Below are 72,089 nucleotides of genomic sequence, written 5' to 3' on the forward strand. Positions count from 1 at the left end.
ATGTTGTTTTGTGGTTGATTTAGTTCCATGTCTTCATTTTTTGAGCACAATGAAAGTGTATTCTTGCTTGAATAATCAAAATCTTCATTTACCAATGACTCCAATGCTTTCAGGTGTCCTTGTCTCATCGGGTTTATCATTTCAATAAACTCATAAGAGTCATCTAGATAATTGTAATCTTGGCTACATAACTCGCAATATTCTTTTTCATTGAGGATGACATTTTTATTACTACACTTCTCTCTCGTGACCAGTGTAGGAGTAGAAGTGAGCCTATGACCATTCATAAACTGGTCAAATTTCCTTTTATTCTAGTAAAAAATAATCTCAAAATTATTAGAACAAAGAATTCATGGCTCTCAAAAATTTTAGAAGGTTGTTCCTTCATATAGTATTAGAGTTTCTATTGCTATGAAATTAGAAGTGTGATCACTATCACTACTAGAAAAGTATCATTTTCTTGCGAATTTTCCTACAAAAAAATTTGTAGAAATGTTTTGAGAATTTTCTTGCAATAATAATTTCACAAATTTTTTTTACGAATTTATTTGTGAAAAATAATTTACAGATATTTCTTACAAACTTTTTTATGAAAAATAATTTACAAGAAATTTTTACAAATTTTGCTACAATTTTAATGATCATAAAAAATATTTTTCATGGTAAAAATTTGCAGAAAATATTGTAAGACTTTTATTTTGTTTCTTGCAAAAATAAATTCGCAAGTATGTTTACTAAATAGTAGAAAAATTTTCAGATAACTTTTTCAGCAGATTTTCTTGCCAATTTTAATCCGCAAGAAAAAAAAATTATATGTTTAATATTTTAAAAAACTTCAAATTTCACATCGGTTGAAAATAAAACAATTAAATAGTATATAAGTTAGGGTAACATTTACCTTATAAGTTGATTTGTAAGGTTAAGTGTTAGGCTTATAATATACAATCTTAGAGTTTAAAAGATTATGTATCACATGTTAAAGGTGTGAAAATAAATGCTTCAGATAAATTCACTGTGAGAATTTGAAAGTTGAAGAATTATTGATAGAATTTGTAGAATTTGTAGTAATTTCTTTAATTTTTTTCGTAAAAATATTCCTACAAAATTTCTTGCAAAAAAATTCGCAGGAAACTTTTCTGCGATTTTTTTTTGCAGGAAACTTTCCTGAGAATTTTAAAATTCACAAAAAAATTATCCACGAAAGTATTACTTACAGATAAAATTTTGCAGAAAAATTTGTAGGAACAACATTTCCCTGCAAATTTTTTATAAAAATTTGGAAGAAAAGTCACATGTAATAAAAAAAATTCTAGTAGTGTATTTCTCTATTAATCTAAATTAGTTAGACATAAGAAAATTAATATTAATTACTCAATTTTAGGAGGTTGTATCATTTTGTTTTTCAAAACAAATTTCAACTTTATTGTTTTAATTACTTTTGTAGGTTGCGTGTTTTTTATTTTCAAATGTCATTCTCCAAACAAAACATGTTTGGCAAAAAAATGGGGTTAAAATGGTTTTGAACTCAATTCCAAAACACTACATCTATTTTTGGAAGAAAGAACACAAACTTTCACTCAATTTGGGGACTATTTTATCTCATTATCATCTCTATTTTAACCTCTATCTCTCTTTCTCTCTCCCTCTATATATATATTAGATAATTATATTGAAATAAGAATATTTTGAATGAATAATAGTATTAAAAATATTTTACCTCATTGATTAGTTCATTGAAGTAAATGTAATCAAATATTAGTTCATAAATTAGTGTTCTAAATAGAATAAATTATCAAAAATTAAAGTGATAGTTTAAAAATATTTGAGATAAATAAGAGCATTGTTTAAATGGGTTTAGATTTTTTTTTTCTCCAATACATGTGTATCCTAATACTCAACATTGAAGAAGAAAATTAGTATATCTACTATAATCATATTTATTATTATTATATAAAATTTTAAGTATTTTTTAATGAAGAGAAATTAAAACTTGACATACAAAATTTATATACATATACCTATATAAACGGGCACATATATAAGAAAAATTAGATTTAAGATTTAAAACTACATGCACCTTTTGCATTTGATTCTGAAATGTTTGATAGGATAACTTCTTATGGCAACATTCCAAGACAAAGTCTTTTGACCCAAAATCTTGATTTGCATGAGTTGATCCTTCCGAGAATAAAGTATTTAGGGTGTAACTAAAAAGAAATATTTGTATAAGTTATTTAATGTGAGATAGAAATAATGCATAAATATAAAATTGAGATAAAGTGGAACATAAATAAGGAGATATAAAGAAACTTAAAACATGTCATGAAGATACAAAAGATTGTCCCAAATTGAATGCTTTCTGTGAATGATATAAATTTGATTGAGCAATCAAAGAAATCAATTAACTTTTAATTTAAACTTTGAAAATAGAGTTTAGAATCAATGAGTTAATTTAGGGGGGTGTATTGGATTAGGATTTTAAATGACTTTTTTAGTTAAAAAAAATCTTGCGGATTTTAAAAGACTTTGCAGGATTTTCATGACTTTTAAGATTTTGCAGGATTCCATAAGACTTAAAATCAGGATTTTAATGGATTCTGCAAGACTTTTAAACCAGGATTTTAATGGATTCTGTGGGATTTTGTGGAGTTTTGACATTTAATAAGATTTAAAAAAAATGCATACATTCAAAATTAAAAAGAGTCAAAGACAAAAATAATAAAAAAATATAATAATGTCTAGATAAATAATAATGATAATTCTCCATAATATTCTATCCTCTTTTTATAGCATCCACTATCAATTGTAACAATTCATCGGAATCCTCCTTAGTCCAAGCTTTATAGTTTTCTTTCTCTTTTCCTTTTTCTTTATTATTTCCTCGTGAATCTCCCATTTGAATTACTAAAACAATATATGTTGAAAACTAGTTATATAAATAATTATGGATAAGAGACAAAATTAATAAAATTATATTATTATTTTTAGAAGCACACCAATCATACAAGATCGAATATATCTTGACTATCCAAATGGATCAAATACCTCAGTCATTATAAAAAAAATATGTAAAAACAAAAATATAGAAACATAAGATAATTTTTTATATAAAAAAGAAATTAGTATATTCGATACTGAGAAAATATTTAAATATATAATTTTTTTATATAAACGAAAGTATTTAGATATAGAGAATATATATATATATTATTTTAGTTATATATTATATAATAATTTTTAACGATATTTATAAATGTAAATTATTCTAACAAATATTTTAACAATATTTTCTTTTTTAAAAAATAAGCTAATGAAGGCATAAATCTTAAACCTTAAAAAATTAGATACTGCAATGTCTTATGTTAATTTTCTTTTTTTTAAATATAAAAAAATCTTAATTTCACAATATAAAAATAAAAAATAAAAATTCATAGTAAAAAAAATAAAATAATTGTTGAGTCATAAAAGGAAGAGGATAAGAGTAACAAATTCAAGGGAATGAGAGAGTTCGCAGTTTTTATGTTGAGAGGGTTCTTCTCCCAACTAAGATCCATTTTCATCTCATTCTACTCACAGAAACCCTAACAAATTCATCTTATATATATATATATATATATATATATATATATATATATATATATATATATATATATATATTATAGAGATTATGATATCAATTTCATCTTTCACCTTTTTCTTTTCTTGATGTGTGTTATAAAAAAAATTACCACTTAAAATTTGAAATTTCAAGCATTTTTTGTGTTATATAAAGGAACATATTCAACTACATAGAATAAATAAAGCAAGTCAATTAAAGAGAACAAACTGAAAAATAGAGCAAGTCAATGACACTATCACTTACATATCAGAGTTTCACAAAATAAGGGAATGAGATGAGAACAGTACTACAATATTATATATGAGCAATGAACATTAATGTAGTATTATTAGTAGAGAAAAAATGGAGAAGACAGGAGCATAAAAAAAAATGAAAAACTCACTTGAAAATTCTTGAAACACTTGAAAAATAACTTCAAACAATCCTTCAAAATCCGATGGCTTTGGATGGGATTGTTTTATGAATCTGGTATTTATAGATAACACTAGAAAGTCCTTCAAAATCCCTCTCACACAACAATCCTTTAAAATCCTTATATTTTTGAATACCAATGGATTGTTTTTAAGTTGTAAAAAATCTCAAATGAATACCAGTGGATTTTAATGGACTCTTTAAAAAATCTTGAAAATCCAGATTGAATATCTCTGGATTGTTTTTAAGTGACATAAAATCCTGATTGAATACCAAGGGACTTTTTTACTCAAAAAAAGTCTTTTAAAATCCTACGAAATCCTAAACCAATACACCCCCCTTAGTTAAACTTAAAGTCAAATACAATACATGCATTGCAATTTTAATTAGCGAAAAAAAAGAGAGAAAAAATACGTCTTTGAAGTAAAAAAAATGCCATACCACATATTTCTAAACTTAAATATACAAGAATAATAATAAAAAATAATAAATAAATTAATAAGAATGTCTAGTACAATATACAAATAGGGATGGCAAATATACCTGTATCCGCGGGTAATACCCGAACCCGTCCCGACTTTGACGGGGAATACCCGGTTTGACCGGGTACGGGTACGGGTACGGGTAAAACCTGATATATTAAATCGGGTACGGGTACGGGTATGTACTTACCCGCCCCGTACCCGTACCCGTTCTCATTTTTAATTTAATATTCACTTTCAATTTAATTATATTAAAAAATTTAATATTTTTTATGTGTGATTATATATTATAATATGAGATAAAGAAATAACTTAATTATAATTATAATATAATAAAAATAATAATTTAAAAATATCATTTTTTTACAAAAAATAAAAAATAAAAAATTGACAGGTACGGGTACAGGTACGGGTACTGATATACCCGATACCCGACGGGAACGAAGATGGAGATAAAAATCTATACCCGACGGGTATGGGGACGGGGATGGGGATGAGTTTAACTTGCGGGAACGGGGACAGGTATCATGAAACCCGTACCCGCTCCGCCCCGTTGTCATCCCTATATACAAACCGAATGACTAAAGAAAAATATTACTAGTTATTTGTAATCACATAACACTTATCAAACTCAAAAGTAAGTCACTAAGTTTAATATGTGATAATGTAAGAGAAAGCTTAGAGTGGTAGAAATAAAAATGTTATGTGTAGTTACTTTTTCCAATTTTTTTTATTTGACGTTTAAGGTTTATGCACAGGAGTTAAAAAAAATTGATATTTTAGTTTTTTAAAATATTTATTACTTATTTTCATGTTATAGTCTTTAAGTTAGAGAAAAAATAGGTACATTAAAAATGAATAAACACATTGTTTAATAAACACACATTAACCTTTTTAAAAGTCTAGTTTGCACCATTAGTCTATTTAAAAGATTATTTTACATTAATAATATTAAATAAGTTAATATATTTAACTTTAAATAAATCAATAAATCTTTATTAAATAGATGTACAAGTCTTTTTTTTTTAAATTATGATAAAAGATAATTTACTCTATTATTATAAAAATTTAAAGTGTAAAATAAAAAATTAATATCATAGAAACAATCCTTACACATCCATATACAATGATATACACTTACATGCATAGGTGAATAGGGATGTAAACAGCTTAGGTTGGACCGGATTTGGATAAATCTTATCCGACCCAATCAAAATTAATGCATTGGGTTGGATTTGTGCAATTTTTTTTAAAAATTCAATCCAACTTAACCTAATCACAAACGAATTGGCTTGTATTGGGTTAATCGGGTCGATATAATTTTATTTATTTGTTATAAAAATTTAAATATTTCAAAATAGATATAAATCATTTGATACATTGTTGCAAATTTAATGTTATCAACCTATAAAGCAAACAATAATACAAATTAAATTCTAAAATATTTATTAATTTATTAGATTATTATCAACTCAAAAAATAAACTTAAAATACAAAATTTGTTATTAAGTAAGAGTAATAGTGAGTATTATTTTGAGCAAATAATTATTTAAACATTATTATTATTATTATTATTATTATTATTATTATTATTATTATTATTATTATTATTATTATTATTATTATTATTATTATTATTATTATTATTATTATTATTATTATTATTATTATTATTATTATTATTATTATTATTATTATTATTATTATTATTATTATTATTATTATTATTATTATTATTATTATTATTATTATTATTATTATTATTATTATTATTATTATTATTATTATCGAGTTGAATCAGGTTGCTAACGGATTAAAAATAAAAGGTCTAATCTAATTACTGAAAAAATCTGATTCAAACTCATTAAACTAGTTTGAGTCAATTTAAGTTAGCAAGTTACCTGTACCTACTTATACCTTACAAGTGAATGCATATACAACATTGAAACACTCTTACTTACAAAGATGGAATATTTATCGACCTATCATAAAGTTTAAATTTTTATCAGAATTTTAATTGTTGATTCAATATTATAATATTTTATGTTTTATCTCATACATCAAATATCAAAATTAAACAAACTAAATAAAAGAGTAAAGTGACCTACTTGTTTGCGGCCACGTTAAACGGCAAAATCAACCTCAAATTTGTCTTCATCTTCGAGAATAGTGTTGGTCAAAATAACACAAATTATGAGAAAGACGATCAAATAATAAAGCTTAATATTAGGGTATATGAAGAGAATTGAAGAGTTTGAGGAAGGTGAAGAATGATAAAATTAGCTAAGAAGAGTCGCTCAACTAATGAATACAGAATGGTCACTCTAAACAAGAGTCACTGAGCTATTTATAAAGCCCTTGCAGGAGTATTGATTATTGAAAAAACAATATTCAAAATTTGATGAAACTGATTAGATTACAATCTTAGCAAAATAATATTTTATTAAAGATAAAATCTCTCTAAATTAGCAAGAAAATCTCTTAAATAGAAAAAAAATCTTATCTTTTATAACAAATTAAAATACAAAATTATATATATATATATATATATATATATATATATAATGTAAAAAAATGTACTTCATACCTTAGTGTTCTATAAAATAAAATAAAATAAAAAATAATTAAAGTCAAATATGCGTGAGTGAGTGATTAAAAGATTAGAGGTGTGGACAATTTTAAAAAATTAATTAAAAAATGTGAGAAATTTGAAAAATAAATTTATAAAAAGAAAAACTAAATAAAAAAGTATGGGAGATAAAGAGTATTTTGAAAGTTAAAGAACAAATTAGGCAACAAAATGTATACAACAAAAAGGCATATCATCTTTATGACTAGTATAATTATAATAATTTTCATAATTGATAATATTTTCAAGAATCATTATTTAATGGGAAAAAATAACTATTTTTAAAAGAAAACATTTCTAGAAATTTATTTAACTTCTCATCTCTTTTAACCTATTACTTTTATTTATAAATTAAATCTCAATAATCTTTTAAAAAATAGTTAAAAATACACTAACATTTTGAGCCATATAATACATAGAAAAAACATTATATGACTACAATTTATAATAAATAAACCTTTAAATATATAAATTATAGCATAGTTAAAATTTTATAATAATAAATATTTTTCATGTAAATCAATATATATATATATAGAGATATATATATATATTAGAATAGTTCTTTTGCTTAGTAAATGTTTCACACTTCTCACTCTTTTTCATTTTCATTTGAATATCTCTCTCATTAAAGAGTAAATTTCATTGTCCTAACATGCAAGTGTATAATTTTATATTACATTTTTTTTATTTGATTCTTCAAAAGTGAGGGATGTATTTTATCTTTAGATATATTTTTTTTAAAATTATATATATATATATATATATATATATATATATATTAAATAAGTTGGTAGTTATTATTTTAAAAGTAGCCATTATTTTGTATATGCATTCTTTTCATATTTTATCCTTACACATATTGATTAAAAAAATTAGAATACAAATACAGGAATATAATTATCTCTTAAAAAAATAAACACCAAAAGAAAATATTCATTTTATATATTGTTATATAATGTACTCATAATTATTAATTTAAAAATCAATAATTGATAATTATGATAAAATAAAATTCTTATAAAATAAAATTTAAAATTAATTATATTATTAACTGTTAATTTTTTTATTTAAATTATTATTATTGTACATTATTATCTAAAGAATAATTGTCTCACATTAAAAAGAGTCAAATCCTATAATTTTCGTAACAAACGATATATTATCTAACAAATAACAACTGAATATCTAAATAAAATATATACCTATGAAATTCAAATATTATCTCTCTGTATATTTTTATATTTACTTCAATGCATTTTAATGTTTTATCTCTTTATGATTTTTATATATACTTCAATATATTTTAATATTTTCTCTCTTTGAATATACTTATTTCAATATCTTAAAAAAGTTATCAATAATAAAAAATAATTTTATATTAAAACATAAATTAGTTATCATAAATCCAAAATATAATTTATATGTTGAAAACTATTTATTTATTATGATTTTAATTATAATACAATATTTAATAAAAAAAATTATTTATTATAATTTAATCATCTAAAATAAATAATTATATTGTACATTACACAAATTAAAATGCTAGTTATATTTTAGATTTATAATAAATAATTTATAGGCTTAATTGTATTTTTGATCCCTTAAGTATTGCAATTGTGCAATTTTGATCTTCAAGGTTTTAATTGGGTAACTTTAGTCCCTAAAGAATTACAATTATGCAATTTTGGTCCATTAATTTTTAATTAAACAATTTTAGTTCCTCAAATATCATAATTGTGCAATTTTAGTCCCTCAAATATCATAATTGTACAATTTTAGTCTCTCCTATTACAAATTTAATAATTTTAATATATATATATATATATGTACAATATTTTAAAACAAATACAATTATTTATCTATTCAAGTTAACATATATTATAATTTTCGTTAATGTATTAAATGATATATATTTATTATTATTATTAAATAAATAAAATTTTCATATTATTATTTTTATAATATTACTGATAAATTAATATTAATAATATTATTAGTATATTTATATATAAATTAATAATTTGATAAATATAACTTATTATATATTAATATACATTTACAAAAATATAAGTATATTACTTAGAAATATACATATCTTATCTAAGTTATATTTAGTAATAATAATAAATATATATCATTTGATACATTAATGAAAATTATAATATACGTTAACTTGAATAGATAAATAATTGTATTTTTTTAAAAATATTGTGTATATATATATATATTAAAATTATTAAATTTGTAACGAGAGAGACTAAAATTTCACAATTATGATATTTGAGGGACTAAAATTGCACAATTATGATATTTGAGGGACTAAAATTGTTCAATTAAAAATTAAAGAACCAAAATTGCACAATTACAATTCTTTAAGGACTAAAATTACCCAATTAAAACCTTAAGGATCAAAATTGTACAATTACAATACTTGAGAGATCAAAAATGCAATTAAACCTATTTATATAATGACAAAGTTATTTTTACCTAATTATAAAGTTATATTGAAATTTAATTTATCTTGGGTGAAAATGTTTTTTTTAACCACATTGATTTTAAGCATTTTTCTTCTATGACATAATTTTTTAGGATTTTTTTAAAAAAATTTATCTGTTTCAGTTTTATTTATAATTTAAATTTTAAAATGTATTGTTGTGGTCTTCCAGGCCTCAGTCGTAAGACGACCATGCCCTTTCCCATAAATTGTTAGGAGCTGAACACCCAAATCGGTGGAGAAACATATGAGGGTACTCAAATTTTGGTTGATTAACTACTTCCCTAATCGGACAACAAATGATGAAATCCCGCGATTTTTAGAATAGGTAAGATAATGACCATAAATGTCAAGATCATGGACTTGTTATTAATAACAGTAATGACCCAATGCAATTCCTTAAATTTGTTAAGAGTTAGTTATCAGGACTAATATCCTATATAAAATATTCTCTTATTATTATTATGTAATTTCCTATTTTACATTATAATCTCTTTCCCTTAAATCATATTGATTACCTCACACAAATTGTAGTGAGAATTATCGCATCTTACATGGTATCAAAGCATTCCAAACATCCCGAGCAGTGTCAGCACTGAGTGTCTTAGAGAGGGCCTCCTTGGTCAAGGAGGAAAGGAGGAGACTGGTGACGTTCGATCTTGAGCCTGCCATTGAGCGAACCAAGGATTCAGAATAGAAACACCGGTGTGTAAACCTGGAGAGGTGGCAATAGCAAAGGTTTTTGCTGCACAAATTGTGATGGTGGTTCAACAAAACCATCAACAATGTGAAACAGATTCTGATTTTGAAGAAGAGAAGTAACCTGTTTACGCTAGAGAAGAAAATTCTCAAAGTTAAGCCGAATGGTGATCATGTTAACCAAGATAGCAAACGGTAGAGATGGAGGAGTGGTATAGTCTGCATACTGCCTATGCTTCACGCAGCAAGGCTCGTGAACTGTGCCTCTGTGACGAGCTTCAACTCATGCGTCATGGTTCCATCTCTCTTACAGAATATGGAAAGAAATTCCGCACTATTTGTGATTAGTTGGTTACTATTGGTGCTCTTTTGTGAACTTCGTGTTGGGTTGTCCGCGACTCCTCTCCTTCTTAGTGATAATCAAAGTGCATTGTTTATGGCTAAGAATCATGTCACTCATAAGCATGCTAAACGTATTGATTTCGAATGTCACTTCATTTGTGAGTTGGTTGCCTCGGGTCGCTTGGTTGTTCGATGTGTTCCTACTTCTCTACAAATTGCTGATATTTTTACAAAGGCATTACCTCGTCCTTTGTTTAAATTGTTTTGATCCAATCTTTGTGTTGGTCTCAATTCAACACTTAGCTTGACGGGGAGTGTTAAGAGCTAGTTTTAGGACTAATATCCTACCAAATATTCTTTTATTATTATTATTATTATTATTATTATTATTATTATTATTATTATTATGTAATTTCCTATTTTACATTGTAATCTCTTTCCCTTAAATCATATTGATTACCTCACACAAATTATGGTGAGAATTATCACATCTTACAAAATCATAGTTAAAAAAAAGTACGCGATTCCATGTTTGTAATGCCGGACCAATATATAGGGGATGACCAAGTCTAGAGGAGGTAGATTACCAAATATTCTATATTAGGATAGCTGTCAGGTTCACTTAGCATTGGTATTGCTAAGGGTTTTTTGATGGTAATCCCTCGTTAGTAAAACATAATATTTTTAAAATATTATCAATAATAGTAAAAATATCACAATATAAGCTAGTATTTTAGTCTGTTCAAGACTAGGAATAACTAGTATACCTATGCTCGTGAGTAATACTCAAACTCGTCCCAACTTTGATGAGAAATATCCAATTTGACTAAGTATACCTACAAGATGAGTATATGCTTACCTGTCATGTACCTGTACCCGTACCTATTTTAAATTTCTAAAAACTTTATTTTCTTAAAAAAATTTACTTGAAATTTATGTAATTTTTAATCTATTTTAAATTTATGTCAAATGAAACTTAACGAATGTAATTTTATAATTGTTACCCATTGTTGAAATTTTTTTATTTTCTTTTCAAAAAAAAATATTTAATTATTTTTTAAGCAGTATGAGTATACCAAATACTCAATAGGGAAAAAGATGAAGATACAAATTTTATACCCATCGAGTATGGGGACAAGGACGAGTATAAGGTATGAAAATGGGAACGATGATAGTGAAACACGTATGTACCCACCCCACCCTATTATCATCCCTATTTAATGCCCATGATATATGCTTATCTATACTATTAATAATAAGGGATTATCCGTTTTAGTGTACACTTTTTTTTTTCTCTACTTTATTCCCATAATCCCTTCTCAATAACATGGTTACCCATATTTACAAATTCACCCTTATAACTAAACTAGTTAAAAAAAATTATTATTAACTGCTTACTTTTATGTGGAAGAACATATGCATAAAGTTTTAATGATGCCAAAGCGTTGAAGAAAATAAAAGGTCAAGTTAAAGCAAGTTGATCAAGAAGCAAGATCTCAAGAAATAACTAGATAAGTCTTGACTACTTAGCTTGATATGTAAAATGAACTTTTAGAAATTGCAAATTTCACTTGGCCATTAAAATAAGGATTTCAAGAAAATCTAAATTTAGTCATTTTGAATATAAGAATAAGTTTTTGAAAAAGAAGGTAAAAAAAGTGTTCAAAAAGATTTTACAAAAAGATTTTGGACTGAAAATTAGAAGTTACCTATAATCAAAAGTTTGTGTAACAAATATAAAAATATTTTTTTGGTAACCAATTACCAGCTTATGTAATCGATTTCCAGAGCAAGGAAACTTTAAAGTTCAAATTTTGAATACAAAATGTATTCCGGTAGTCGATTACCAGACTTTATAATCGATTACCAGAAGAGAGAACTTCAAAAATTTGAATTTAAAAGATACAGCGTTTCAAATTTTTTGAACTTAAAATCGTTGTAATCGATTACCAAGTCTTATAATCGATTACCAGAGTATCTTTTCTGAAAAATTATAAAGAGTTACAACTCTTCATGAAAAAACACAACCTAAGAAACAATTGTCTATAAATACCTATAATTTTTCAGAGATAGGATACGAACTCTATTGTGAAAATCAATTTACAAAAACTACTTGGCCAAAGTCATTTGCAAAAATCTCTAAAGAGTTCGTTAAGATCTTAAAAGTGTAATATCTATTCTTAAAAAGAGAGTTATTTTGTAATTCCAAATTGATCATTGGATCTGTGAAGGAGAAAGGTTAGTTCTCCTTATTATTTTTGAATCTCAACACAAGGAAAGGGAGTTACAAGGTGTTTAAGGATTCAAGTCTTGTAAGGTTTACAAGAATAGTAGAAATCTCAAGTTAGAAACTTGAGGACTGGACATAGGCAAGATTGGCCAAACCAGTATAAAATTGAGTTTGCAATTCTTCTTTCCTTACACTTTAAATTACTTGATATTTAATTGTGTTTGAGTAGTTTTGCATCATTCATTCTTTATATAAGAGGAAAATTTGGAAAACTTAATTCACCCCCCTCTTAATTCATTCTTTGTAAGAAAGTAATTCGGAAAAGTTTTATAAGAGAAAAATTTGGAAAACTTAATTCACCCCCCTCCCTCCCCCCTCTTATGTTATATGAGACTACTTGACTAACATCTTATTTTTTTAGTTTTTTAAAATACATGAAAGGACAAACTGTCTTTTACACTAGTCTATACTATATATAAAGGGAGTACCTCTATTTGGTTTCTGCATTTTTTTTAGACATTTAGACCCTTTATTATATATTTCTTTTTTTTTTCCACCATCATATCTCTTAAGACTAAAATAGAAGAAAAAATATTTATATAAAAAATAGTTATCCATTTTATCAATAATAACTGGCTCTTATTTTGTAATCGCCTTTTGTCTCTAATTTTGTTCAAAATTATTTCACTCTTTTTTAATTATATACTAGTATTTTAGCATGTGCAATACACATACATGCTTATTATATAATTAAATTTTATAATAAATTATATATAAATAAATATTAATATTTAAAATTAGTATACATAAATATTTTTAAACAAATAAATTATATTTTATATTTATGATAAATAATTTGTATTTTAACAAAAAAGTTGTTTTTATTTATTGATAATTAATTTTAATATATTAAGATTTGATTTATAAATAATTATGATAAATAAAAATTAAATTAAGAAATTTAAAAAATTCATACAAACTATCTCGTTGAAGAAAAATCCCTAAAATCACTTTTATACGAGATAGAGATTCATGTTTCAAATATTGAGATTGATAATTTGTATTGTAACAAAAATGTTATTTTTATTTATTAAAAATTTATTTTAAAATATTAATATTTAATTCATAAATAATTATGATAAATAAAAATTAAATTAAAGAAGAAGTTAAAAAAATCCTACAAACCTTCATGTTGAAGAAAAATCCCTAAAAACACTATCAAACGAGATAGATGTTCGTATTTAATATATAGGGATCGATTATATCACTTGATTCCTAGTGTGTAACCTCTATTAATTTTATTTTTTTATTATATATTCGTTTTCAAACAAAATATATAAAGGTAGGAAGTGCCTTAACCCTACTAGTTACAATGAATGTGATATGACTTTTTGGTGTACGTATTATGTTGATTGTTAAAACACATTTTCTCTTTCATATATTTTTTTTATTCAACTAGTATTTTAGTCTATGTAAATATTTATTTTATATAACTTAAATTTATTAAAAAAGAATTATATATACAAATAAATATTATGGTTGAATGTATAAATTTTATTTAAAATTTGTATAAATAAAATATTTTTAAACATATAAATTAAATTTTAGAGTTATGATAAATAATTTATATTGAAACCATATTATTTTTATTTATTTATAATTTATTTTTAAAATATTAAATTTAATTTATAAATAATTATAGTAAATAATAACTGTATTTAATTAGAAGTTAAAAAAAATCCAAAATACTCTCATTAAAGAAAAGTCCCTAAAATGTTCTTGTGAGTGATAGAAGTTCGTATTTTATATATAGAAGTTGATTTTTATTCTCTTTTTCTCTAATTCTTCCTAAATTCATTTTTCAAACATTTACGTCCTCTAAATAAAAACTCAAAACTATGCACACTCTCTAATACTAGTAATGTTGAGGCACTTCGTGTCTCTATATATGTTTAAAGGTGTTTAAAAATTGGCAATATTTATTAAATCAACTAGTATTATATGTAGTCCTCAAACCTCAAGATTTTTTGTTTGAGTCTCAAGTTTAGTTAATTTTTATTATTATTTTTATTATTTAAAAGTTTAAGGGTAAAATAGTCCAAAAATTGTGTACATGAAAGACATGTCTCATCAACAACAACTTTTCTCTCACCAGTCTTGTCGTACCAAACCCATTATTCAGACTCTATCCCACCTATAGTTTTATCATCATACCAAACCTATGATTCAGATTATTCTCTTTTCCGTTTAAACCCTAAAACATTTCACCTTCTCCGTCACACTATGCATCCTCAACCTCTCCCTAAAACCCAAACACAAGCTTATCTTTCACCACCAAAATCGAAAATAAAAGGTCTTGTACCCAAACTACATCAAACCCATGTTCACGAGTCTTCATCTAACTCAGATGATAAGCCCTTCTTCTTCCACTTGTCTTGACTTACTTCTTGGTCCAAATATTCATCACCAACATTTCTTCCCCCTAAGTCCAAGAAGAGATAGTTGGTTAGAGGTCTCGTTGAACCTCAAGTCACAAAGAAGAAGCAAGAATGTTTGAGGAAACATTTCATTTGTCTATTGAAGAATTGACCATCTCAACAATTTCATTTAATTGTGTTGGTCGAAAACTCTGGTCTTCATGTGCATAATCATTGTTTGATGGATACACAAGTATATGGCCAATGTAGACTAATGATCCCATTGTCCAGATAAAGACTATATCGTTATTATTTCCCATATGACATCATTTTCATATATTTTTTCATGGGAATATAATCTTTGTGAATAGGAGAATGTTCTGGTTGACAGACCAATCGGGGCCCTCTACTTCACCTACTTCTTCATCACCAACAACCCCGCCTCTCCCTCAAATCACTACTAAAAAGGACCACAATAAGGTGATCATTAGCCTTTAACGAGCCTTACACTTCACTCTAAGGAGGCAAACATGCACTAAAAGGCAATTCAACAAGCTATTATCTCACATCAAAGTTCTAACAAGGAGGATGCCTTGGACTAGCTCTTACTAGTGTCAAAAGGGGGAGAGTGATTAAAGTTTTTTCCTATTTTACTCTGATTTTTTTTCCTAAATGCTCTAATTAAATTCATCAACATTTTGAATAATTTTATAGTTTTAGTTTTGGTTTATAGTTATTCACTTTGAACAAATTTTTATATTGAATATGTTATGCATGTTTGCATTGATGTCATGATTCATGCAAGCTATTTTGGTTAGATCATGTATGTGTTTTAGGGGGAGTTGCCTATGCATTACGTATAAAACCTACGGTAGAAATATATGCTTTGATTATACATGTTTTCATTTCTAAGGAAGAAAAATATGCTATGGTATGTTGTGATATGCTTGATAATCAAGGGATAAAACAAGCATGCCATGCCATATATAAAATTCTTTTGTATGCTCTAATTTAGATTTGAAATGTCAAGACTAGAACTCATAAGATTTGTATGCACACTTCGTCTAACATGCTCTAAGAATTAAAATTGATCATAATTAAAGTTGTCCTATTATGATGGAACTAAGTGTATGCCAAAAATAACATGTCTTTAAAATAGTATACTCGTAAAAATTAATTCACCTAAATGATCTTACAATATCTTAGATGTGTGTCTTACATCATTATGATAAAAACGTTTCCAAATCGCTTCTGTGCTTTTAAGAAAAATGTCTTAAGAAAAATTGAAAAAGCTTTTCAAGATTAAAAGGTCAAAACATTTTCAAGAAAAATACATTTTGAAAGATGAAAGCATTTCAAAAAGACAAAAATCTTTTTGTCTTACCAAAACAAAAATATTTTATAAGACAGAAAAATGTACATTTTAAAAGTATAAAAACATGTTTGCCATTATCAAAAAATGAGAGATTGTTAAGTAAAAAAAAGATCTTGGATTCCTCAAGCTTTATAGTTTTAATGCTAACAAATGAAATATTTTTATAAGAGAAAATGTTTTTAAAAATTTCTTCAAAAATATCTTTGAAAATGCTGATCAAACAAAGTGTAAGACGCAGATCGTCTATAAGATAATGTAAATCAGATAAAGCATACAATCTATCTCATGTTCATTATTTATTGAGACTAACAAAAAAAATTGTTTGGAATGCTTCATTCCTTTATAGATCAAACTAGAAGATCATATTGGAACTCATAAATTTGTTAAAGAGAATAAGGTCATGTTTTTCGTCAAGACCAAGGATGAAGATCCTTGAAATCATGGAGAAAAGCAGATAAAGTCATTATTGTTGTTGCACTACACTAACATTGCTTCTACAAGCTCCATTTGGTATGGAAAGTTGATAAGTAACCTCCTTGATCATATAAGAGGCACCATTTGGTGAAATGCATTTCATGCTTGCATTAAATGAGTCAAACGGTTTCTTGCCATCAGAAAGAAAGACAATGAAGATAGACAAAGTGAACTTGATGGAAAACCTTAGGAGCTAACCAAATGGCTTTGGCTTCTCCTTCAAGTTTCACCCTAGATCTTTGGCTTCTTGACACTCCTCAAACTTTTCCAAGGTCTCTAATAGAGGTAGAGACATTTGGTTTCACCTTAGAAGGTGAAGAACTCTCTTCAAGTGATGCCACTTCAAGGAAGGAGATGAACCACTTTAACTCTCACCACACTCTTAGGAAGAGGATAAAAGAATTAGAACCAAATCAAAGAGAAATTAGGACTTTTGAGAGATAAAATCTCAGTTATCTCATAGACAAATGATCAAAAGTGAGTTTTACAAGTGAAACAACCTATATATAGAAGTAGAGCATCTTGTAGTGCCAGTTAGACAAGGTAGGGACACTTAGATCTAGATTAGCCAATCATAGAGTGCCAAGTCTCACCTTATCTCCTAGGGAGACAAGAAGGAAACACTTAAATCTAGAACAACCAATCAAGAGGTGCCTAGTGCCATGGGAGAGTTAGGCGGCCAAGGTTGTTGCCTTCCATATAAACCAATCAAAAACCTTGGAATTGGTTTAGTTAGGTTCACTAAATGATGGTGAAACCAAGCTAAATCAATTCCTTGGATTAAATGGAAGAAAACAAGTCTAATATGAAAATTTTGGCCTAGGCCCACTAAAGGCCCAATTACTAGTTTCACCTACATACATGCTATTTGCTACCCCACTACTAATACTAAAAATATGAAAAACCATGACCTTTAATACAAGGTAAAATGGAGTAAAAGTCTCCAAGTAACATACCCTAAAATCCTAAGGGAATGACCTACAAAGAAAGATAAAGGTGCCTTACAAATAGAAAGGCAAAAATACACCTATACAAGTATCTACTATATACAAAGTACTATACAAGATATATACAATAGAGACTAAGGAACCAATAAGAGGAATCATACTCAATGCTCATGTAGAGCATAGGTCTAAAAAGCATCTCCTTTGTAGAAGCTTCTTCTAGCCTCCTAACCATGGACCTAGTTAAAGACTCAATGGTCTTCATGTATGACCTCCATATGGATGGCATGGTTTTGATGTGTAAACTCTCTGTGGATGGTCCTTCATCAAAACTTATGAGCTAAACTCAAAGTGTTACAAAAATTATCTTTTTTAAGTTACTATATAAGAAGATTCAAAGCTCAAGAAAAAAAATGCACAATATACACAAAAGACTTGTATAAAAAGACATACAAAGAAACACTCTATAAATCATACTTATTCTTTCTTTTAAAAGCTTACTAATATATACTAGTTGTATAACATCTAAGTAAGACGAACACAACATTTCTGTAATCTTTATAACCACTGTTTTACGGTTGAGCCTCAAGAGACTTGTCTATAAAAAAATACTTGTTTGAGCATAGAGAAACTTGGTTGAAAAGAATACTTGGCTGTTAAGCATGGAGAGACTTGTTAAAAAAATACTTAGGTATTTGCTTAAAAAGACAAGTCAAAGAATACTTAGAGTTGAGTCAGAAATGGCTTATTGAAAGAATACTTATATCTTTTTTTAAAGATAGTGGAGCTCAATCTGGTTGGGTTGAAAATTGGACGTAGTCTTGATGATTGAGATGAACCAATATGAAAATATTTAGTGTTCCATCTGGCTGTTATTCTCTCTCCATCTGACTAACGTTACTACTTTACTATGAAAAACATGTGAGTTTTTTATACACACTATTCAACTCCATTTTCTAGTGTTTATCTTTTCTCCACAAATTGTTTTAGAAACTAAAGTAGCACATTGATGGGGTTTTAAGTTGTGGTGCCCAGAGACCAAAGTGAGAACCATTTAGTAAGTAGTTGGCTCATGAATAAAAAGATGTTGTAAGTTGTTTCCTCTATATTTTATGTGGAACCATATGGGAGTTAGGTCAAGCCATACATGTATAAAGTGACCAATTGAGTAAGGTATGAAGCCAAAGTTTAAAATCCTTAACCGATAATTAGAAATGTATGTAGTATTTAGAGGGTAGTTGACATGCTAATTCCACAGGAAACTTAATTATGCATGTTAAGGTTATGGTAGACTCACACCCAAGTTGTTATATCCTAATAATAGTACTACATTTTTCTAGTTTAATTGGGAAAACTTGAGAAATCAAGTTGGCCACCCTATCGATCGTTGTTTATAATATAATACTAAATGTTGTTTCTAGTTTTACACCAACCGTTGTGGTTTGATAGAGTTAAGCCACTAAGACTACTCACTATAGTTGTAGGAAATCTCTATCAGTTGTTATGCGTGATGACACATTCATTTTTTAGTTGCTTAGCAATTATTATTGGTTGTTTAATAATTGCTCAGTTGTAACACCCTGATTTTCACAAATTATATGAAGGATCAAAGCCTAATATTTTGAATTTTAGTAGCCTAGAACAGGCCGTTCCAAACTACTAAAAAGGCCTATAAACCCTAGTTGGGAATGAGTCACTCCCAAAATAGAACGGGGCATTCCAAACCATCAAAATGACCTATAATCCTAGTTGGAAACAGGTCGTTCTGGATTAAGAACGGGCCGTTCCAAACATGGCCATTATGAGTTAAACTCAACTCTAGAACGGGCCCTTCTGGTTTAAGAAAGGGTCGTTCCAGATGCAAATTTTACACATGACGAACGAGTCCATAACGAGTCGTTCTGGATCTGAAACGGGCCATTCTGACACTTTTGACATCTATAAATAGCAAACTCTGGTACTACTTCTTGACACACTCACTGTAGACCAAGGAAAACTAAGAGAAGGAGATCAACCAGATTCTGCTCTAACTTTATCTTCTTCTTATCCAAGTAAGAGGAGAGTGAGAAACCTCGCTCGGGGGTGTGGGAATAATTGTTGGGTAGCAGGATTGACCCCCAATTCCTTTCCTGATGCATGCTTCTAGGAACAGGCACTTTATGAAAGTTTTATGTTCTATTTTTTGATTATTCTGTTGTGTTCCTTGATGTTTTCTAAGTATGATTATGTGTTTAATTTTAAAAATAGACAAGTTTTGATATGAATTAGAGTGCTCTGTGGGTTCTTGTGGGAAATCCTATGAAGTAAAATTAGGGATATGATGTTTGGATGATTTTGAGGCATTATATGTAAAATTGATGATGGCTTTATGTTTTGGATAAGTTCTTGGTATGATTTATGTACTATTTTGATTATATGACTACGAGAAGTTCCTTGTATGAGACTATGTGAATATGACGTGAGAATGTGAAAGGTGAACATATGATCTGTGATATGATATTATGAAATAATGTGACATAGATATGATGAGACGTGATAAGTGAAATGTTGAGTCAATGAAATAGTGAATGTGTGACATGCATCATGTACATATATGATCTATTCCAAGTGTGCCGCTTAGGCCGCATAGCAGTGATGTAACAAGCTAACAAGGTATACCTTGGGTCACTAGTGATGTAACAAGTTAACAAGGTGTACCTTGGGTCACCAGTGATGTAACAAGCTAACAAGGTGTACCTTGGGTCACCAGTGATGAAATAATTTATTTCAGGTGTGCCACTTAGGCCGCAAACTAGTGTTGTAACAAGCTATTCTAGGTGTACCTTTGGTCACCAGTGATGTATTCATGAATGAACGTGCCCCCAGGTATGTTGCTGTAGCAGCATACCAGTGATGAGAAATGTGAAACTTCCGTATAGCGCCACATGCATGCATTTATGAGTCGAGTCCATGACATCATTGCATGATAAATGAGTGTGCATGTGATACTAATTATGTATGTGTATTGTTTATATGTAATTGGTGCTTGTGACTTGTAATATGTTTGTTGTGTGTGTGTGCTATCTAACCTTTATTTCTGCACCTGAACTTGAGTGAGATGTTTCTCACTCCCTTGTTGTTCTTTGTATGTGTTTAAATTGTGTTGCAGGTGATCATCAGCATGAGGATGTTGGTGATGAGGCTTAGCTTCAGTTGGGCATGCTCTGATTGGATATGAGACATCGGGGCATAGCTAAGCTTAGTTTAGGATGCTATTTACATTAAACTATTTGAAAACTCAGTTTTATTTCTGTGTAATTTCACTGACATGTTATTTGGATCAAGTTTATGAATGTGAACTCTTTACCCTTATGTGGTTGGAGATTTGGTTTTTAATGATGAATAATTTTATTTTTATAATTATTGTATATGTATGTTGGGGTAGAGGGTGTCACATCGATTGTTAACTATTGTTCTGTTGTGTTTGGAGTTGTATAAATTGTTCAAATATGTTTGAAGTTGATTTGTTGTTTATCATCTATTATGAATGATTTGTATGATGATCAATTGTTAATGGATATCTATTAGTTGTATGTATGAATGAACGATCAATTGCCTAAGTTAACGTAGTGATTGAGCTAATTGTAGTTATTTGTGTTGATTCTTTCATAAGCTTACCCTTTCTTTCTTTATGGTTGGATTACAATGATTATATTTAGTATACGAGTAAGACAAGACTACTTGGATAAGTTGATTGGCTGGTGGAGGGTCACATTGGTAATGATTCAATTTCGATAATGTTACTTTGATGTGTAATATGGTGATTGTATAGACTCTTGAATAGCGACAAGACTATTTTGTTTACAATAATATTTAATTTATGTATATTGTATATATGTAATCCCATAAGAGATTTTAGGTTTTCAATCTTATGAGCAAGAATTTATTAATTATAAATTAAACTCATTTATAAAAAATTACTAATATATTAAATTTATGTCTAACACATTATTAAATTAATTATCAATATATTTTAAAAAATATTGAATTATAATAAAAACTTATTTTATCACGTTTTTTTATAGATTAATAAATATTAAGAGGCAAACATATTAAAATAAAATAAAATATTTTAATTATTAAAAAAATAAAGTTCACACGAAAGTATATAATCAAAATGTTATTTAAATAATAAAAAAAAACTTTATACTTTATATATAATTTTTTTTCCTAGTATTTCAAACTCAGAACCGAACCATTCGAAATCTCAAACCAAAGTATGCATCGCGCAGTGTAGTAAAACCTGCTTCCGCCCCACTCTCCGGTGCCATGGTGAACCTTCCCAAACCCCTCTCACCCCACCGTCTCCTCAATCTCCTCAAAGCAGAGAAATCCCCTCTCTCCGCCCTCAACCTCTTCGACGCCGCCACGCGCCGCCCGGGCTTCACCGCCTCCCCCGCCGTCATCCACCACATCCTCCGCCTCGTGGCCGCCGACCCCTCCCTCCTCCTGGCCCACGCGGCCCGCATCCTCTCCACCGTCCGCTGCCCCTGCCCTGAGGACGTGCCCCTCACGCTTCTCAAAGCCTACGCCAAAGCCCGCATGCCCGACCAAGCCCTGCACGTGTTCCAATCCATGCCGCACGTGTTCGGCTGCTCCCCCACCGTGCGCTCCTTCAACACGCTCCTCAATGCCTTCGTCGAGTCCAACCAGTGGCCACGCGCCGAGGGCTTCTTCAAGTACTTCGAAGCCGCGCGCGTGTCGCCCAACGTCGAAACCTACAACGTCCTCATGAAGGTTATGTGCAAGAAGCGCGAGTTCGAGAAGGGTAGGGGGTTGCTTACGTGGATGTGGGGTGCGGGGTTTAGCCCTGATAAGATCACCTACGGTACTTTGATTGGTGGCATTGCGAGAAGCGGGGATTTGGAGTTCGCGCTTGAGGTGTTCGATGAAATGCGTGAACGTGGGGTGGAGCCTGACGTGGTGTGTTATAACATGATCATTGATGGGTTTTTCAAAAAAGGGGATTTTGCCAACGCGAGGGAGATCTGGGAGAGGTTGTTGAGGGAGGAATCGGTGTTTCCTAGTGTTGTTAGTTATAATGTGATGATTAGTGGGTTGTGCAAGTGTGGGAGGTTTAGTGAGGGTTTGGAGATATGGGAGAGGATGAAGAGGAACGAGAGGAGGCATGATTTGTTTACTTATAGTTCTTTGATTCATGGGTTGAGTGAGGCGGGGGATTTGGGTGGAGCGAGGAGGGTTTATGAGGAGATGGTTGAGAGAGGAGTTAGGTCTGATGCTGTTACGTGTAATGCAATGCTTAATGGTTTGTGTAAGGCGGGGAAGGTTGAGGAGTGTTTTGAGTTGTGGGAGGAGATGGGGAAGTGGGGATTGCGGAATGTGAGAAGCTGTAACATATTTCTCAAGGGGTTGTTTGAGAATGGGAAGGTGGATGAGGCGCTGTCGTTGTGGGATAGTTTGTTGGAGGCGGATGCTGCTACTTATGGTGTGGTGGTTCATGGTTTGTGTAGGAATGGGCATGTGAATAGGGCTTTGCTGGTGTTGGAAGAGGCCGGACATAGAGGAGGTGGCATGGATGTGGATGTGGATGCCTTTGCTTACTCGACAATGATAAATGCGTTGTGCAAAGAAGGGAGATTAGATGAGGCAGGTGGAGTTTTAGAACTTATGAATAAACGTGGCTGTAAGTTGAACCCTCATGTTTGTAATGTGCTGATTGATGGGTTTGTTAAACATTCCAAACTTAACAGTGCTATTAAGGTTTTTAGGGAAATGAGCAACAAAGGTTGCTTGCCGACTGTTGTGTCGTATAATATTCTTATAAATGGATTATTAAGAGTAGGAAGATTTCGTGAGGCTTATGGTTGTGTTAATGAAATGTTGGGGAAAGGGTGGAAACCAGATATTATCACATGCAGCACATTGATAGATTGTCTTTATGAGAGCAAGATGATGGACACAGCACTTAGGTTGTGGCATCAGTTTCTGGGTGCAGGGCTTAAGCCTGATATCACTATGTACAACATTGTTATCCATAGATTTTGTTCTTCCGACAAAGTGGATAAGGCTCTGCAGCTTTATTCAACGATGAGGCGGAGGAAGTATGTTAATCTTGTAACCCACAATACCATCATGGAGGGTTTTTACAAAATTGGAGACTGTGAAATGGCATCAAAGATTTGGGCTTACATTTCAGAAGATGAGTTACAGCCTGACATCATCTCATATAATATTACACTTAAGGGGCTCTGTTCTTGTGGTAGAGTGACAGAGGCAATTGAGTATCTGGATGATGCTTTGGTGCGTGGCATTCTGCCAACTGTCATTACTTGGAACATACTGGTTAGAGCAGTGATTTTTTAAGGAGATTCAACTTGATTCTTTTGTGCACTAACGTAGATTAAGATATTTTTTTCAACTCCTACTTTTTCCTTTGTTGGCTACATCAACTACAAGTACTATACTTAAATACAACCATTGTGCTGATTTCCTACAACAAAAGGGATTCTGAAGATATTTAGGTTTGAGACCAAGCAGCATTTTTGAACAGGTTTGTTTAAGATTGGTAATTTCAATTGCAAATGTGTTAATAGCACATTGTCAAGACAATATTATGCTCCCTGATAACGTTTAGTTGAAGGAAATTTGAAGTTCCTGAGCAAATAGCCACTGGGATGGACTACATCTAATACAAACAGTCACAGTACGGCATCAGGTACTTGGTGTGCAATACAGCTTGCCTCTAGGGAGCCTAAAGTTTGGAGTTGGCTAAACAAAAAGGGTCATACTTTTTGGTTTCTGAGACATTTGTCCTCATGTAAATTTTGGGATATTTATCTGCCTCATGCTTTACATTAGTTGATTGTTTTCTTCAAGGCATAGGGAATTTCAGGCAGCAATTACTATACTTATCTATTTGATTCACCAATTTGTTAAGTTGTACAGAAAAGGATGACCTTGTGTAGTTATTAGTTTCTCATTAATTGTTTATATGACAGAAGGTGCAGAGATGCAAGTTAGCTTCCAAATGTACCTGTCTAAAAGCTAGTATGATTATAAGAGTATGCTTTTCTGTTTTAACATAAGATGTGAAAGAAAAGTTTCATCAGCATCACATGGTAACCCAGTTACTTAGATTTTGGCGATTGTAGTTATATCCCAAGATCTGCTGTTGTTGATGCCAAAGCAAAGCTGCATGATGTTATCAGGCCCAAGTTATAAGCTTCCACTTGGGTTTATTGCATCACGCAATATCCATTAATAATGCCGTCTTCCACAGAAACTTTCAGTAAATCTATTTAAAAATTGAACTTCAGTTATTTTCCTCTTCAGAATCGGTCTTTCTTGTTTTTCCAGTTTCTAATGACATGTTCTGTTCATAGATGAATTGAGAAACTAAAGCCACAAGAATAGCTCCAAGAACTGCTACTTTTCTCCAATCGGTGGATGATGAGGCAATAGAATCTACTATTGCAAAGCCCAGCAGGCCAATAAAGAAGAGGTAAATGCTTTTTCTTGTCCCGCTACCAGCTTTTTCTCTGGTTACATCTTTGATTTTCTCTGCCTCCTCCTTGGCTTTTGCTTTGTCAACAGGTGCGTTCCTTCTGAGGTTCTTAAAGAATAGCCCTTCGTTTCTTCCGTCCTCCATTTGAACTTCAAACTCATCTAATTCGTTTTCACACTCTTGAATCCCTTGTCTGATAATTTCTGCAGATTCCTCAAATTCCACCATCTGGTTCTCTATGTTTTCTGTTATCTGCCAAACACAAACGAACACAACAGTTCGTTATTAAATTACCTTTCACATATAGATATTCCTTCATGCCGTGCTCGATGATGGGCTAGTGTGTTTGGCACAAGAGACAAAATTTTAAAATTTGCAAATTCAAATTCAAAAACTAAAATTGCACCACATGGTAAAATCAAATGTTGAACCATACTCTGGCACTAGCTTCATCTAATCCTTGGAGGGCATCTTCTCCAATTTTGTCAAACGCAGCCTTGGCTTCTTCACCAAATTGGGTTAAAAATGCAGATCTCTCGTCTAGATAGTCTGTGAGACGGACTTTTTGAGTTTGAAGCATGGCAATTTGTGCTAGCAGTTCTTGTTTACGGATATCTCCTGGTTGGGGAGCTTGGGAATCTGATTCATTGGACTTGCAGAGGCACAATACAGAACCTTTTGTGTTGAGGAATCTCTTGCGGTAGATGTTATATTTGATATTAGTAGGTGTGAAGAAAGGATGAACTGATTTGAGGGCAATCATCTTTTCATAGCAATGGAAACATGTATTTGCATGGGTTTGAAAACAATAAAGGAAACTCGGGGAGAAAGGGGATGGTGAAGAAGGACCAAGTTTTATTTGTGTTGGCTGCAAGTATTTTTGGGCCTCTTGTTTTCTGTACATTATCTGTATTGAAAACAAGGAAAGGGACATTTTTGTTAGACAAAACAAAAGGCAAGTTTTTTTTGAAAAGAGATAATTGAATTGAATGTACTTTAGAGGACCTCTGCAGTTAAAAAACACTGCACTGCAGGGTCCTGCACTTACCATCTATGGGTCTATAATTTTTTAATTATATTTTAATATTTAATATGTATAATATAAATTTAATAGGTCAGATTTCATGCTGCCGAGAATCCACCCTTGTATTTTAGATCTCTTTTTCTGTTACATAATTAGATCCAATTTTGAAAATAAATCTATTTAATTTAGATTGAACATATGTACATAAATGATTTCATCAATTATCATGTTAGATTGTTAGTAGAGATGGTAACAGGATAGGGTAGTAGTCTCTTCTCATCCATCCTTTAATGTTGATATCTATTTAGCAGATATCTATAATTTTTTATATATATATATATATTTGTGATTATTTGAGTATATATTAATATTTGGTAAAATATAAAATTTTAAATAAAAGGATAAGAAATAAAATAAAATTAAAAATAAATAATTTTAAAGTGCATATTCATATTAAAAGAATTATGATATATATTTGTACTAAAAGTCAATAACTATGAAGTATATATTTAGTGTAAAAAAATAATATAAAATTATCTTATATATAATTAAGAGTATTTTTAATATTTTTAAAGTGTGAGAACTTGTGGGTATGAATATAACAGATTATATCGGCATATATTTATTGGTAGAGATTATTTTATCACTTCTAATTTTTAGTTATACTTGAATAAGAAAAATGTTTCTTAAATTATTATATTACTTTATTTTTCAATGGTTTTCTCATATCTTAAATAGTGTTGTTCTAATATTTTATTTTTTGTTTAACTTTTATCTTTTTCATTTTATTATTATTAGAGGGATGAAGATGTTTGGTATTTTTAATAGTTACACACAGATATATATAAGAAATTACGGATAATTATTTAGAGGAAATATAAAAATATTTTTTTTACATCTAAAAATATAATGGTCAACTAAAAATTGAAGGTGAAGATAAGAAATGATTATATACATATTCCTATATTTCCTTTAGGGACATATATAAATTTGAGTTTTACATAAAAGAGGTTGAAGAGGATAAATAAGAAGATAATTTTAATAAAGTTGTAAAACAAATTACTATAAATGCTAATTAGCTAATTTGTAATATAGTGTTAGTCAATAAGCCTCGTATAACTTAAGAGGGGGGTGTGAATTAAGTTATCTTAATTTTTCTTCTCTTTTTCAATTTTTAAAGATGCCTTCTAAAAATTTATTTATTTAAGCAAAATGTATGTAATGATATAAAAATTACTCAACCACAATTAAGTAATAAGTAAGTAAAAGTGTAGGGAAGAAGAATTGCAAACTTGATTTTATACTAGTTCGGCCAAACTTGCTTACATCTCGTCCTCAAGTCTGTAACTTGAGATTTTCACTATTCTTGTAGTACTTACAAGACTTGAGCCCTCAAACACCTTGGAATACCATTTCCTAGTGTTGAGATTCAAAAACAACAAGGAGAACAACCCTTTCTCCTTCACAGATCCAATGATCAATTTGAAATTATAGAAGAACTCTTCTTTTAAGAGTAGATATTACACCTTTAAAGATCTTAATGAACTCTTAAAATAATGCAATAGAAATTGGCTACGAAGTTTTTATAAATGACTTTTTTACAATGGAGTTCGTAACCTTTCTCTGAAAAATTATAGGTATTTATAGATAATTATTTTTTAGGTTATGTCTTTTCATGAAGAGTTGTAACTTTCTATAATTTTTCATAAAAGATTCTCTAGTACTCGATTACAAGACTTGGTAATCGATTACAACGGTTTTCAAGTTTAAAATGTTTGAAACGTTGTATCATTTAAATTCAGATTTTGAAGATTCATCTTCTGGTAATCGATTACCAGAACACATTTTGTATTCAAAATTCAAACTTTGAAGTTTCCTTGCTCTGGTAATCGATTACCAGACAAATATTCTTATATTTTTACACAAACTTTTGATTATAGGATTTTTGTAAAATATTTTTTAACATTCTTTTTGCTTTCTTTTCAAACAACTTATTCTTAAATTCAAAATGATTAAGTTTAGGTTTTCTTGAAATTCTAATTTTAATGGCCAAGTAAAATTTGCAATACTTTTAAAAGTTCATTTTACATATTAAGTTAAGTAGTCAAGACCAAAAAATTACATAGACTAAAAAAATAATTTTAAATTTGAGAGATAAAAAATAAATTTATTTTAAATTCAAGGAACTAAAAATATATATAAACATAATATTTATTATATGTTATGTCAAGATTAATTAAGAATTATGTGATTATCAATGAACACATAGATTGATTAAGCTTAACTAGTAATATTGAGTTTAAATCTTATATATATAATTATGTTAAACATAAATATGTTTGATGTGTCAAATTATTCTAACAACACGTGTCTGTATGCGACATACTGACCAAATCTATGATGCACTGCCTGTTTCAATGTACTCATCCGACAATCCTATGGTTGCGGGAAAGAAGTGCATGAGTTTGACATTCTTATTTCAGTTGGCATGTGTATGTAAATTCACGTTTTTAAGAAATAAATATTTATAATGTCTGTATTTATTATCAATTCTAACGTAATTTTTAAGTCTAATATAAATACTAACAGTCATTCAATACACGTAGGCAATGTGCCATGAATCAATTGATTTTCGATAAGAAACCAATATTTTCACCTTCAGTTTTGGCGAGGTCTTAAGCACTAATGCGTGATATTACTGTACCATATGGAACACAGTTATAGAATGTGGATGGAAGTGCTTTAACTAATGGTGGGCTTAGTATAGAGTTCATTCTTACCCATTTTTGGTTTCGGGCAGTGTTGGGAAGTCCAATATTACCCATGTCAAGATAATGACTATCTTATAAGGTATTTAGCTTTGTTGGGACCCTTTTACAAAGTTAAAATTTTTGTTTCAATTGATCTAATATCCTAACATTATAAGAAGATATAAACTCTTTATATAAAATCTTAAAAATAAAATAATATCTTTTTAAATCTAAACAATATCTTTGAGATTTGAAATTATAAATTAGAATTGTTATGTGATGCATTCCATATTTTACATATTAATTCAGTCTTGCATACATCTCTACTTAATTAGGATTAATTTTATTTTATTTTAGTTTTGTCATTTGAAACTTATCATGTGCATTTCTGGAAATTATGGGGATGTTTATCATTTGAAAAGTTGACTCTGGAGACTTGAAAGTGTGAATTGAAATGATTTGGTGTTTTGGATAAAAGGAAAGACAATTGAAATTTTATTGTAGTTCAGATGAGCAAAATGGGGGATTACAAACATCTACACTTGAAGGAGGGATGAAGAAATTTGTGAATTTTCACACCCATGATTCGATCGTGGCAACCATAAGGAGACCACAAGATAGCACCAAGAGCCCGTGGTGTGTCATTAATGTGGATTTTCTTTGATTCTCTATTTTTATTTCAATGGAAGATGAACCCCTTTGTAATCTCGAATATAAAAAGACCATCTAGGATTAGGAAAAGGTTATGAACCTTGCATGTTGAATGCCTTACCTTTCTTTTTGATTATTTTATTTCCGTGGACACTTATGAGTGGTTTTTCTTTATATATGGGACTGTGCATAACCCTATGTGATATCTAGCGAATTGATTGAGTTACTATGTGTGATTTATGTTAATTTTGATTCTTGCCTATTGTTTTATTTATGTTGAATAAATTTGGTGTACATTTGACATAATCGTATTCACAGGAGTTTGGATGAGAGTTGAATCCATATTACTGAAACTATAAGAAGAACTTAACCGTAAAATTACGAAAGTAAGTTGAATTTTAAGAGGAGTATAACGAATTATTGGAAAAATAATTCAAAATTTTAAATTTAAATCTCTAAGATATTATTTAGATTTTAAAAGATATTGATTCTTTTAAGATATTATTTAGAATTGAAATATATTGTATTTATTTTAGAGATTTGTTTTCTTTTTTAAGATTGTGATGTAAAATCAATAAATAGAGACTATTGAGATGAGAAGAATCAGCCGACCTTTAAAGGGGATCACCACCTTAAATGAGAGAGGAGGTCATATGAAGGAGGGTTTCCAAGTTTTACTGGAAAACTTGTGAATGAGAATTTTCAAGTTTCGCTAGAAAGCTTGTGAGGAAGGAATTTCCAAGTTTCATCCATAAAACTTGTAAGGAAGAAGTTTTTTAAGTTTAACCCACAAAACTTGAAGGGAGGATTTTCAGGCTATATGTAATACATTTTGAGATAAATAATGAACATCCTTGTGATGTAGGCATGAGGAGTTGAACCACGTTAAATAAATTTGTGTGATCTTTTTCTATTTTTTTATGATGTTATTTTAATATGTTTTTCATTATTATTGTGTGAAAAAGAAAAGAAGATTTTTTTTTGTTCCCAACATGAATTAATAAATAACTTAAAGAGTATGATTATAAATAACCACCATGAAAGTAGGAGGCTAATTTTAAGTTAATTTGTCTTTAAAAGGAACTTGTATGAGGATAGAAGTGATTAAAGAAATTTGTTGATTTTTTTTTTTTGAAAAGCACATCTCATATACTAATAAAAACTAAAGAAAAAGGTTATACAAAAGCTTTACACAAAGTAAAACAGAGACCTCCCATAAGCAAAGCTGCCTAAATCTAAAAGGATATACACTAATAACCCACTAGCTAACTCTCCAAAATACAAAGTTATGGGTCAATACACCAAGATGCAAAAAAAAAACTTGGTCTACAACCATTCCTATACATCCACCAATGCCGGGAAGTAATTTTAATTTGATAAAAAGAATTAAAATGCAACACTGTTTTGTCTCTAAAAGCAATTTCATTCCTGTTGGTCCAAATAACCCAAATTGTTGCATGCCAAAAAATATCCCTCCACTTTTTTTTTTTTGCTTTACCTAAAAACATGCTCCTGAGGAGGAAAAACATTTGACCCAAAGAGGATGGAAGCTCCAAATTGATCCTTGACCAAATAAACATATTATGCCAAACATTTCTGGAAAATTCACATTCCAAAAATAAGTGTTGTGATGATTCCAAAAAATTAGAACAAAATGAACACGATTGTTGCAGATCAAAAAAGACCATTCCTCTAACAATTAATTGATCTATCGTGGGGATTGTATTTTGAAGTACGCGCCATGATAAGAAAATAATCCTAGGAGGCACAAAGGAAGACCAAAGCTTGCTCAAAAGATCTGCCACCTCATCTAGAATGGGTTGATCCGAATAAATAAGTAAATTTTAGGAGTCAGATATAGTAAAGAAACTTATAGGACCCTATCTCCAGGCATCTTCTACCCCCACGTTTGGATAGAAATCAGAGATAATCATAAAAATATTTTGTTGAAAATCCTCCTCCAATTGAAAGAGAGGTCTATGCTATTTCCACACCCATCTCCATCCAGTTTCAAAAAAAACACCCATCTGTTCAATACTTGAATTTTTATCTACAGCAATAGAGAACAATCTAGGAAATAACTTTTTCAAGGAATGAGTACCCACCCAAGGATGGGACCAAAAAGAAATATTTTTCCAGTCCCCATCACAACCTTTAAGTGCTGATAGAAGAAACCTTCCCCAATTTTGTCCAACAAAATCATATCCCGCCACCAAAGAGAGAGGATGCTGAAATTGATGCAGGCTGACACTACAAGTTGCCATATCTATATTCCAGCAAATTATACAACAAAGCATGTTTATCTACGAAAAAACTCCATTTCCACTTCAAAAGAAGACTAACATTAAAATTAGTTAAACATTTAATCCCAAAACCACTCCTAGATCTAGGCTGACACACCTTGCTCCATTTAATCACACTAATTTTGTTAGATTCCAATCCCCCATGCCATAGAAAATTCCTCTGAATCTTATTCAACTCCTTCACAATTTTACGAGGAACCTTAAAGAAGGATAATATAAAAATTGGTATGCTATTAAGAATAGATTTAATCATCACTACTCTTCCAACAATAGACAACTTTCTAGCTTTCCACCTAGCTAACCTCTCTTTACACTTCTAATAATACTTTCCCAAGCGCTTTTTTTTCTTGGGTTAATCCCAATCGGAATGCCCAAGAACTTAAAAGGAAGAGGAGCAATTTTACAATGCAAGAAGATTTGAGCCGCTTGCATAAAATTAGGATTCATATTAACTCCACACAAAAAACTTTTATCAAAATTCACCCTCAAGCCAAAGACTAGTTCGAACCCCCTAAAAATCGCCTTAAACAAATTTTGCTCCTCATCTTTCCTCATCAATCCCGCCAAGCCCTCCGCCACTAAAAGGAATAAAAAAGGGGCAAGAGGGTCCCTTTGTTTTAGATCCTTCTCTGCATAAAATTCTTCTGTTGGAGACCCATTGACTAACAAAGAAAGTGAACTAGTTTGAACTAGTGCCTTCACCCATTTTCTCCACAATAATCCAAAACCCAACTTATCTAACATATAATCCAAAAAAGCCCAATTTACGGAATCGTAGACTTTATGAAAATTAACTTTAAACAAAAAACATTTCTTTTTATTTCTCTTCGCCTAATCAATTAATTCATTGACCACTAGAACCCCATCTAAGAGGCTTTTCCCAAGAACGAAGGCTGATGATTGTTTGTAGTAAGAAAACTTGATCAATCCTAAAAACCTTTTTATTCAGTTGTTTTATTTCATTTTAATTGTTTATCTACTTTTAATTTTAATTTCTAAATTTTAAATTTACTTGTCAACTACTTATAATTTTAATTTAATTTCCTATTTTAAATTTTGTTTAATTAGCATTATCAAAAATTCAAAAGCATGGTCCATGTAGAGAGAACAATAATTTATTACTTGATGATATCATGTACTTGCGACTTTTATGTATCATTCTCAAAATTTTTTTTCCCTTATTAAACTTTCAAATTTCCTCTTCAACTCTCAGCGTTTCAACGCTCAGTATAATAATCTTGAATCATGATTTCTCCCTACAAACTTTTGAATGTTCCTCGTTTCCACTTTACGAGTGTTTGTTGAACTTATACCACTGTTTGTTGCCACTAACAAAACATGTTGCTTGAATTTCACATTTCCAACAACACTTTTGACACAAGAATCCCACACAAATCGACCATTAGCTTCTAGCTTTATGACTTATTCGACTGGTCATTAGGTCACACAAACTATCAATTTTGATATCACTGTTGAGAACAAAATTCTCCTCTTTATAAATAATGAAGAGAATACAGTAAAAGAAGACAACACAATAAAAAAAAAAAAAACAGTAAATATCAAACAAAATTGTTTAACGTGATTCAACTTTCCATACTATGTTTACAAGAACTTGAGAAACTTCTCCATCACATAATCAAAATCTTTTAGGGTGATAACCCCTTCTACAAGATAGGTGGTTGTTTTCATATTAAAAGTGTCTAATTATTGTTATAACATCCTAACATTATAAGAGAAAACAAATTATTAAGTAAAGATAATATTTTTAATCATAAACAACATCTTAAAAATAAGATAATATATTTTTAAATATAAGCAATATTTTTAAGATTTAAAATTAAAATTTTGAATTATTCTCTCAACAATTCTTCTTTATTTCAATTAAAATTTTTAAACTTCCTCTTTAACTCTCATTAATCATTATCGTAATGTTTGCCACAATCATCATGAGTCATGTTTCCTCTCTGCAAACTTTTGAATGCTCCTCGCATCCATTCTTTGTGATTTTGATAGACTTATATTGTTAATTAGTTAGTACTAACAAAACACATTGTTTAACTTTCACATTGTTAAGAAAACTTTGAATTCAGTACATTAATCATTTATATCCAACTATTTCTTTAATTACTCTTTGATTTATGAAAGAAGGAATTCATTTTTTTTTTGTTTTGTATTGTGATTTAATCATTAGAATGAATATATTAATTAAACAATTTTAGAAAATTCAATTAATTAAAACAGATAGGTGTAAAAAAAAAAAAAACCCTTTAATGCCACCTTAAGGTAATTTTTTTTCCTTTTAAATCCTTTCTTATTATATGATTCACACGCACATTCTTTAATTTAGTTTAACCGAATTTCTTGAGCCCGATGAATCCAATTGCTTATAAGAACAAAATTAGTCATAGGCGTAGGAAATTTACCCAAATACACACGATCTAATTAATCAAGCAAAATATAAAATAGTTTAAACAAGTTGATATGTTTAAAGTTTAACCCATCTAATTTTAGCGGATAGATAAGCCAATATAAGTTTTAACGCATTATGGCATCCTACAAAGTACAAACTATCATTTACCAATGCAAAAGTCTCGCTGTAGTCAAACATGTCTTGTATCACTCAATAGACTCATCTATTTTAATTTGAGAATGTTTTTACAACCAATGGACTTATTGTGGCCCCGTGCCTACATAATTTCCATTTAATGTTATGTCAAAGAGGTAATAAAGTCAATACTCAAGTTATTTTGAAGAAATAATTTTTTAACTTTTATTAAAATTTTGAGATAATTATTTAAAAAATAAGCTATTAGTTATAAGAAATAAGTGTTTCTCAACACTCATTATGATTATTATCAGAGAAAACTTAGTCCCACATTGGTTCAGCCCAAGCTAATTTTCACATAGCTTAGTAGCTTAGTCCCACATTGGGCACATTACACATTTTTCATTTTTCACTCTCCTATATAAAGGAAGTTGTATCACCTCTTTCTATATGAAAAATTCAAATTAATTTTAGCAAGTTTTATACAAAATGCTTCCAATTTATATTTTAGATTTTCTGTTATGGTATCAAAGCTCTTGATCTTAAGAGCTCTAGTGATTCTTCGCTGCTATGGCTAGGGAGAATAACAATTTCAATGGAGGAGGAGGCGCAGGATCATCTGTCACGCTTCCACAAAATCCAGCACTTGATCCTTTGAGTGTGTATTACATACATCCTGGTGAGAATCCTTCCATGTCTTTAACTACTCCTCTACTTTCGGTCAAGAACTATCATAGTTGGGCCAGAGCCATGAAACATTCACTCATATCCAAAAACAAATTCAAATTCGTCAATGGCACAATGCAAATGCCTACCAGTTTTGATCCCAGCTTTGATGCTTGGGAGAGGTGTAACAATCTTGTTTTGTCTTGGATTTTTAATTTTGTGGAACCACAAATCGCACAAAGTGTTGTATATTTGGAGAATGCAGTTGCTGCTTGGAAATTGCTAAAGACTCGCATTGCTCAAGAAGACAGAGTGAGGATCTTTGAGCTACAACAAGAATTAACATCAATGAAGCAAGGTAGTAACTCAGTGACACAATATTTCACAGAGATCACCATCTTGTGGGAAGAACTTGACAATTACAGGCTTCTTCCTGACTGCACATGTGTTGTTGCATGCCTCTGTGAGACAAGTAAAAATGGTAAAATATACAAAAATGAAGACTACATAATGAAATTTCTTAGTGGCTTGAATGATGAGTTTGAGGTTGTAAAAACTCAAATCCTCATGATGGAGCCATTTCCAGATATAGACAAGACTTATTCACTTGTTATTCAACATGAGAGAAGGCTCAACTCTGGTTCTAGTGGTAATATAAAGGAAACGCAAGTTTTCATCAATGCAACAGAAAAAAAAGGCCTTTTGGTAGAGGTAGAGGAGGTTATAATGGTTCTGCTGGCAGAGGAAACTTCAAAATTTGTAGCTATTGTGGGAAGACAGGACATACAGTGGAAGTCTATTATAAGAAACACGGTTATCCAGAAGGCTCTAGAGGGAAGAATTATAGTTCAAATCATGTTATTGGTGAAGGTTTGGACAACTCAATAGAGGAACAACAGACAATAAAGGGCGATGATGCATCAGATCATGTGTCCTTGACTAAAGAGAAATATCAAAACATCATGCATTTGCTTCAACAATCAAACATCTCTGGTAATACCTTAAACAATCAAATAGCTGCCGTAAGTTCCACCCATTCTATGCCTAAAAAATCACAAACCACTTCCATTTCAGGTAAGTCCTTTGTCTTTTCTCTTCATACCAGTAAACATAATGTTTGGATATTGGATTCTGGAGCATTAGATCATATATGCTCAGGTAAATCACTCTTCACTTCCTTAGAACCTCTCACTGGTCATTCTATTACTGTTAAACTCCCTAATGGGAACACAGTTGTATTTCATGGAAGTTTCCAAGCATCAGACACACTAATCCTTTGCCTATCTGAATTCCAATACCTCACACTAATCCTTCTCTTATAGATTCTGCTAACCCCATAACTCCACTTTCTCCATCAGACAACAACCCTCCTTCTAACCATTCACAATTAAACACCTCACTCACACCCCTTTCCTCTCCAACAGTTAATTCACCTTCTGCACCACCTGTCAGAAAATCCACCAGACACAAAACCAAACCATCCTACTTGCAAGACTATCAATGTAATTCATCCATCATTCCTTAGTAGCATCAGTCAGGTAGTTTCTATCCTATTCTGTCTTTTGTTTCTCTAGCTAGTTTATCCCCTTCACATGCCATTTATAGCTCTTCTCTTGACCACCATCATGAGCCTACCTCTTACCACGAAGCCAGTAAGCATGATTGTTGGAAGCAAGCCATGGCTGCAAAGATCACTACTCTTGAGCTCAATGGCACTTGGTCCTTGGTGTCTCTCCCACCTGGAGTTATTCCTATAGGAAACAAATGGTTATACAAAATAAAAAGGAAATCTAATGCACTACAAGAATTTCGCGGATTAGCGAGGGATATAAATCCAAGCTATTTCCTCGCTAATTAGCGAGGGACTGGCGAGGAATACAATTCCTCTCTAATCCCTCGCTAATTAGCGAGGAAATAGCTTAGATTTATATCCCTCGCTAAATTCCCTCGCTAAATAGGATCATTTTGCGACCAACCTTCATCTCCTCGCAAATCCGTCGTTAAAGTTAGTGCTTATTTAGTGAGGAACCTAGGCCCTCGCAAATCTCCGCAAAGCCCTCGCCAAATTATGAGCCAAAATATAAAAACGAATTTTTCATCTAGCGAGGGAGTTTTCTTGTCGCAAATCCCTCGCTAATGAGTTATAAGTATAGCCCTCGCAAATCCGTCGTAAATTAGTGAGGGAAAAGGTTTTTCGCTAATCCCTCACAAATAAGTGATTTCGTTGCTAGTAGAATTTGAAATTCAAGTATTTTTAAAATTTCTTGAAATAGTAGAATTTCAAATTCTCCCAAAAAAGTAAGAATTTGAAATTCCTCATTTTTTTTTCTTTTTATTTTACTTATATATATTTTATCTTATTTGTTATCTCTTCATTTTTTTTAATTATTGAGTATTTTTAAATATTTTTAAAATTATTAAATATTATCTAATATTAATTTTAAAAATTATTAAATATTATCTAAGATTATCTATTAAATAAAACTATTGATTAAATAAAACTATTGATTAAAAGATAAAGTATACAAATTTTTAGACTTAATTTATTGAATAAGAAATTCAATATATAACGTAATTACATTCATTAAATAACTCTTTTAAGAGTTACTTTTGAAGTAACTAAATTTTCACTCATATATATTTTTTAAAACACACACACACACATATATATCATCATAAATTTTAAATATAATTTATATGTTTACAATATGAATTTAGTCCGTATATGTTTTGTTTTCTTAATTATGATAATTTAAAATATTTTTGTTTATTTTGATTTATATATGAATTTAGTCTCTGTAAATTCATATTTTCTCAATTTTAGTTCTTTTAATTTTTATCCTTATAAATATGTATTTTTCAAATTTTAGTTCTTTAAATATATATTATAATTTTCTTTCACTTTAGTTCATGTAACTTCGTACTAACAACTAAAAATTAGAAAGAAAAAATATAAACTTATATTGACTAAACTTTGAAAAAAAATATTATAAAGATTGAAATTGAGAAAGGATAATCCTATAAGGATTAAAAATAATTTTAAAAAATTGGAAGGATCAACATTCAAGGAAGTTTTTTTTTTCTTCTAAATATTTATATATATGTGTGTGTGTGTGTTTTCTCTTCAATAAACATAACTTTACTTTCTTCTCTCTCGCCACATCCGTATGCTATAATACTTTTCGCTTTTATAAGTTTTTTGTTCCAAATATTATTATATTTTTATACAATTGTAATTTTAGTACATTTATATCATATATAAATAAATCTTAAATAAAATTTTTATTATAATGTTGTTAAAAGAAATACTACTTTTTAAAGTATTTATTTTACTACTAATGCATTTTCTATAACTAATAAATATTGCATGATTGTGTGAAGAAAAAAATACACTTACCTTTTCTCAAAAAAAAAATAAATAGAAAACACGTATAATATTAAGTAATATTCATTTCAGTAGTTTGAATTGTAAAAATTTTAATCAACTTAATTTAGTTTTTTATTTAAAAGTATTCAAAATAAAAGCAATATTAATATTATAAGAGGTAAAAGTAATAAATACATGAGATTTAAAACAAAACTAATTGCATAGAATAAATATTTCACTTCATTTTTAATGTATTTTAAATTTTTTTCAAATACCAGTATTTTATTATTTTTAAAACAACTTATTACTATGTATAATTTTTTTTTATATTTATCTTTTTTAATATTATTTTGAAATTTAAAATAATATGATATTAAAATTATAATAATATATCTTTTTGTATATTTTTATCAGTATTATTTCTATTTAGCTTATTGTTATTTTTAATTATAGTTTAAATTAAATTCATTTATAAAGATAAAAGTTATTTAAATTTATCAAATAAAAAATTTAAAATATTTATATTTAATAATATAATATGTTTAAAAAATTATATTAACTAATATTTTTTATACTTATGTAAAATAAATAAAAAAAGAGTTGTTAGCGCTTTATTTTTTTTAATTTCCCTTTTAAATTTTAAATCCTAAGAGTAAAATTGTTTTTTCAAAGGTGAAAGGTGAACTCAGAAGAGGTGAAAGGTGGGGTGCCCTTCTCTTCCCGCTTATTTTTATTACCTCTCTTCCTGACCGTCGGATAACAGCATAACGCTGGCCACCGGGTTTCTCTCTCTACGATCCTCCAGCACTCTGACGATGCGCCGAGCCACGCGCTGCCCTTGAGCCTTGTCCCCTACTCTGGTGGCTTTAGCATATGGAGCTTCGCGCCGCTCATGCTAAAATAACTGTTTTGTGTTATATGTTTATTTTCCTTTAACTGATTATTGAATGGCACTTGTCCTTTTAAAATTTGGTCTATTTTGTACAAGTTAATCCGCAAGTTTTATATGTGGTTCTTATTATCCTTTTGCAAAGAGTGAGAAACCTGATTTTATGTACAAGGGAAAGGTTTTAAATTGTGGTTTCAGATGAGGTTTGGTTGTGGCCTGCGATCAAAAGGTAATGCAGTTCACAATTCAAGACTACAAGAACGAGTTCATGCATTTTAGTTTTAGTATTAGATGTTTGACCTTTCCTTGGAGGGTTAGGTCTGTTTTAATTTTGTAAATTAGGAAAGGAGGGTATATTCCTTGTCCAATTTTGTGCATCGGGTCATTGACAGTATTTTGGCCTTTGCTAGATTGATACTCAGATGCTAAACTTTTTATTGTTTTTGCTGCACTGTTGTTCGAGCTGTCACAGCTCCGTTAGCAATTAGCATACATGCTTAGAAGACTGAACAATAGAAATTCCTAGCAGGAGGCCATTGGTGCCTTTCTTCTGTCTGTAGTCTTGGTTACACCAGTCTTAGATTTAAGTAATGGATTCGTCTGGATTCAGTAATTCTTGTGTCAATTTCTATGTATTCATTATAAAGGCCTCAATAGGAAGAACAAGAATAAATTTTATAATTAGGTTCTGTTTTTGTTGGGTTATGGAATATGATGTTTATGGATGGAGTGTGATGCTGAATTGTTTTATCTAAAACTCCTTCCCCTTAATATTTGAGTGGTACAACTGCATTGACTTCTATCTATGTGGTAGCTTAGCACATAAATTTTTAGTGGAATTTTTCTTATCAATTACTAAGAAATTGGTCTGTTTCTTTTTTGTTTCCTTCAGTTTGTTTATAGGTTTTTCCATTATTTTCTTTCCTCAAGGAGGGCTTATTATCTTTATTATGTAATCCCCTTTCTCCCAACAGATTCTTATCCATCTATGATCTGTTATAAGAATTGTACTCGGAATCTGGCAATCTGCTTAGTGAATTTTTTACAGTATTCTTTATTTCAACATACATAGGTTTCTGAATTATTTCTCAGCCACTGTTTGCTATTCCTCTGTATCCATTTTTATTAGGTGTGGTATACTTAATCTTGTTAGGGTTCTAGTGGAGGTGGAGATGGATTTGAAGTTACAAAATTTGGCCATGGACGTGTTGCACTGATTGGATTTCCAAGGTCTGCTAAAATAACTCTTATAAATTTTGATGATTGATACATTTTATTTTCTACCATTATCTAAATTGATAAATGCTTGTAAATTTGATGTGTGTTCATGTTTTGGGTTTCTGCTTAAATTTTATTTGAATTAGTTAAACTTTTTATGTTGTGTTTTTTTTTTCATTATTTTTGTCTTTATAGAAGAAAAAAGAACAGAGCATTAACTTTCATAGAAAAGTCTGATCCGTATTTCTGTTCAATGCTAGTGTACGAAGAAAATCGAAAAATCAACTGCATTAGATATTTTCTGCTGAACCACTAACAAATGCTATATGGAAAAGGTTGCGTATTTAAAAAAATAATAGAAAATCGATTCATCACCTTACTGTTCACATGGAAAGCCACACCAATTAACCAAACCTACTTCGTTAGAAATATCGAAGTGGCTATTTGATTCCTCCAAATGAATCATAGCTGGCGATAAAATAATTAACCTTTTGAAAACTCCGTCTTTATTCTCTTTTATTTTATAAGTCCTTCCAATTTGTCTAATACTACTTCTCTAATTATAAGATAATGTTAACTAAATTATATATATTTTAAAAAAATTAGTTAATTTAATTAAAAAAATATAAATTTATCAATAATTTAATATTTTCAAAATTAGCATTTTTTTCACTTAATCACTTTCTACCTAATTAATTAATGTTTAGAAGAGATATCTATGTGTCTATTTATTTTTTTTCTTCTCATTTTAATAAAAGATTTTTTATCTAATTAATTTCAAACATTTATTATCTTTTGTCTTAAAAAAATGTTAATTAAATAATGATATTTTAGATAAAATATAATTAATGCAACTAATAATTAAAAAAAGATTTTATAAAAGGAAACAAACAAAAAAGTGAAAAGTGTTTTATATGAGTATGAAAGTAGGATTTTTCAACAAAAATACAAATAAAATTTGAATAATTTTAGAAATAATTCAAAAAAATTAAAAATAAATAAAAATTAAATATTAACAATTAGATTTCTTAATTCTTATAAAATAGGTAAAAGGGTGCATGGCATGAGACATAGCTTGGATCTTGGAACTAGTAGCTTTACCCAAGCTTCATCTTCAGAGGTTGCAGGTTCCTCTACAAATCTTACGCCTATGACAGAAGAACGGGTCACTACAGTTATAAATAATGCATTGGTCTCTTTTTTGCAAACACAATTACCAGAGATGATGAGACAAATAATTTAGGCAGTTCAACCATCAACAACACCATCAACCAACCAACATAGGGAGGATCAAGGACGAGATGATGATTTTACTAGCTTAAGTTGATTACTATTTAGGATGACTCGTTATTTGACTTTTCTTTTTGTAAGACATTAATTAGTTTTGGTTTCTTTAAGATAGTATGCACAAGTTGGATTTTGTAAGACATTTAACAATTTGGTTTTGTAAGAGATATTGTTACATGCAACTTTTATTTTAAATCATGTCGAATTGAAAAAAAATTATGAAGTTGATTTAGATTTATTTAAAATATTAAATTAAGTGGCATATCTACAAGGATTCATGAGAGAATAATGTATATATATAGATAAATTAGGAAAGTTTCGCAAGATATTAGCGTGGTATTCGCGAGGGAACTCAATCCATATGCTTTGATGGATTTGCATGGGATTAGCGAGGGATTTGCGAAGGACATATTTGCGAGGGTTTAGCGAGGGATCTGCGAAGAAAATATTTGCGAGGGTTTCGCGAGGGATTAGCGAAAGACATATTTGCGAGGGATTAGCGAGGAAATATTAAATGCAATTAGCGAGGGAATTTAGGTTCTGCATTTGCGAGGCGATAGCGACGAATTAGCGGCACAAATTTGCGACGGACTAGCGAAGCTGGTTGCGAGGGAAAAGCGAATGAATGTAGCGAGGGAATTGCGGGGGATATGCATCTGTCGCTAATTAACGACTTGAATTTAGCGAGGGAATAGTCCTTCGCAAATCCCTCGCTAGTCCCTCGCTATTTTGTTTAGCGAGGGATTTGCGAAGGATTTTTTCCTCTCTAATTCGCAATTTTCTTGTAGTGATGGCAGCATTGAGAGATATAAAGCAAGGCTGGTTGCTAAGGGTTACCATCAAGTAGAAGGGCTTGATTATTTGGATACTTTTTCACCAGTGGCAAAACTCACAACAGTCAGGGTCATTTTAGCTTTGGCAGCCTCACACAGTTGGCATCTTCACCAGCTAGATGTAAATAATGTTTTTCTCCATGGTGACCTCCATGAAGACATTTACATGATCATTCCACAAGGTTTGACAGTACCTTCTTCAAACTTGGTTTGTAAACTAAGTCTCTCTATGGCTTAAAGCAAGCAAGCAGGCAATGGTTTGAGAAGCTCTCTACTTTTCTTCTTAAACTTGGTTTCTAGCAAGCAGTTGTTGATCACACCTTGTTTCTTAAATTTGGTGTCTCTTGTTTCACTGGGTTGTTAATCTATGTGGATGATGTAATTCTTTTTGGCAACTCTCTTGATACATTCCCTGCTATCAAAACTCAATTACATACAACCTTTGGAATTAAGGACTTGGGAATTCTCAAGTATTTTCTGGGCTTAGAGGTTGCACACTCTTCTACTGGTATTACCCTTTCACAAAGGAGGTATTGCTTGGACTTATTGCAGGACTCTTCTCTCTTGGACTACAAACCAACAACTACACCATTGGATCCTACTATCAGACTTCACCAAGACAATGGTCAATCCTTTTTTGATGTATCCTCTTATAGAAGGCTTGTGGGGCGTCTTTTGTACTTAACTTCCACTCGCCCAGATATTGCCTTTGCCACTCAACAGGCGAGCCAGTTCATGAGTTCCCCTACTTTGTCTCATCACAAGGCTTTTGTGATAATTCTTAGATATCTTAAACGTGCTCCTGGATTGAGGCTGTTCTTTCCACAGGATTCTTTCCTTCAACTACGAGGCTTCTCAGATGCTAACTGGGGTGGTTGTGTGGATTCCCATAGGTCTATTTCAGGGCATTGTTTCTTCATTGGCAACTCTCTCATCAGTTGGAAATATAAGAAGCAGTTGACAGTCGCTCGTTCTTCTGCTAAAGCAAAATATAGAGCCTTAGCCTCAGCAACTTGTAAACTCCAATGGCTCCAATTCCTCCTTGATGACTTGCAGATTACTCCTCACAAATCCCATGTACTTTTCTGTGATAACCAGAGTGCTTTACACATTGCACATAATCTTGTCTTCCATGAGCGTACAAAACACCTTGAGATTGATTGTCACTTGGTTCGTGAGAAGGTTCAAGCAGGCTTGCTCAGACTTTTGCCCATCTCCTCTCAAGATCAGCTGGCAGACTTCTTTACTAAGGCTTTACTTCCCAAGACTTTCCTCTATCTCTTATCCAAGCTTGGAGTGTTAGATATTTTCCACCCTCCAACTTGTGGGGGGTATCAAAGAAAAGTTAGTCCCACATTGGTTCAGCCCAAGCTCATTTTCACATAGCTTAGTAGCTTAGTCCCACATTGGGCACATTACACATTTTTCATTTTTCACTTTCCTATATAAAGGAAGTTGTATCACCTTTTTCTATATGAAAAATTCAAATTAATTTCAGTAAGTTTTATACAAAATGTTTCCAGTTTATATTTTAGATTTTTTGTTAATTATCTTATGATAAATTTCTCAATAAACACTTGTAAAAGGAAATCTTTTTTAAAAAAATGAATTGAATTTCTTCCATTAATTCGTGAGTTAATGAGTTAAGCTAAATATAGAGTAGTTTAAACAAGTTGATATTTTTAAATTTTAGTACATCCAAATTTAGTCGATAAATAAGCTAACTCGATAAGTTTTAACGCATTATGGCATCCTACAAGTACAAATAATCATCCACCAATGCAAAAGTCTCGGGGTAGTCAACATCTCAATGGATTCATATGAATGATGTTTTAAATTGAGGATGCATTTGCAACCAATGGACTTATGGTGGCCACATGCCTACATAATTGTCCATCTTAAAGAGGGTAATAACATTTGGATACTCAAGTTACTTTGAAAAAAAAAATCTTTTTTTTTTTTTTGAGATTTTCATTTATGAAAAATTAGATATTAATTTTAAGAAATATGTGTTTTTCAATACTCATGTTATGATAAATTTCTTACCATTAGAGATAAGAATAGGCCAAGCCAAATCAAGTTTTGAATATATAGGTTAGACTTGTTCTGCAAAATTAAAGTATAAGTTTGACTTATTATCTATTATAGACTTTTTTATAGATCTAACCTAACCTTTTTTAAAGTATGGTATGACCTATTAGTATATTTAAAAATTCATTTAAATTATTAATGTTAATTAGGACAATAAGCTTAATTTTTAAAAATTAATTTTTTTAAAATATAGTTTACTTAATATTATTAAATTTTAAATTTTAAAAGAAATATAAGAGAAAAATTGAATCATTTCCTATTGAATGAAAAAATTCATAGGTTTAGGGGCCAACGGTTTGATTAAAGAGTTCATTACTCCTCCATCCCTAGCCCTTGAAGTTTTCCTTCAAGATCTAGTGAATGTAGGCTAGTTGTTGTTTTCGTACTGCTTTTTAATTTCCTTATTCTACAAAAAAAAATTCATGTAATCATGTATGTTGATGTATACTCATACACAAGTTGTAAACTTATAAACCTATAATATAAAAAAATTGTATAAAAAATATTTTAAATATTGATAATTTATTTTTGTATTATAAATTTATTGGTTTACTTATAATTTTAATAATATATATTATTTTATTATTATATTATGTAAATAATTAGACTGATTTATCAGGCCTAACATATTTTTTTTTTTATAAGACTAAGCCTAATCTTTTTATATAAATAGATTTTTTTTAAAAGCTTAAATTTGACCTTTTTATTAAAAGCGTCAAATTTTAAAGAGGTCAGACCATAAATCTATGTTTAAACCTTGACCTATTTTCATCTCTACTTATCACACACTTATAAGAGAATAAAATAAAAATAAATAAATAAAATATCTTCTATAAATTAGGAGCTTTCTAAGTTTCGATTGACTATAACTAATCAATGAGATATTGAGTCTTTTTATCCATTCTTATCATAATATTGTGATTTATGTGTTGTTAAAGATATAATTGTTGTAAGAGATAAGAGACAATGAAATCAAATATAATGATAATAGATGGGAATAATTCATAGAGAGGAAGCTAACTTTAATAATAAGAAGAAATTATACTTACTTCTCTTAATATCTCTCTAAATAACACACAACTCTTACTAACTTTTTTAAAATCTACTCATTTCATTTCCTTTAGGATATATAACACTGTTAGCTAACAAGAAAAGGAGAAAAACTAACAGTTGATTCAGATTCTGCTAATCATATAACAGCCAATCCTTCATTTTTAGAGTACTTACAATGTTCTCTCTTATTTGTAAAAACATTATTCGGACTTTTACAATCTATGCTTTAGGATTGTTGTAACACTTACGGGCTAAAATGTTTACTATAACAAAAAGCGGCCACACATGTAATAATAAAGATGAAAGAAAATCCTTTTTGGTTGATATGTGAGAGAAATGCTGTGACAATAGAATGGTTTCCATTAAACAATGAACTATGTAAGTGAAACAACAAAAATAAAATAAAATAGGAAGATACTCGTGTGTGGGTGGTTATACACGTATTTTTCTTATATATGGTTAAGGCAGTGTTATGTTATGCAATTTTATTTTGAAATATTAAAGTGAGGGAGCGATTGTGTGAAGAGCGAGAGAAAAATATAATTCCAATGTATTGCGTGATGTGAAAAATAAAATGCAAAACAGCCAAGTTATAATTTATGAATTAAAATTGAATAAAAGTATCATTTGGCGTCGAAACTTATATTAATAATTTGATTTTTTTAATAATATACAAATGATATTATTTTATATAAGAATATGTGTCATTTAGATAAATATATTTAAGAAATTATTAATCACTTTAAAAATTAGAGAAGGTGTGTAAATAATATAGGACTTAAGTAGAGAAAGTATAATTTTTCCTAATAATAATACCTAACTAAAAGGTCAATCACACGAGATAATTTAGCCAAACAAAAGATAAAGAGGTAAAAAAAAACAAAGCAATTATATAATGAGCAGATTAGGCAGACATCACCAAGATTTTACTATTATCATCCCGTAGTACTCTAACTAATACTACCTTAAGTTCAATACAAGAACAAAATTGAAGTCAACTAAAGCACCTAAGTTTTTAGAGAAACTCTCAATGACAACTTCTGAATTTTTTTTTTACATAAATGATTTGATTTTAGTTTATAGGAAAAATTTAATTGATTAATAAAATACTTAACAGGCCTAATATAAGGTGAAATAACTTTCGCGAATAGTGAGCCAGATTCATAAAACAAACAACGGAATATAAAACCAAGAAAACATTTTTTAACATGCCAAAACACTCCAAATAACATCTATACAATTAATCCTTTAAGAAAGTGGTGCAAACGCAAGATAAAAACACTACTAAAAGAAATCTTCAGCAAATAGAGTTGTTCAACCTCGAGCTATTATTATCTTAATGAGTATTCCCAGCCACCTTCTTGTACTTGTACCTCTTTGCAACCCAGAGAAATACAATGAAGTTGAGAAAGCTGAGAATGGACAAAAGCCAGTAGAAGTAGTCAAGATGGCCTCTATTCAGATTGTCTGGGATCCAACCAAGCTTACCATGCCTTGTGGTGATTTTAGCTACAATAGTGACAAGCAGTGTGCTAACGTAATTTCCCAAGGCATTAGTGGTGAGTGAGAGAGCCATACCAATGCTTCTCATAGCATCTGGTGCCTGGCCATAGAAGAACTCTAAGGAACCAATGTTGGTGAAAACTTCTGCGCATCCAACAATAAAATACTGGGGTATTTGCCAGAAAATTGACATGGGGATGGTCTCAACATCATAGTAGTTGTTTTTCCTGATCATGTCAAGGCGAACAACCTCTAAAACGCCAGCAACGATCATGGCAACAGTGGAGATGACAAGGCCAATTCCCATTCTTTGGAGTTCTGTGAATCCTTGTTTGTGGCCAGTGTACCTCCTTGCAAATGGGACGATGATGCGGTCATACACAGGGGCCCAGAAGATGACACTTAGCGTGTCGAAAATGGTGAGGGATGCTGATGGGATCTTGAAGCGAGGACCAATGTTCTGGTTCATTGTGTTGCCTTGTAGAACAAACATGGTGCTCATTTGGCCGTATACAGTTGAAAAGGCAATTAGTGATGCCCAAACTGGTAGAAGAGAGATTACTGATTTGAGTTCCTCTACTTGTGTTACTGTGCAAAGCCTCCAAGGATTTGGCGAACCTTTAGTATGGTCAGATTGGGTCTCTACTGCTGCCTTATCCAAACACCTGCATGGAATCAACATATCTTTTGATCAGAAAAGACAAGGATAATATTAATTAAACTTTAGGGTGCTAGAGTAAACAACAGATGCTTTATGGTGAAGTCTAATAGAAGATGCATATTTAATAGAAGTTAGACTTAATTGCATTTTTATCACTCATTTATATTTTTGTGAATTTTTACACTCAACTTTTGAAATTATAAATTTTGACACACTTAATTTTAAAAATTTTGCATATTTTACCACCTTATTAATAAACTGTTTAACACTATTAATTGATTGTTAGTATGACATATTAACTGTTGATGTAACACGTTGATTGTTAACGTGACATGTTGATTATTGACATGACACATTATGTTACACCGTCATATGTATGTATGTAACATCAACAATCTATGTTAGTAGTTAACATATCTCATCAACGGTAAATATGTCACCTTAGCAGTTAACTAATAAAGTGACAAAGGAATTTTGAAAGTTTGATAACAAAATGTGCAATTTTGAAAATTGAGTAATAAAATTCATAAAAATGTGAAAGATAGGTAGCAAAAGGTGCAATTAAACCTAAAAGCTGATTTGATCATTAATTATTGTAATGAAACTATCACTAGAGAGTACTAGTTGTTGACCATAAATATATATATCTCACCCTAAAAATTTTAATAGTGTATGGAGTAGTGTCCCAAAAAACAAAAGAATATGAATAGCATATGAATATTTCAATTCATGGATGATGTTAATTTATAGAAGTAGATGTAAACATGTATTTGATAACTCACTTGAAGTGGTTTGTGTGATCAAGCTTGCGGCTCCCTTTGATGACAGATTCTACATCTACAGTCTCATGAAGAAGAGATTTATCCTCTGGCACTTGAAGACTGAATTTCCTCAAGGCTGCCACTATGACTTGACAAATCCTTGTGAGGGGACTTCCTCCAGGTATTTGAAGTCTGTAGAGTCTACTACCACTGAAGAAAAATATGATTGCAATGACCATTGCAACAGCAGGAACTCCAAAACCCCATCCCCAGCCAACGTTCATTTGTATCCAAACTAATACTGAGGAAGCAATAAGTGCACCAATATTAATTGAGAAGTAAAACCAGTTGAAGAAAGAGCTCTTCCTTAGTTTCTCTTTCTCATCTGCTTCATCAAATTGGTCTGCACCAAAAGCTGATACACATGGTTTGATGCCACCGGTTCCAAGAGCAATCAAGTAGAGTGCTATGAAGCAAGCTGCGGTTTGTGCCGATGTTGGATGGCAACCATTAGCATCACATACTGGCTTTATTCCAGGGGCAGTAGCAGACAATGTTAAAAGTACCATCCCCTGCAGAGCAAATAAACATCCATTAAGGAGAGGTTAGTGCTTGCTGTGTTTATCCTTTTATTCCTCATAAAAGGGCTCTGAAAGGCACAGCAAATAAAACAGGAGTTCAAATCACTTGAAAATTTCAAATGGGATAAATGAAATGTGTTAAAAGATAGAACTATCGATATCATAACTAAAAATATTGTTTTCAATTGAGTAGAAAGCAACATGATTGGAAATTCAGTTGGCTTAACTTTCAGTAAAATAAATAAATTAAACAGAGAAAATTCAGACAACATGAATAAGCCCAAAAAGCATTACATGTTAATCAAATCATGGATCCAAGTCGACTTTGAACTTGATAGACATTAAAATAAAATATAAACTTAGGTCAGAGGAGTGAAAATTAAATGCCATTAACATAACACGAGACTCAACAAAAAAGAAAAAAATTCTCTGAACTTACAATGACATAGATAGTTGCGAAACTAGCAATTGTCCAGTATCTTCCCAAGTATGAATCAGCCAGAAAGGCTCCAAGCAATGGTGTGATGTAGCATGTGCCTGACCATGTTGTGACATTATTTGCAGCGGTTATGTTTCCCTGGTTGAAACGAACCTGAAGATAGTTCACCAGGTTTGTACTCATACCATAGTATGCCAATCTCTCGCAACACTCATTTCCTGCCACAAATGGTATAATTAAAACACAGCATCTTAGGAACTTCAAATTCTAGTTCTAGCATATGTACTAAATTTCAAACATATTATGTTAAGTTTACACAACATAGTTTCTATGATAATTAACAAAATGAAATCAATACCAAGAATAAAATAGCAGGCTTTCCAATTTCCAGTCTTTTTCTTGATGGCAGGTTTTCCTGAGACGGTAACGGTCCCATCTTCTGTATAAATATCATCTTCTGCCATAGTATCAACACAATTTCCTGTTTGCTGGTTTTTCTCTTTGTTATATCTTCAAAGGCTCAGTCACCTACAAAAAATCAATTTGCTGGCTTCTTAAGATTAATGAATAGATAATCATCCTACAAACTAAGAGACAGGATTCTGAATTCTAAATTGAATTGGCCAATCAGGCTATTTAGAATTTACAAAAAAAAAAAAAAAAAAAAAAAGTAACACTGATAGAGTCTTGTAGCGATAAGAGTGGACCCCTTCATTTCACACTTCAACAATTATAGTGTCATAATAGTTTGAGGGTATCCCAAATTCATTCTTTTTTAACATTATGCAGAATGCGCGTAATGATATCACAATCACCCAAGAAACACGCCAACCGCGTGATAACACCACCAAACAGAAACCATAGATAACCATCATGTATATGGAGAATCCAGATTCCACTTTCTCAATCTAAAAAAGGGATAAGGGATAAACACATACCAAAAGAGAGAGATCTAACAGCATAGAAGTTTGTAAAATTGAGAGCTTTTGGCACAAGGTACAATTTTCTATGCCACCCTTTTGCCAAGAGTGAAGATAGAATTGATGGTATCACTTAATACTAACTAAAACTCATGGAATATGATGGAAAAAGACAAAGAAGAAACTGTTCCAAGCAAAAAACAACCAATGGAAACGTCAAGATGATTGAATTTTGTGGACCATGCTCACGATGAAAAGAATTACGTGCAAAGAAAAAATTAAAAAAACCATAAAATAATGGAGTTACTTACGTGCCTTTGGCCCCTAATACGTATAATAGAATTTCGTATAAAAAATCAGTATAAATTATCAAGTGAAATTGCAATTCTGACAGAAGAACAGTGGCAAAATCAGATAAAATAATGTTCACATGCAAGTGCAATTGAGACACGGGAAAAGGGTTTGCACCTTTGTGGAGAGTGAAGGTGTAGTGCAAAATACAAGATAGTAGAAACCGCTGCGCCAAATAATGTCACCCAAACAAGAGTGCTGTGTGACGGAAGTGTTAGCGTCAAATCACGTCACGAACTTTTCCTATAATGCTCTTCCGTGGACTCGCGTATCTTCTACCCTTTATTTTTGGTCAAGTTTTATCAATATCATGAATAAGGACGCACTATTGGATAAAAGGGGATATTTCATTAGGAATGAAAAAAGGAAAAAATTAAACCTTTTTTTTTTCTTGGCATAATTGCGTGTTTCTAATTTTCTTTACAATAATACGATTTTAATCTTAGTTTTAATTCAATATCTTTAGTTTCAAAAAATTATAATTATATGATTTTAGTTTGACATTAAATTTTTAATTAAATAATTTTAATCTTTTAAGTATTGTGATTATATTTTAAAGTATTGTAATTATACAATTTTTTTTCTATTTAAGTAACATATGTATTAAATGATATATTTATTATTATTATATAATTTAAATATTAAAAATTTGTTTAAATATATTAAAGATTAAAATTATATAATTATAATATTTTAGGGACTAAAATTGAAGGACCAAAATTATATATACTTAAGAGATTAAAATTATTCAATTAAAATATGAGAAGATAAAATTATACAACTGTCTTATCTATAAAAAAAAAAAACCAAAAACACATTTAAATATATTTTATTTTATCTCATTTTTCTTAATATTTATTTTAATCTTTTATCTCTTAAAATGTTTTTAAATTTTGATCGATTTAGTCATTATCAAATAATATAGCTTCATTTTTGGATATAATTTTGATTAATTTTTTAATTTATTCCATTAAATACATTTAGATGATATTATTTAAATTTGATAATTGAATCCAACATAAACATGTGAAAGTTATATGAAAATGAATCCAATAACTAACTGAAAAATAAAATAAAATAATTGAATATCATATAATTTCTAATAGCTCATAAGATTTATTTTCATGTAATTTTTATAATGTTTTTAGTTATTTTGAGTTTGAACATAAATTAAGTTTATAATTTTCATATAGGTTAATCTAGTGAGATCACTCAAATCTTAGATGAGTAAAAAAAATTCAAAATTATGTCACAAAATAAAAAAATTATTATTATCTTTAAAAGACTAAAATGATCCAAGTTTTGAAAATACAAGACCAAAATAAATATTTTAAAAAATAAAGGAAAAATAAGTATTAAAAATATGTAAAATACGGAAAGTGTAATTTAACTTATATATTAATAATTAAATCTCATGAATAATTAAAGTTCAATGCTTGTTTGAATTAATTTAAAAGATTTTCTTTAAATGAAAAGATATATAATCTATTATTATTGTTAAGTTAGAATATATAATTTGAAAAGGGAAACTATTTCTTTCTTTAACACTATCAATATATTTTCCTTTCATTGAATGTATTTTTCTTGTTAGTTGTTACAATCTTTTCCGTTCAAAATATCTCAAAAATATCTTTATTTGTTAAACTACGTTTACTTTTTATTATTATTATTATTTTCTAACCGATCAAAAATAATTTTATTTATCTCAGATTATTTTTTTTAATCCTATTTATATAATACTAATATTTTAACTTGTACAAAGTGCACAAATTAAATGTTTATATATAACTAAAATTTAAAATAAATTTTATATATAAATAAATACTATATTTGAAGATATAAATTATATCTAAAATTTAAATGAGTAGATATCTTTAAATATATAAATTATATTTTATATTTATGATAAATAATTTAAATTATGTCCTAAGTTTATTTTTATTTATTGATAATTTTATTTTAAAATATTAAAATTAATTCATAAATAATTGTAATAAATTAAAACTGAATTACATATAAAGTTTAAAAATATTTAAAACTCCTCTCTTCAAATTTTTTTTAAAACACATTGTCATAAACGATCGTATTTTATGTATAGGAGATAATTTTAGATATTTATTTATCTCCATCAATCATATTTTATTTTATTTCTAAATAAATTGAATTTTACTCTTTAAATTAATTATCAATTAATGAATAATAAATAATCTTTGTAAGGTTAAAAGATGATTTTAAATCCCCTAAGATTTCAAGTTTTAATGTCGACAAACATAAACATTTTTCTAGAGAAAAATTCTGCAAATAAAGTATTAAAACGAATTAGGCACTAAGATGGTTAAGTTATTTAGTTGGATGAAGCACTTAGTTTGAAAGAACACATTTTCATTTCATATCATTTATGATGTCTAATAACAAAATCACTTGTGTTTGTATGATTCCTTAACAAATCGAATGAAAAAGCTTCTTTAGTTCTCATTCAACTAAAAGGAACAAAAAAAATGTTGTGTTAGAAAAAGACGAAAAGTGCCCTTAAATCATGGAAAGCGCCAAATAAAGTTGTTTAGAATTGTTCTGACTTGACACACGCATGGTTCATTCGTTTGGTACCTAAAAGGTGATAAGTAACTTTCTTAATTAAATAAGAAGTGATAATTTGGTGAAATGCATTTAATGTACCAATAGAAACTTCTCTTCACAAAGAATAAAGATGAAGACATATGAAGCAAGCCTATGAGAGATACTCAAGGATCTGTAATGGTCATCTTCATTAAAGCACCTATACAAGGAAACATGATGATTTAGAAAAGGATAACCATTTTTATTGAACTATTCATATTCATTCTTTTTGTAAACCAACTATGTATTATACTGGTTGTATCACGTCTTGAACGTAAGACAAAACAACATTGTTATCTTGCTCAACTATAACTTAGTGTTATTGCTTTAAGTTTGAAGAGGTTTGTCTATAAAAGAATACTTGGTTGTTAAAATAATACTTGGGTAGTTGTTTGAAGAGGAAACTCAAAAAACACTTAGGTTTGAGCCAAAAGTGACTTAGAAAAAGAATATTTGTATCTTTGTATAAGATAGTGGAATTTGATTTGGTTGGATCAAGAACTAAACGTAGTCTCAGTGGTTGAGACAAATCAGTATAAAAAATTCTTTATGTTCATAGTTTTATATCTTTGTCTACACTCCTTACTATAATGATACTACTTCATTATTTCAAAAGTTTAAGTTTTTTTATTGACGCTATTCAACCCCTTCTTCTAGTATCTCTCTTTTCTCCATAGTTTGGTATTAGAGCTTGATCTTTGACGGAGTTGAGTATCTAATCGTGCTAAAAGAAAAGATCATAAGATGGGAAGTAGTAAAGGTTAGTACTTACCAGAAAAAGCTTCTCTTACAAGGTTTGTAGCCTTTTATGTAGAAAAATACCCTTATTAGAAGAACAAGATGGAGATGTTCATCAAATCCTTCCAATACCACCTCTAGAAGATTATCATAAAAGGATGTTGTTGTGACTAAGGTTGAACGTGAGTACACATAGGAAGACTCACTAGTACAAAAATATGAAATTTACGTTAGTGTATTCTTGTCAGATGTAACATCCCAAATTTTATTCAATGAAAAAGGGTTATTTTTATGTATTTTAAATATTTATGAAATTATTAAAGGGTTTAAAAATGTAATATCCCAAATTTTAATAAATAAAACAATAAGTTATTTTGATTTTAAATATTTATTGAGATTATTAGAAGGTTTGTCATATTTTTATTTAAGTATTTTACTATTTACGTATTTTACTATTCATGTATTTTACTATTCACGTATACGTTTTTCACTATTCATAAATACGTATTTACGTATTTGTAAATAGTATTTTACTGTGCATGTACACAGTAACTGGCGGCTACAGAGGGGGCTGCGGATCTGAAGTTTATAAATTTTAATAAATTTTATTATTTTAATGAATAGTGCATAGTGCATAGTAATTTATAATATTATTTTAATGAATAGTGCATAGTGCATAGTAATTTATAATATTATTTTAATGAATAGTGCATAGTGCATAGTATTTTCAAAATTTCTATAAATAGGGGCCTAAGGTTTTGAAAATTTAGAATTCTAGAGAGAAGGAAATTCTGGAGAAATAGAGAGAGAAAGTAAGAGAGAGAGAAGGAGAAAGAAAAGGAGGTTCTGCTCTAGTGCCTTGTTTAAGGAGAAAGAGGAAGAGATTCTGCCCTAATTCCGATTCCTTTTAAAGAAAGAAGAGAGGAGATTCTGCCCAAATTTCTGTAAACCCAGGTAAGGGGGGAGTGGGAAACCTCGCTTGGGGGTGTGGGAATAATTGTTAAATAGTTTGTTTGTTGGATTGGCTCCCGATCCCTTGCCTGTTGTTTATTTCTTTGAATATGTATTATTGATGTGTTTTGTTTTATATCTTATTTATTTACATATTAGAATCTGTTATTTGAATGGAAGGCTAAGCCTCCTAAGTATTTATAAATTTGTCATCTATTATTTAAATGGAAGGCTGAGCCTCCTTATTATCTTATATTACCTTTTAAGCTTCCTACTTTACTTAAAAGATCTTAATATATTATTATTGAAAAATATGATACCTAAGCAACCTCTGGACTGTTGGATTGTTGGACTGTTGGACTGTTTGGACTGTTGGACTGTTTGGACTGTTGGACTATTGGACTATTAAATTGGATTATTGAAATAATTCTTAATTATGAAATATGAATATAATATGTGTAACATGCTAAAGGTTGAGTCTGTGAATGTATGACATGCATCATATGCACATATTACTCCAGGTGTGCCGCTGAGGCCGCATACCCACGACTAACAAGGTGTACCTTTGAGTCACCCACGATATGCTAACGAGGTGTATGAACACCAGTGATAGGTGTGCCTTCGGGACACCAGTGATGTAACATGCTAACGAGGTGTATGAACACCAGTGATAGGTGTACCTTTGGGTCACCAGTGATAAATTCTGCAACTTCTGTATGGCGCCACATGCATACATTAGTGAGTCAAGTCAAGGAAATCATTATACATAAGCATATATGTGAGATTGATTATATATGTGAATTATATTGCGTGTGTGTGTGCTATTTAACTTTTATTTCTATATCTGCAACTGAGTGAGAAGTTTCTCACTCCCTTGTCATTTTTGTGTATATTTAAATTATGATGCAGATAATTAGCATGAGACTAAGGATGTTGGTGGTGAAGCTTAGGCTTCTGTTTGGGTTTCGCTCTGATAAGATGTGACATCGGGATTAGCTAGACTTATTGTTAAATTATTATTATTTTTCTTTTGTAATTTTTATGTTATTTATGTTGAAAGTGTGTATTTTTGTCATATTATAATTTTACTAAAAGATTATAAGTTAATTCCTAACTAGGAGGCCCTGCCACCTTTACTGGGATTAATTTATAATCTTTGTTTTATAATAACTTCTTGAGTGTAATATTTATGTGTATGTATTATGAATGTGCATCTTCTACCTTATGATACTTATTGTTTTATATCATTCTATGAAAATCTTTTATAAATATAGTTTATGTTTATTAATGATATTGGGGTAGAGGGTGTCACATTTAGTGGTATCAGAGCAGGTCGATTTAATCGAACGTGTGTGTTATGTGCTTATCATGACTCTGTTGTGTACTCTGACTATGTTTTATTTGTTGTGTATTATGATGATGATGTTTGTTTTGTGTTGATATTGTTGATTTTGATATTGCTATGTAATTAGAGGAAAGATAGTCATGATAGTGTTAGCCAACTAGAGCTATTAGAACCTTGGATGTGAGTGATACATTGAGTGTACTAAGAGTTTATGATTGGTGGAGTTTTTGACATCTATAGTTGTAGCAGGTTCAATCTAAGGGTGGTTGTCTCCTTGGTGAGAGATCGAAATGATGATAATTCCCTTAAGTGTTATTATTGACAAGTTAATTATTTATGGTTTAGGTAGCATGTGAGTTATTGCGGTTGAGGATAGTATTGAGAAGCTTGAACGAGAAATTGAGGAGTGAATTTGGAAAGAGTTGAGGTACTTTGTGACATTAGATATATTGATACACTAATGTTGTTTGGTGTAGAAAATATTTTCGCTACAGTTTTGACAGTTTGAGTATCATATTGACAGAATTAGATTTTTTTTTTTTTTTTTTTTTTTTTTTTGCGGTCTTTATGAAGATTATGACTTTGGATATTATTTTCCCAATGGAATTGGAAAAAGATAAAACAGAGGTTTGAAACTTTAGTTATGACTGCTTCGATGATCAGAAGTTTAGTTGTAAGCGCTGAATATACTTGAAGTGATTTTTGAATCTTTAGCTAAGGAGATGATCTTTTTGGAATCTTATGTCTTTCTAAGAGTTGTAGTTTAATCAATTAGTTTTCTTTGATGATAGGATAAGATCAAATGGAAGAATTGAACTCTCTATGTGTTGTTTTCTTTGATAGTTATTTAAAAAAAAAAGAAATTAGGCTGTATAATAATATTTTTGGGTTAGTAGGCAATGCAATGATAAGAATTGACTTTGTTAAGATATTTGGGATGTTATCATGTGGATTAAGAGGTTGTTTAAGGTTGTATGATGCTATGTGGTAAAGGTTGTTCATGTACATACTTATGAATGGTATATAAACAGGTTTAAAGTAGGTATTCTAATATGATTTAATATGCATGCATGTTGATTTGTGGATAGATGACCTTAGGGATCAATTGGTGAATGTCGTGTAGTTAGTGAAAGTGATTTTAGGGTGTGATATGATCATATTATAGTTGAAGATGAAGATATATCTAAGATGGGTATATGTTAAATTGTCTAAGAATTACTATTATATTTATTTTATTTTATTATATGAGGTAAGTTTTCTAGTTCCTGTAAATTCCATTTGAGGTAAATATGGATCTGTTTAGGTAGAAGTTGTGTTTAAAATGAGGAAATATCTAAGCCAGTTAGGAAGGATAAGAGTTTTATTAGGTTAGCCTATTATTATTAAAGAATTATTAAAGGAATTTCTAGGATAGTATTGCCCTTAACTACATTCACTAGGAGGAAGTATTATCTTTATGTGGAATAGTAGGTTTGAGAGTAGTTTCAACTCTTATGGAAACATTGACTAGTGATAACGTTACCGGACTTTAGTGAGTTTTATGTGGTATAGAGTGATGTTTTGAAGACAAGTTTGATGGATTATTTCCATGACCTTGAGTTAGGGGTTGTAATGTTTACACTTGAGATTTTGGAGACATTACTGGTATAATACTAAGCTTGAGGTATTTAGCGATCATAAGAGCCTTAAATATCTTTTGACCGAAAGAGATAGTTGAAAATCTTTAAGGAATAAGATTTTAATTTTGAAAGTTATTGAGCCAAAGTTATTGTGGTAACCGATGTTTTGTGTAGGAAACCTTTATATTTTCCCTTATGGATCTTTGGACTCAAATTAGAAATTTAAGTCTGCCTTGTGAGATTACTCCTAGTAATGTAAAACTAGGTATGACTCGAGTAACAAGTGGATCATTGAAAGAAATTTGAGAAAATATAATTAGTTGATTCATTTTGGTGACAAGATACGAGGCTATAAGATAAGGTGATGGATAAAAATTTGAATTGGTTGTAGATGGAGTAGTAAAATTAGTGATATGATATATGTAACATATGCTTAGGAGCTTGATCTTTATAGATAATCGTAGAAGTAAAAACAATATTTTGGCAGATATTTTGATTACGATGATCACTAATTTATTATTTTGATGATTTAAGGAGTGAATTTGATTGCAGAATTTAGAAACTTATGCTTGATGTGTAAGATTATCTCTAGTAGCATTGACTTATTAATGGGTGAGATTAGAGGAACCAGGAGTTAGATCCTTTATTAGTGACCCAAGTAAGCAAGATATTAGAAAGGACACATTTGGATGCTTAGTAAACTTGAAAGGACATAAGAGTACTCTTAATATTTATTTAGGAGTTGCTAAAATGTATCAGAGTGGCGCAGCAGAAGCGTGATGGTCTAAGATGAAAGAGAAGTAGAGAAATTGAATCAAGGTATGGAGAGTGAGTTTAAATTTGGAGTGGATGAAGTTTTGAGATTTAAGGATAAGTTGTGCATTTCTAGTATGTCAGAGCTTAAAGCAATCCTAGAAGGAGGTCATAAGAGTATCCTTAGATATCTTTTGAGTTGTACATCAATAAGGTAGTAAGGTTGCATAGGATTTAAAAAGCAAGATACGTGAAGTTTATTCATTCATATTTTCAAGCAAATTTCGGGGACGAAATTTCTAAAAGGAGGGGAGTAAATGTAACATCCCAAATTTTATTCAATGAAAAAGGGTTATTTTTATGTATTTTAAATATTTATGAAATTATTAAAGGGTTTAAAAATGTAATATCCCAAATTTTAATAAATAAAACAATAAGTTATTTTGATTTTAAATATTTATTGAGATTATTAGAAGGTTTGTCATATTTTTATTTAAGTATTTTACTATTTACGTATTTTACTATTCATGTATTTTACTATTCACGTATACGTTTTTCACTATTCATAAATACGTATTTACGTATTGTAAATAGTATTTTACTGTGCATGTACACAGTAACTGGCGGCTACAGAGGGGGCTGCGGATCTGAAGTTTATAAATTTTAATAAATTTTATTATTTTAATGAATAGTGCATAGTGCATAGTAATTTATAATATTATTTTAATGAATAGTGCATAGTGCATAGTAATTTATAATATTATTTTAATGAATAGTGCATAGTGCATAGTATTTTCAAAATTTCTATAAATAGGGGCCTAAGGTTTTGAAAATTTAGAATTCTAGAGAGAAGGAAATTCTGGAGAAATAGAGAGAGAAAGTAAGAGAGAGAGAAGGAGAAAGAAAAGGAGGTTCTGCTCTAGTGCCTTGTTTAAGGAGAAAGAGGAAGAGATTCTGCCCTAATTCCGATTCCTTTTAAAGAAAGAAGAGAGGAGATTCTGCCCAAATTTCTGTAAACCCAGGTAAGGGGGGAGTGGGAAACCTCGCTTGGGGGTGTGGGAATAATTGTTAAATAGTTTGTTTGTTGGATTGGCTCCCGATCCCTTGCCTGTTGTTTATTTCTTTGAATATGTATTATTGATGTGTTTTGTTTTATATCTTATTTATTTACATATTAGAATCTGTTATTTGAATGGAAGGCTAAGCCTCCTAAGTATTTATAAATTTGTCATCTATTATTTAAATGGAAGGCTGAGCCTCCTTATTATCTTATATTACCTTTTAAGCTTCCTACTTTACTTAAAAGATCTTAATATATTATTATTGAAAAATATGATACCTAAGCAACCTCTGGACTGTTGGATTGTTGGACTGTTGGACTGTTTGGACTGTTGGACTGTTTGGACTGTTGGACTATTGGACTATTAAATTGGATTATTGAAATAATTCTTAATTATGAAATATGAATATAATATGTGTAACATGCTAAAGGTTGAGTCTGTGAATGTATGACATGCATCATATGCACATATTACTCCAGGTGTGCCGCTGAGGCCGCATACCCACGACTAACAAGGTGTACCTTTGAGTCACCCACGATATGCTAACGAGGTGTATGAACACCAGTGATAGGTGTGCCTTCGGGACACCAGTGATGTAACATGCTAACGAGGTGTATGAACACCAGTGATAGGTGTACCTTTGGGTCACCAGTGATAAATTCTGCAACTTCTGTATGGCGCCACATGCATACATTAGTGAGTCAAGTCAAGGAAATCATTATACATAAGCATATATGTGAGATTGATTATATATGTGAATTATATTGCGTGTGTGTGTGCTATTTAACTTTTATTTCTATATCTGCAACTGAGTGAGAAGTTTCTCACTCCCTTGTCATTTTTGTGTATATTTAAATTATGATGCAGATAATTAGCATGAGACTAAGGATGTTGGTGGTGAAGCTTAGGCTTCTGTTTGGGTTTCGCTCTGATAAGATGTGACATCGGGATTAGCTAGACTTATTGTTAAATTATTATTATTTTTCTTTTGTAATTTTTATGTTATTTATGTTGAAAGTGTGTATTTTTGTCATATTATAATTTTACTAAAAGATTATAAGTTAATTCCTAACTAGGAGGCCCTGCCACCTTTACTGGGATTAATTTATAATCTTTGTTTTATAATAACTTCTTGAGTGTAATATTTATGTGTATGTATTATGAATGTGCATCTTCTACCTTATGATACTTATTGTTTTATATCATTCTATGAAAATCTTTTATAAATATAGTTTATGTTTATTAATGATATTGGGGTAGAGGGTGTCACATTAGACATATAAAAACCCAACGTACAAAAAATACGATGACATTTTTGAAATTAAACCAAGGTTTTTTACGTCAGACAACACGGGGTCCGACATAAAATTTGAAATCAAGGTCGGACTCTAGCTAAACTCGACGTAGATTTCAAATTTTACGTCGGAACTTGTGTGGTCCGACATAAAAACCTTATTATATCCCCTCCCCTACCTTTATTTCTTTGTGCGTGCAAGGGTTTTATGTTTATTACGTTCAGGCGATTATTCTGACGAAGCGTTTCTACACAACCTGGGTGTTTCCGGTCATGGTGAACGGCGATGACGGTAGTTGCGACATCCATTCATCATTCTAGATCTTTTTATTCGATTGGATTGAAGCTTTTGGGCGCGCGTTTTTCTAAGGTTAGCACGTAAGGGTATTCGAAGCTTTTGGAGGATTTGAGCGGTTAGTGCTCACATTGTTTGTGCATGTTGTTCTATGAAACTATCCTAGCAAACTCTCACATATCTCTCTTGAGTATTAAAAAATTAATGTAAAATGTAAATTTATATACGAAGAAAATGAAAAACTCAAGAAAGATATGTCAGATGTTACTAGAAAGATTTGGACTTTTAAACAAGAGGTCATTAGCAATGAACCACCTGAGGTTACAACATTACAAATTGAAAACGTACAACTCAAAAAGGATCTTGCAAAATTTGTAAACGGATTTTTTAAGATGAATATGCTTTTAAAACATAGAAGACTTTTGTCTAATAAAAGTGATCGTAGGTTTGAACTTGAATTTGGAACATCACACTCTAAACCTAAGATTATTATCTGTAACATTTGTAAAAAAAAAAAAAGGTGGTCATCCTCCTAGCAAATGTAAAAATAAACAAAAACAATGAAGTTAGTTTAAGGTTAAGGGTACTAACAAAAAAGGACTCAAAAAGATTTGGGTACCAAAGTCTCAAATAATTCTTATTGCAATTATTCTTGATGGAAAAGAGGAAGGATTAACACTAGTACGTGGACAGTAGTTGCTCATGACACATGATGGAAGAAAAGTCTATATTCCTAGACTTCAAACCTCAAAAAGGATCAGTCTTGCTCAAAGTAGTGGCAAAGGAAAGATAAAAGGTATAGGTAAGATAGATAAAAATTTCATATTGTAAATGATGTTTTATATGTTGAAGGATTAAAGTATAATTTACTTAGTATAAGTCGATTTTGTAATAGCAGATATACTGTATCTTTTGACAAAAATGCATGCATAGTCAAGAAAGATAATGAGTGTGTATTTTATTGCCATAAAAAAGAATAATCTCTATGAGATTAATCTAGAAATTTGGGAAACAAAATATAACATGTTTGGTCTCCAAAGAAGTTGAAAGATGAATTTGGCACAAAACTTGAAAATGTAAATTTAAAACATATTTCAAAACTAAACAAGAAAGGTTTAGTAAAAAAACTTCCTGAAATTTCTTGGAAAACTCATTTTCTCTGTAAAGCATGTAAGAAGGGGAAACAAATTAAAACTTCTTTGAAATGTAGAAATGTTGTTTCCACTTCTCAAGCTCTAAAACTATTACATAGGGATCTATTTGGTCCAACCAAAACATTAAGTCCAGGTGGTAAGAAGTATGGATTTATCATTGTTGATGATTATTCTAGATACACATGGATATACTTACTAACCCACAAACACGATTCTTTCAAAGTCTTTGAGATATTTTGTAAAAGAGTTTAAAATGAAAAAGGCTTTTGTACCTCTGCCATCATAAGTGAGCCATAAAGCGTAGGAATCTGTCGGGTAATTATAATTGTAGTCTTTCAAGTATTAAAATTGTACAATTTAAGTTATTGTTTCTAAAATTAACAATATATATGTAACTTAAATAGGTTAAAAATTATACAATTACAATATTTAAGCAACTAAAATCACTCAATTGAAGTACTTGATAGACTAAAGTTACTTAATTAAAATTTGAAAAACCCAAATCATACAACTGTGATACTTAAGAGAATAAAATTGCATAATTGTAGACCATAGCTATGATTATTGGTCGATTTTGGTCCAATTTGAGTTCATAATGTTGAATCTGACTAAAATTAACCATTATTATTTCTGAACCATATCTGATCATGAAAGTTATTTGGATTGTCAATTTTTGGGTTCATGAGATGCGGGTGCGGGTTGAAGACAAGATTAAAGTTAATGTTAGACCAACAATTATGTAGTCAATGATGGATTTTGTGGTGAGTTTTAGTGTCGCCAACGATAACCACTCCAGATTGGTAGCAAAGAGTTAGTGACATACATGACTTGAGCTTAAATTAACGGGTAGCAAACCAAAAGTTCATAATTAAAGGAAAAAAAACATAAATAATTAACTATTAGCTACTTTAGTAGCAGAAGGAGCACCTAGAAAGAATATTGTGACTTGTTACTAAAATTGCAAAAGAAAGATGGTGATGAGATAATGGACTAAGCAATTTTTTTTTCAATTCCAAAGTTGCACATTTTAACAATTTCAATTCCAAAGTTGCACATTTTAACAATTTTAACATTGTAACATCTTATCAAAATATTTTATTCTTTAACTTAATAAATAATAGAACTATGGTAGTAACTCTACATGAAAGTTAACAATATAATATTACTTTAAAATATAATAATATGTATGTACAAGTTGGAAAAATGGAAAATAATATTTAATCCAAACTCGTTCATAGATAACCATTTTCATTCAATTTTTTTTAATTTATTTCACCTGTCAATCGATCTAATCATCATTATTTTGGTTTTTGATTTTCTCAAATGTTGATCGTATTTGGATTAGAAGATCACAAATGTATTTAATCATAAAAAATTTACAATAAATTATATATACAAATAAATATTATATTTAAATATAAAAATTATACTTAAAATTTTTATAAATAAATAACTTTAAACACATGAATTATATTAGAGATTTAAAATAAATAATTTATATTATGACACAATATTATTTTTATTATGTATAACTTATTTTAAAGGGCTTTTTAAAAATACTCATGTCAAAGAATAATTTCTAAGAACTATGTATGTCATGCAAAATAGTCATTCATATTTAATATATTCAAAACAGTCATTCATATTTAAGAAGGTGAAACCCTTTCTGCTACACATGCGGTCGACATAGCTGATGTTATGCTCGACACAAAACCTTAAAAGAATAATGTCAAATGGCAACTAACGTTACCTATTTGATGTCCGACATGATACTAGTTCATGAGAAACCTACAGAATGTGTGAAAATCGCATAATACAAACCCAAAACTCTAAACCAATCAGTAAAAATCACGATTAAAGCTTAATATATACTACTCTATTATATCATCAATTACTTAAAACTACTCATTCCCCCTTACTTTTGATGAACAAGTCATGGATTTTCAAGGTGATCTCCAATAGTCTCTAGTTCTCCCATTTCTTCATAGCACAAAGAAAAATAGCATAAGGTGAAAAACAAGCGCGAACCAACCATACTTAAAACTCCTTTTAATATAATAAAATAACTCATTCTCTTCTTTCTTTTTAAAACAAAAACATAATTAAATATCCCACAGTATAAAAACATATTTTTCAAAATACATTTAACTACATAATTAATTAAAACATATATTTTTTGGAGGTTGAACAACTTGATATGAAAATTATTTTCCTCCATGGTGACTTGGAGAAAGAAATTTATATGGAGCAACCTAAAGGATTTGTAGTTAAAGGAAAAGAGAAGCTTGTTTTCAAATTCAAGAAAAGATTGTATGGGCTCAAACAAGCTCCAAGGTAATGGTATAAGAAATTTGATTCCATCATGATGAATCATAGGTATGACAAAATATTTTCTAATAATTGTGTGTTTGTGAAGAAATTTTGGACGAAAAATTTATTATTCTCTTGCTTTATGTGGATGACATATTGATTGTTGGTCATGACATGAGAGAAATTCAAAATCTCAAAAGAGAGTTGAACAAGTCTTTTGCATGAAGGATTTAGGTCCTAGAAGACAAATTCTTGGCATGAAAATTATATGTGATAGGAAGAATGGAAAATTGTGATTATCACAACAAAAGTACATTGAGAGGTATTAAAGAGTTTTAGTATGGACAATTCCAAGTTTATCAATGCTCCTCTTGTAAGTCACTTCAAGTTAAGCTCTAAGCAATGTCCTACAAGTGAGAAAGATAAAGAAGAAATACAAAAGATTCCCTATGCATCTGTAGTTGGTAGCTTTATGTATGTGATGGTATGTACAGGACCAACTATTGCTCATGCTATTAGCGTAGTTAATCATTTTCTCTCTGATTTGGGTAAAGAGCATTGGCAAGTTGTGAAGTGGATACATAGGTATCTCAGAGGTACTTCTAAAGTTTGTTTATGTTTTGGAAGTGGTGAGCCTACGTTGAATGGTTACAAAGATGCAGACATGGCTAGTGATGTAGATTCCAAGAAGTATACTTCTAGATATATGATGACTTTTGCAAAGAAAGTAGTGTCATGGCAATCCAGATTGTAGAAATGTGTTGCTTTATCTTCTACATTGCTATATGACACAAGTTGTTAAGGAGCTCTTGTGGATGCAAAAATTACTACAAGAGTTGAGACTTTCACAAGAAAAACATGTTTTATACTATGATAATCAAAGTGCAATCCATCTCAATAAGAACTCAACTTTTCATTCAAGGTCAAAGCATATTAAGGTTAGGTATCATTGGATACACGATGCATTGGAGATGAAACAATTATCATTAGAAAAAATCATACTGAAGAAAATGGCTCAGATATGATGACAAAGACCTTACCTATAGGAAAGTTTGTTATTTGCAAAGAAAAGACGAGTTTGGTTGACTCTGGCACCAATTAATTAGTAAGGGGGAGATTTGTCAAGTGGGTCACCAATTTATTTGGGCTCATGTTGACTTTAAAAATAAAAAAAGCCCAATATGCTAATTGCATTAGCATCAGCTATAGTAACTCTTGATATGTGAGATCAACCTTTCAAAAGGAGGAGAAATTAAATAGCAGTGAGTCTGTCTGTGTGCATTGTGCCTTTTTTGTGAAATAAAGAGAAGAAGAATTCCTTGAGAAGGAGTGGAACAACCAACTTGGAGAAGAAGTATTTGGTACCAATTTTATTGTATTTTGATTCTCTCTATTATTTGGTTAGATACTCATTTGAGGATTTTCTTGTATTGTTATCCATCATATTGGTGGTGAGTTATTTCTTGTGATCCCTTGTGGTTTCACAAGGACGTGTGGTGTACCCATTGATTACTACTAATGGTGTTTTTATTAGACTAGGTCCAATGAGTTTTTACCTTACATTGAAGATTTTTTTCACGTTAAAATTTAGTGTTTGTTGATTTCTATTTTTTGTTTTGTGCATCTTGCTAAAATTATCTTGTTGCTTTCAAAGTATTATTATTTATATAGGACAAAAAGAAATTCAATTTTGATTTCACTTAATTGTTGTTATTTGTAATCTTTTCCAACAACTTTAATCTATACATTTGATTTTTATTTATAAGACAATTCAGTAATTGTGTTATTTTTTTTATAACATAGGAGCTAATGCCTTTAGAATAAGTAGTTTATTTAATATTACATAGTGATATAATTGTGAGATTTTATTAAATAATAAACACTATTTTTATTTATGGTCAAATATTATTGTTGACTAAAATGGCAATAATACATTAATTGAAGATATTGCATGAGTAGATTGATGGTCATATCTCATAGGGCATGTATATGTGACATCAATTTAGTATACATGTATAAGATTAAAATATTTTTTAGTTTTTTTAGTTTTACTTATTTTGTCTTTAGTTCTTATGGTTTAAAATAAACCTTTTTAGTCTCTATATTTATGTCTTTCAATCTTTTTAGTCCTAGTAGTTTCATATAAATCTCTTCAATTCCTATAGTTACATTTTTTAAAATCTTTTTAATCTCTATCATTAATTTTTCTTGTAACACTGTGTGTTTTGTGTTAACGTGATAAAAATATTCAATTTTATGAGAGTAAAAAAATGTGTCTCAATAATAAGCATACAGAAGAGAAGAGACACGAAGTGTATAGAGACCTAATTTAAAGTAACTCTACCAAAATAAATTCGACATAAAATACACCAAAATATTAATATTTCTATATTACATTAATACAAAAAAGATAATATTAAAAAATTAACAATAGCACTAAATTTTTATTAAAAAAAACTGTAAGTATAAAAACTAAAATGATTTATCTTAAATTATAGAAATTAAAAATGATTGAAAAAAATAAATATAGAAACTATAATAAATATTAAAAGTAATGTATATACCGGATAAACTCGCTATTAGCGGGTTTCTGATTCAACTACGTGAATTTATAAGAGCAACCTTCAAAATACTAAAACCTTACTTGATACTTGCGTAATAACGTGTGATTCATGAAATGAGGTTATTTTTGTTTAGGGAATCTTTAAAAGTTTTGGTTTTAATATTATACTCCTTAAAACCTCGATAGTTAGGTTGGTTTTAGCTTTATAGTGTGTTTGGATGAGAAATTTTACAAATTCAAGGAATTTTAAATTATTGTTATTTGAATTACTTTGATTTTAATTTCTATCATTCTTAAAATATTTTGTTTGGATGAGTCAATTCAAATTTCTTAAATTTTAAATTGTTAGGTTGAATATGATAATTTGATTCTATCATAGTAAAATTGATTTTAAAAATATATTTATATGTTTAGATTTTTAAATTAAATTTTATAAAATAAATATTAATCCATTTTTAAATACTTAATAATTTTAAAAATTAATATTAGATAATATTTAATAATTTTAAAAATTAATATAAGATAATATTTAATAATTTTAAAAATATTTTTGAATATCCAATAATTAAAAGAATGAAGAGATAAGATAAAATATATAGGTGAAATAAGAAAAATAAATATGAGGAATTTCAAATTCTCCCATTTTTGGGAGAATTTGAAATTATACTATTTTAAGGAATTTCACAAATGCTTGGATTTCAAATTCTTATAAATTCCTCGTCCAAACAAGACATTTCACCTCAAAGAATTTAAAATTCTTCAAATAAATGAATTATCCTATATAAATTCTTCATCCAAACACACCATTAACCTTTTCTCTTGATTGGCCTCTACACCAATTAAATGTAACACCACATTTTGTGCGCAGGATCTATTTGAGTAAGACTACACATGCAAGTTTCTCCCATTCTTAATATACACCTAATATGATGAGCAAATTGAAAAAAAAAAAAAAAAACTAACAACACTATAAACATTAAACTCTAAGCAGAAACGAAACACGAGAGAGGGAGAAAGAGTATTCTAAGATCACTCAACTGATTCACTCGAATTCATACATAAATTATGCAGTACACTATGTCTTTTAGAAGTAAATCTAAACATAAACAATAATAAAACTAGCCTTAATGTTTAAGGGAAAATGGCGGTACCATACTTCTGTCTTAACAATAAATTCATAAACAAATATGTATAGCTAGCATAACAAGTTGACAAATTCAAAGTGGTGCAACCATTTAATACAATGTTTTGCAGCTTTTTCAACCTTTCAAAAGTATGTAATAACCTTTCCAAAAATAAAAAATTACGACTAACTTGATTTAATTTCTAATAATAACTACATGGCTTGATCAAGTTTGTCGTAATTGCTTTGTATACACACAATAAAAAAAAATGATTATTCTCTCTTTACAAATAAAACTTCATTTGGATTCACAGCCATTCCTGTACATTGTGGATGATATTGTACTTATTAGGAGTGATTTGAATGAAACTCAGCAACTTAAAACCTTGTTGTGTGTGAAGTTTAGCATCAAAGACTTGGGAGAACACAAATATTTCTTAGGTTTATAGATCGCAAGGTCATGATTTGGGGTCCATGTTTGTCATGGAAAAGCAAGAAGCAAATAGTGCCATAGTGGTATCTCTCTCATCAACTAAGGCAGAGTCAAGCTTTGCTCATGGAACTTGTGAGGTCCAATGGCTATATATTGTCCCTTCTCCATGTTTTCACATGGAGCATCTAAAGTCAGTGGCTCTATATTACGACAATATGTCTATTATTCATATAGCTGCCAATCAAATGTTTTCATGAAAAAATGATACACAGTGAAATGGATTGCCATCTTGTTCATGACAAGGTTTTAGATGACACACTAAAGTTACTTCATATTCCTATTCAAGACTAGCTAGCTGACATCCTCACAAAAGCTTTGCATCTGAACCCTTTCAAATGTTCTAATGCTCAACATTCCAACTTGAGGGGTGTTAACACCAATAAACATATTAGACAATTATTTTGTTGAGTAAGTTGGTTAACTATTTTGTTATGCATTTATAACTTTGTAAATAACAAATTAGATAATAGTTATTTTGTTACTCTAATATAAATACTAGCGCCCTTGTAATTTTGATTCAATTAATTAGATTTAAATTTTCATTCTCCTAGCATTCATTTGTTCATTTTTCTCTGGTTTATTCTCTAAAACTTGTAATTTTTCACATATAACTCCTTCGTAACAATGTGATCATTATCATTCAATGATAGAAACCATAATCAATGAAAGTCATGAATTCTCTCTAACTAATCTCATATCATGTTCCTATAGACTCAGTAATATATATTCACTTTATATAATAAAGTAACTAATTAAGTAATTAATAAGAAAACTAACTGTCAAAATTACATGCATTTACATAATAAATAATAAATGTGTTGAAATATCCATAATTATTTTTTTTATCAATAAATGATATTATTTATTTTATTCTTACTTGTTTTAGAGAATTCAAATCTACTAAATTTTTAGTGTGTTTGATATATATTAAGATATAAGACAAAACTAACAACACAAAATAAATGTTGAAGTTATTGAATAACTTTTTATTTTATATATTTTATTTAATAAATAATGAACAATACAAATAAAATAATATTAAATTTACTACAATATCTTATTGGTAATTCACCTGCTTTGTTTTACTTCTTCCTCCAAGAGTAGATATGCCAGTTAATGGGCCTACTCGGCCCAAATTGAGCAAGTGATCACCCTCTTCGGTTGAGAGCTTAAAACAACACGAAAAGCCTCATCATATGTTGCTTATGGAGTTTAACTATTCCCATTTTTTGTCCTACTATATTTTCATGTCTTCACAAAAGAAAAATGACACAAAAATAAAAGTTCTCATTCTTGTATTTTTTTTCTTTATTGAGATGACATTTTGTTTTATTGAAAAAAAGGAAAGAAACACAAAGAAGCACTTCAAAGCATTGTGTTATCAGAGAATAATCAGTGAATTGGATTTGTGTTTGGTAAAGCATTTTTTAAATATGATCCTAGAGAGTAACAAAATACATAATAGCAAAATTACACACTAATTAAAATACTGCACATCATATTCAAATATGGGAGAAAAAGTGAAAAACCCCCCCAAAAACCATTGGTTGAACAGATAAACTGGCTGGACAGTAAAATAAATAGGGTTAAATTATTTTATCAGTCTCTAAACTATTTAAAATACTTTAAGTTATTAAATTATATTTTAAATTTTGAAGTCTCTAAATTATTATTATTTTTATTCGTTTCTTAAACTAGAAAAATAGCTTCTTGAGATTAGTATATAGGGACTTTAAATTGTTAAAAAAAAATCATTTATGACGATTTTAAAAACCTTTGAGAAATTACATGATCCAAAGATCCAACTAAATAAATTTAATCTAGAAAATTACTTAAAAATTGTGAAATAGTTCAGAAATCACTAATAAATAAATAAGTAAATCAATACGTACGAAGTAAATAAAAATGCATTAATCTTCTAGAACATGTTTGAGACTTAAGTTTTATAGAAGATGAGATAAGACATTAATAGTTTTATTCACTTCTCACCTTGTTTTTAATTAATTTTGATTAAAAGTGAATTTGAAGTAAATTATTTTGGTAAAAGTTATATTTCAATCAAGTCATCAACTATAATATATATTTATTAAAGAAAAGAGTCGAGAGTACTTTTAAAATGTTACATTTTATTTCCACTCTTTATTTTCTTTTAATATAATAATTCTAATGAAAAACTTATCTTTAACAGTTAAATTGAGAGAGAATAAAAAATTATTAAGTTCTTTTATTTTTATTAGTTAAGATTTAAGGTAAAT

The 72,089-nt window shown here is 29.7% G+C and overlaps 3 protein-coding genes and 1 long non-coding RNA gene across 10 annotated transcripts; 2 read left to right on the forward strand and 2 right to left on the reverse strand.

The window, feature by feature from the left end:
• Positions 1–22,330: 22,330 nt before the first annotated feature.
• On the forward strand, positions 22,331–25,150 carry LOC109815712 (Pentatricopeptide repeat (PPR) superfamily protein). 2 transcript variants are annotated; one of them, XR_014433288.1, is made up of 2 exons: positions 22,331–24,672; positions 24,757–25,150. XR_014433288.1 is itself a non-coding variant. In XM_020380505.3 (1 exon), the coding sequence occupies exon 1, from the start codon at positions 22,431–22,433 to the stop codon at positions 24,483–24,485; it is 2,055 nt and encodes a 684-aa protein (XP_020236094.1). In that variant the 5' UTR covers positions 22,331–22,430; the 3' UTR covers positions 24,486–25,150. The 2 variants fall into 2 exon arrangements, 1 of the variants encoding a protein (XP_020236094.1); XM_020380505.3 differs by having other exon boundaries at positions 22,331–25,150.
• A 2-nt stretch (positions 25,151–25,152) lies between these two features.
• LOC109815714 (uncharacterized) lies at positions 25,153–26,677 on the reverse strand. The gene is made up of 2 exons (XM_020380507.3): positions 26,063–26,677; positions 25,153–25,878 (listed from the first exon to the last, which is right to left on the reverse strand). The coding sequence occupies exons 1-2, from the start codon at positions 26,675–26,677 to the stop codon at positions 25,435–25,437; spliced, it is 1,059 nt and encodes a 352-aa protein (XP_020236096.3). The 3' UTR covers positions 25,153–25,434.
• Positions 26,678–38,402: 11,725 nt separating this feature from the next.
• LOC145956910 (uncharacterized) lies at positions 38,403–42,522 on the forward strand. 3 transcript variants are annotated; one of them, XR_014433291.1, is made up of 3 exons: positions 39,604–40,050; positions 40,951–41,051; positions 42,086–42,522. It is a non-coding gene; the product is annotated as an uncharacterized LOC145956910 (long non-coding RNA). The 3 variants fall into 3 exon arrangements; XR_014433290.1 differs by having other exon boundaries at positions 39,614–40,050; positions 40,975–41,051; XR_014433289.1 differs by having other exon boundaries at positions 38,403–41,051.
• Positions 42,523–47,486: 4,964 nt separating this feature from the next.
• Positions 47,487–51,767, reverse strand: LOC109815700 (protein NRT1/ PTR FAMILY 8.1). 4 transcript variants are annotated; one of them, XM_020380491.3, is made up of 5 exons: positions 51,637–51,767; positions 50,607–50,776; positions 50,249–50,466; positions 49,250–49,800; positions 47,487–48,471 (listed from the first exon to the last, which is right to left on the reverse strand). In XM_020380491.3, exons 2-5 carry the CDS (start codon positions 50,710–50,712, stop codon positions 47,640–47,642), a joined length of 1,707 nt encoding a protein of 568 aa, XP_020236080.2. In that variant the 5' UTR covers positions 50,713–50,776; positions 51,637–51,767; the 3' UTR covers positions 47,487–47,639. The 4 variants fall into 4 exon arrangements, with proteins under 4 accessions (XP_020236080.2, XP_020236078.2, XP_020236079.2 ...); XM_020380489.3 differs by lacking the exon at positions 51,637–51,767 and adding an exon at positions 51,187–51,340; XM_020380490.3 differs by lacking the exon at positions 51,637–51,767 and adding an exon at positions 50,956–51,073.
• Positions 51,768–72,089: the final 20,322 nt, after the last annotated feature.

Source organism: Cajanus cajan, chromosome 4 (genome assembly GCF_000230855.2).
Source record: "Cajanus cajan strain Asha chromosome 4, NIPB_CcT2T_4, whole genome shotgun sequence".
NCBI classification, from domain to species: Eukaryota; Viridiplantae; Streptophyta; class Magnoliopsida; order Fabales; family Fabaceae; genus Cajanus; species Cajanus cajan.

Coding starts and splice junctions, on each gene's coding strand:
- LOC109815712 (XM_020380505.3), top strand. CDS start 22,431: ATGGTGAACCTTCCCAAACCCCTCTCACCCCACCGTCTCCTCAATCTC.
- LOC109815714 (XM_020380507.3), bottom strand. CDS start 26,677: ATGGTAAGTGCAGGACCCTGCAGTGCAGTGTTTTTTAACTGCAGAGGT. Junction 25,879..26,062: donor TAGATGAAGCTAGTGCCAGA/GTATGGTTCAAC, acceptor TGTGTTTGGCAG/ATAACAGAAAACATAGAGAA.
- LOC109815700 (XM_020380491.3), bottom strand. CDS start 50,712: ATGGCAGAAGATGATATTTATACAGAAGATGGGACCGTTACCGTCTCA. Junction 50,467..50,606: donor AGCCTGCTATTTTATTCTTG/GTATTGATTTCA, acceptor CATTTGTGGCAG/GAAATGAGTGTTGCGAGAGA. Junction 48,472..49,249: donor GATCACACAAACCACTTCAA/GTGAGTTATCAA, acceptor GATTCCATGCAG/GTGTTTGGATAAGGCAGCAG.